Source organism: Nicotiana tabacum, chromosome 23 (genome assembly GCF_000715075.1).
Source record: "Nicotiana tabacum cultivar K326 chromosome 23, ASM71507v2, whole genome shotgun sequence".
Classification (NCBI taxonomy): Eukaryota; Viridiplantae; Streptophyta; class Magnoliopsida; order Solanales; family Solanaceae; genus Nicotiana; species Nicotiana tabacum.
In genome coordinates this window covers 2,356,671-2,428,759 of record NC_134102.1, presented here as the reverse complement: position 1 = coordinate 2,428,759, position 72,089 = coordinate 2,356,671, and the positions used below count along the sequence as shown (strand labels likewise).

Sequence of the window (72,089 nt, the reverse complement as noted above, 5' to 3'; positions counted from 1 at the left end):
ATGCGAACAGTGCCTAGGTCGGGATTCTTCGCAATTGCGAGGATTTGCGAACAATTTCTCGCATTTGCGAGACCTGCAACTGCTGCCAAGAAACACCAGAAAACTGATGTATTTTCATTCCTTCCGAACGTTCGAAACTCACCCGAGCCCTTGGGGCTCCACACCAACTATCCACACAAGTCAAATAACCTCATACAAACTCGCTTGAGCGATCAAAATTCGGAAATAACATCAAAAATCAAGAATCAGACGCCAAAACGCATGAATTAACTTATGAATTTAAAAACTTCTAAAAAAACGTCTGCTCGTCCGATTCCTATCAAATCAACTCGTAATGATACCAAATTTTACGTGCAAGTCTTAAATGACATAACGGAGCTATGAAATATTTCAGAACTGGATTCTGACTCCGATATCAAAAAATCAACTCCCCGGTCAAACTTCCAAACTTAAATTTCTATTTTAGCCATTTCAAGCCTATTTTTACTACGGACTTCCAAATAAAATTTCGAACACGCTACCTAAGTCCAAAATCATCATAAGGAGCTGTTGGAATCGTTAATATTCTATTCCGGGGTCGTTTTCTCAAAATGTTGATCGAAGTCAAACTTAGCACTTTAAGGCCAACTTAAGGAACCAAGTGTTCCGGTTTCAACCCAAACACTTTCAAATCTCGAACCAACCATCTCCGCAAGTCATAAATCATTAAAAGCACATACGGAAAGTTTTATTTTAGGGAACAGGGTTCTAAAAGTTAAAATGACCGGTTGGGTCATTACAAGAAATAAATTAATTCTTATTCAATTCTTAATATAAAGGGATACTCATTAATACTAAATGTATAGAATTGGTAAATTGTATATGCCAATGTAATTAAGTTAAAACTTGATTAGGGGGTAATAAAATTTTATATGTAGTATAGGAAGGTAAAAATACGTTGTAAAGAACAAACAAATGGAAAAGGCCTAATTTTGTAGTTGTACTATTCGAGTTTGCTCAATATTACACTCAATTACACGTTTTGTTCATTGATACCATTATTATTAGTAAATCGTCCTACATTTGCCTTGCTAGTAACGGAGCTCCACAATGAAATGGGCGATTCCACATGTTCAAATTATTCGAGGAAAAAAATTTTAAATTTACTCATCAACTTTTAGTATTAACTTAAAATTATCTTCAAGTTGAAACTCTGTTAAGGTTAAGGGCAAAAAATATTAGACTAAAAATTTAATGTACAATGGCAAATTTGGCAGTTTTCCTTTCTTAAATCCATGAGGACCATAACCATGAGCCTCGGCCTAGAAATACGATTTGAAATGCGTAATTAAGGGCTTTTGGCCTTTTGCTTTCAGAACTTTCGAAGTTTATCACTTTTTAGGTATCTTTTTCTAGAAGTGATATACCAATTTGAAACTTCCCTTTGTATCTTTTTGTTTTTAGTGCAATAGTTACGGACTCACGTGAACTTAATAAATTTTATTTAGATTTTATATTTGTATTAAAAATTTATTAAATATATATGAATATTTAACTCGAAACTTAATTTGTTAGTCCGATTAGAATCTTATATTAACTTGAGAATGCTTTAAAAACCTATAAACTTAAAATTCTGAATCCACCTCAATTGGTGTCACGACCCAAAATCCTAACATGTTGTGATGACGCCTATCTCAGTACTAGGCAAGCCGACAACATCAATAACCCACGATTTCCTTTAAATAAAAATAAAAAAACGTAACATTTAATACAATACCAAAGATCTAGCAGTTTCCGATACAACTCTCCCAAAACCTAGTGTCACTGAGTACATGAGCATCTAATATGAGTACAAGTCTGAAAATACGGTCTATAATAGTCTGAGACTAAATATAGTAAACAAGGAGATAGAGAAGGAGAGACAAGGTCTGCGGAACATGGCAGCTACCTCAAAATCTCCTGAAAATCAACTGCGCGAAATGATCAACACCCTCTATGTTCAGGAACACCTGGATCTGCACACGTAGTGCAGGGTGTAGTATGAGTACAACCAACTCAGCAAGTAACAATAATAACTAAGGAACTGAAGATAATGACGAGCTACACAGTCATAGTTCACTTTCAGTAGTTCCAGCAAAGAATAGACATGCTTTCAAATCCACCAGTTTAAGTCAAATTAATTTTATACATTTCAATTTTAAATAATCCGAATATAAATTCTTTCAGAGATTTCACAACAATGACAGATAGCAACCAAGTGCAACAACAAATGCAAAGCAAGTACAGCCTCTCAGGCAACGATCACTCAGCTCTTCACAACAGCTCAACCACTCGGCTCTCAGCCCTCAACACTCACACCCAATGGGTACCCGCGCTCACTGGGGATATGTACAGACTCCAGAGGGGCTCCTACAGCCCAAGCGCCATAATCTGCACGGACAACTCACGTGTTTCACGGACAACTCACATGCTATAATATCCTGCCCGGACAACTCATATGCCATAATATCCTTATCTCACTAACAGGCCCTCGACCTTACTCAGTCCTCAACCTCTCTAGTCTCTCGGGCTCTCAGAAATCACAAAGATTAGCCCAAACAAAGATAACATAATGCATCAACAAATATTAAGAAAGACTGAGGTATGATATGCTAGTAAAATCATGACTGAGCACAAGATAGCAATTAGTAAATAATTCAACAAGTACGTGACCTCTGTGGGTCCCAACAATACTATCACATAGCCTAAGCATGATTTTTAACATGATTTACAGTCAAATTTCTTCAACATAAAGAGAGCTTATAGCAAACAACAAGTTATTCAACTTTACTGTTTCACGGGACGGACCAAGTCACAATCCCTTCGGTGCACGCCCACACGCCCGTCACCTAGCATGTGCATCACCTCCAAAATAATCACATGATACCAAAATCCGGGGTTTCATACCCTCAAGACCAGATTTATAATTGTTACTTACCTCAACCTGTGTAATTCTTTATTCCGCTATGCCCTTTCCGCGAGAATTGATCTCCGAAAGCCTAGTATCTAGCCACAATTAATTCGATTCAGTCAATACCAATTATTGTAATTAATTCCATAAGGAGATACTAATTTGTCCAATAAAATTTGAAATTAACTCAAAAATCGCCTGTGGGGCCCACATATCGGAACCCGACAAAAGTTACAGAATATGAACGCTCCTCTAACCACGAGTCCAACCATATAAATTTCACCAAGATCCGATGCCAACTCGACCCTCAAATCTTCAATTAAAGCCTATGAAGATTTCTACCATTTTCAACCCAATCCTTACCCATTTGAACTTAACAATCTTTCCACAACCTTATTGGTATGTATACATAATACTTTTACACCCAAGAATTATACTATAAATCACCCATTTTTACTTCAAACCCGAAATTGAAGGATTGAGGAAAGAAATTCTTACCTCTTTGAAGCCCTAGCAAGATCCTTGTGAAATCTTCAAACTTTGAACAAGAATTAATGGATAAATGACTAAGTCTTCACTTTCTCTCTCTAAAATACTCTCATCTCTCTCTAAAATATCAGATTTTGGCTCAAAAATGAGCTTCAAGGGCTATAAATCGAAGTTGGGTCGGGTAAAAAATTAGAAAGAATGGAAGCTCCAACACAGTTATGTGGTCGCATATACGATCGCATAATAGGTATGCGGTCCGCATACCGGCCGCATAATTTGGCCTCCCAAGCTGGGCGTTACTGACCCGGTCGACGGTCATTATGCGGTCCTCATACTTGTTCTGCGATCGCATAATGCACCACAAAATAGGTCTGCGGTCGCATAGTGCACCACATATTTTCCTCAAATCTTGCCCCTCTCCTGATCCACTGTGCGACCATTATGCGGTCCGCAGAGTGATTCTGCGACCGCATAGTGGTCGCAAAAATGACCTTTTTCCGACAAAATTTTCCTTTACACATCGGTGCATTGTTCAATCCAAAAAGTCCTTTGTACTAATTGATCTACCTCGGCACCACCAAACCTTAATTTCCTTAGCAAAATTTCTCCGGGGTCGTTATACCTAAGTTAACATCCGGTCAACCATTTTAATTTAAATTCTAAACCTTGGAACTAAGCACTCCGAATCATTTCAAAACCTCACCAAACCCAAACCATTTACCCCGGCAAGCCAAATAACAGCTGTAATTCACAATTTGAGCAGTAAATAGGGCAACAGGATTGCAATAGTCAAAACGACCAGTCGGGTCATTACAATCGGCAAAGCCTTTTGGTTTCCTTTTTCTTGAACATTGACAAAAGGATCTCCTAACTTTATGGACCTTTCTTAGCTTTTGACATTGAACAATACGTGGAGAATTGGTACTTAAATTCATATAACACGTGATTAGATGGTTTTTATGGTTGAAAATTGGCTATTCATGACCTAAGAATTGAGTGTTATTCAAAGTACCTAATTCAATTAATTTTTTCATATATGACTTTGCTACCAAACAATATTCAATGTGTTAATGTTTTTTATGGCTTTATGCAATTAATTAGGGGATGCAACTCACAATCGATAATTTAGAACCATCGATATGGTAGGTGTAATGATCCGGCCGGTCGTTTTGAGAATTTAAATCCCATTCAGTGGCATAAGGTCTTGAGCAGCTTCGTATTTTGTGTATTGACTCGTGTGCGTGGTTTAATTCAGTTACCAGATGATTCGGAGTCAAATCGAAAGGAGGATTCATGTTTTGGAAGCTTAAGCGGTAAGAGTTGATCGGAATTTAACTTTTGTATAAACGGCTCCAGAATGGGTTTTGGATGATTCCAACAGCTTAGAATGGTGAATTTGGACTTAGACGTGCATCCGGATTTGGATTTAGAGGTCCGTAGGGTAATTTGGAGCATTTCGGCGAAAGTTGGAAAAGTTAAAGTTTTGAAGGTTGAGAGGTTTGACAAAGAGTTGACTTTGGTGATATCGGAGTCGGAATGGGATTCCGAGAGTTGGAACAACTCTGTTATGTCATTTGGGACTTGCCTATAAAATTTGACGTCATTCCGGGCTGATTTGATAGGTTTCAGCATGAGTTTTAGAAGTTGGAAGATTTGAAAGTTCATAAGTTCGATTCATGGTGCGATTCGTAGTTTCGACGTTTTTTAATGTGATTTGAGACCTTGAGCGAGTCCGTGTTAGGTTATGGAACTTGTTTGTGTGTTTAGACGGGGTCCCGAGAGTCTCAAGTGTGTTTCGGATGGGCTACAGGCCATTTTCTTCTATTTTTGAATTGCTGAATCTGTCATCTGGTTTTCTCCATCACGTTCGCGTCTGTTCCTCTGCGTTCGCGAAGAGTAATTTTGGAGGAAGGAATATTTGTTCTTCGCGTTCGCATGCCTCCTTTTGCGTAGTTATGCCATTCCACTCTTCGCATTTGCCTACTACTTCACGCGTTCGCTAAGAGCAGTCGTTGGGCCATCAGACTTTTCTTCTCCGCGTTTGCGAGCGTGTTGTCGCTTCATGAAGCAAAAACTAGACATCACTCATTTTCTTCTTCGCGAACGCTATTGTTCTTCCGCGTTCGCGATGCCTTAATGCCTGGGCAGCAGAATATATCATCCAAGTTGAGGGTTAGGCCATTTTTATCATATCTTGACTTGTAGAGCTCGGTTTTGAGCGATTCTTTGTGGGTTTTTTCAAACAAATCGATTGAGTAAGCGTTCTTCATCTAGAATTTATTATATTCCATGATTTTATCTTTATTTTTATCATTTAATTAGTGTTTTTGAGTGGGGAAAATGGAGGTTTTTGAAGAAAATTTTCAAAATGAAAAATCATGATTTGTGGGACGAATTGGTATCGGAATTTGATAATTTTAGTATGGTTGAACTCGTATCGGAATGAGTGTTCGGATTTTGTAAAATTTTTCGGGTTGTGAGGTTCGGGCCCGGGGATCGACTTTTGGGTCAATTTTTAGATTTTGATAAAGATTGAGGCTTTATGATCCGCAATAGTTTCTTATGAGTTTTATTTGTGCTTTGAAGTTATTTTGATTTGATTTGAGCCGTCCGAAAATTTTAAGTTTCATTAAGCTTGAATTGGAGTATGATTCGTGGTTTTAGCGTTGTTTGATGTGATTTGAGATTTCGACTAAGTTTGTATGATGTTTTAAGACTTGTTGGTGTTTTTGGTTGAGGTCCCGAGGGACTCGGGTGAGTTTCAGATGGCTAACGGATCATTTTTGGACTTTGGGAGATAGCTGATAGCTGCTGGTCTTTTTCTTCTAGGTTCCTTATACGCGATCGCATAGGTTCATCCGCGATCGCGTAAGCTAATGTGGGGCAGAGGCGACTTTGTTCTATGCGATCGCGTCAAATGGTTTGCGATCGCATAGGCTTGTTTGGGGCAGTGATGATTTTTGTTCTTCGCGATCGCATGAAGAGGGCCACGATCGCATAGCTGTGGGAGTTTGTTATACGCGAACGCATGAAGAAGGTCGCGTTCGCATAGAGTAAGTGGAGCAGAAGTGGAGGTCACGCGTTTTTGCTTCGCTATCGCGTAGGCCTGTAAGTTTGAGCTTCGCGATTGCATGGTCAAGTCCGCGATTGCGTAGGCCTGTAAGTTTGAGCTTCGTGATCGCGTGGTCAATTCCGCGGTCGCGTAGGGTTAATTTGGGCAGTGAAAAAATTGTGCTTTGCGATCGCGTGAGAGTTGTTATGCGACGCCTTCCTGAAGTTCCTTGGAAGGGCGACGTAAGGCTAAGCAACCGATGTCAGTGCGGTTGCTATGCGCCAACTGAGGTCCTCGCTGTACGTAGACTAGATTGTCAGTGCCGTACGGGAAAACCAATGTCGTGAGCAATTGAGCAGCGAAAAATGAGCAATTGATGATGAAAGCTGATGATTGTATTGATGATGATGAAAGCTATTACAAGATGCAATGCGGTGTCGGGGGGGAGAGACACCAGTACAGAGAATTGTTTGAATGCTTGAATGTTTGAATGCTTTGGTCCCCCTTAATAATGCTTAAAAAAATAAACCAAAGTTACATGAGTTGACCTAAGAAAGCTGTAGAAGCACACTGAAAATGAATGAAGTAAAACTACTCTATAATTACAATGAAAAGGACTTAGTCTTCTATGGAAGCAAGTCCGATGGCAGCAACTTTGTCTTGAGCATCAGGGTCTGCGCGCGCATTGCTGTTGGCGCGCGCGACACTATTTGGATCTGCCAGCGGCTGGGCGCTGGTGCTTAGCATTGGGTCTGCGCGCGGGGTATTGTCGGTGCGCGCGGCGCTGATGGCATTCGCTAGCCGCTGGCACTGATTATCAGTGGGGCGACAGAGGCGCATGCTCGCTTGTCACTTAGTGCTGCCGAGACCACGGGGCCAACCGTGGCGCTAGGCGTTGGGAGGCTTGCCGAGACGCCACGGGGTGCGTCCAAAGGGTCATGGGTCGATGATGGAAAGCAGCCCATGACATTCTCCCCCACCTGAGTTGGCGACATCCTCGGAGCCTTACCTGCCGGATGATGATGATTGGTCAGGCTCTTGTTAGCTGGGAGGTCTGTTCCCCTCGGTGTTGTGAGATGTCTTTCTGAATGATCTTCCAAGCATTTTTGAAATGGCCTGAGGCGGCTGACATGGAAGACTAGATGAATTTTCCACTAGGCTGGTGTGTTCAGCTTGTTTGTGGATTTCCCGATGCGCCTTTCAATGGAAAAGGGCCCGATGTAGTTTTGTAATATGCGAGGATCTTGGGTCCTCTTTGCAAACAAGTTCCGCCTCGGGGTTCTTACCATCACTTTGTCCCCTGCTTGATGTTGGGCAAAGCGACGGTTTTGTTCGGCATACCTCGTTGCCCTCTCCTGGGCTTTGACAAGATAGCTCCACACTATCTTCAAAGTTTGCTCCCATTCTGTCAAGAAACTGGCAGCTTGATGAGATGATGGCATGTTTGGTGCATTCACTTTTTGTGGGAGTAGCGGTTGCTGTCTGGTAACAATTTCAAAAGCGCTTTTGTTTGTATGGGCACACTTTTGTGAATTGAAACACAGCTGAGCAGCATCCAGAAGCTTCACCCAATGTGTTTGTGACCCGGTTGCAAATTGGCGGAGATATTCCTCCAGCATGTCATTGAACCGGTCTGTTTGATCATATGTTTGCTGATGATGATGGTTTGAGTTGTAACTCAATTTGGATCCAAGGCAACTGAAGAGTTGGGTCCAAAACTTGCTAGTGAAGCATGGGTCACAGTCACTAATGATGTTGCCGGGCATACCCCAATGTTTGACAACATGAGAGAAGAAGAGTCGAGCTGTATCTTCTGCCGATATGTTCTGTGGGGCTGCGATGAAGGTAGCATACTTGGAAAATTGGTCTACTACCACCATGATGGTTGCATGATTTCCGACCTTGGGTAATCCTGTGATGAAATTCAAGGAAATGCTTTCCCAAGGTCTCTGTGGGACAGGTAGCGGCTCCAAGAGTCCCGCTTGTGCTGAGTGATCCGACTTGTCCTTTTGGAATGCTTGACAAGTCTTCACACAATGAGGGGCGCCATGAGCTGTTGGACCCCGATGATGTGATGTCTGTTTGATGATGTTGAGGGCAGCCGGAACCGTGGGTTCAGGTCTGTTGGTTCCCTCCTTAAACTACATGGCCGTGATGTTTCCAGCGGCCATCTTCTTGGATATGCACGGTATGGTGTGGGGTTTGGCCCCGTTGTCTCCCATCATTAGGAGCATGTTGGCATATGGTACCGGGATGGTGTTGGTCTGCCTGAGGAATTCCAATCCCACTATCAGTTCGAAGTCATCGATGATAGCTATGTGTAGGTCGAATATTCCCTTGTATGGGCCAAGCTTGATTGACACTTCTTTGGCTATTCCACTCACTTGTTGAGATGGAGAGTTGATAGCCTTGACACGACCCTTGCATTTTTGCACTGCTAGACCGAGGCGTTGCACCTGAGTTGAGGCCAGGTAGTTGTGGCTAGCACCCGTGTCTATCAATGCCCGAATAGGTCTGCCGTTTACTTTCATGTCAACGAACATTAAGGTCCTCTTTTGTGATGTGGGAGGCCTCTCGTCCGCCTTTCCTTTCCCTTTCTTGTCGATTGGGAATGCCTTCTTCTTGGGGTTGCCATCACTGGTTCCCGCCAAGGTATCATGAATGGAGCCAACAAATGCGTTGAAGGCCCCTACTTGTTCTTTGCCGACTGAGCCGTCCTGATCTGACTCATCATCATCAACAGTTTGTTGAGCATTGATTTGTGTATTGGGGCATTGATTGTTCCAATGTTCCCCGCCACAATGACGGCATTCTGATGGGGGCTTTCTGCCCTGATTGTTGTTGACTGATGCAGCACTATTGCTGCTTGGGGAGGGAGTCTTAGATTTGGATGCACCTCGATCTCCTCCATTTTTGTTGGAGCCACCGTTGCTAGGTGGACTCCTATTGTATCCCCCTCGGACAGGCGGCTGGGGCCTATCCTTCTGAGTTTCCAACTGATAGTCCCCAAGGCACTCTGTAGCTTGAATGGCCTTGGGCAGGGTATCTACCTACTGTCTTTGCAGCTCCATACGAGCATGAGGTTTCAAACCTTCTATGAATGCGAATAGTTTGTCTTTGTCCCCCATATCCCGTATGTTTAGCATTAGTGCGGAGAATTCACGCACGTAGTCCCGCACCGACCTGGTGTGGCGGAGTTCACGCAACTTTCTTCGTGCATTGTATTCCACGTTTTCGGGGAAGAACTGCAGGCATATAGTGGCCTTCAGTTCTGCCCATGTCTAGAGAGTATCTTCACTAGCCCTGATGGCTTCGTATTTGACTCGCCACCAGAGTTTTGTATCGCCTTGAAGATGCATGGCAGCAGTTGCTACCTTCTTGGATTCCTCCAACTGTCCAACGGCATCGAAGTATTGTTCGATGTCGAAGATGAAGTTTTCCACTTCTTTAGCATCCCGGGCTCCGTTGTATGGCTTGGGCTCCAGAATTTTCAGCTTTTGTGGCATGGGGGCAATGTTCATGGCACCCCTGATGTGGTTTTCGCCTCCTTTGAGCAGGCTTTGAAGGGCAGCATTGACAACATTGAGTTGGCCTGTCAAGTTGTCTATGGTTTGCTGCATGACGGTCAGTCTGTCTGCCTCTAGTTCCTGATGGGCTAAATCCTCGGCACGCTCCTGTTGGAGGTCCTCGAATTTGCCATGAATTTTGGTTGCCTCGACGGCAGCCGTTTCCCGGTCTTCCTCAGAGTCTTGACTGATGTTTGCTATGTCAATTTTGGCCTGCCGCATTCTGCGGTCCAGGTCGTCCAACATTTGCACTAGGCTGGTTTTTAGATCAGGCAACGTATCCACGATGGGCCGTAATGATTTAACCGTCTCTTATAGGGTCGTGATGCGATCCCCGTAATTCACCATGGTCAGAAATGGTGATGATGATGCCAATGATTTCCCTCGTCCGATGTCGAGCCTAGGCTCTGATACCAACTATTACGCGGTGCCTTCCTAAAGTTCCTTGGAAGGGCGACGTAAGGCTAAGAAATCGATGTCAGTGCGGTTGCTATGCGCCAACTGAGGTCCTCGCCGTACGCTAGACTAGATTGTCAGTGCCGTACGGGAAAACCAATGTCGTGAGCAATTGAGCAGCGGAAAATGAGCAATTGATGATGAAAGCTGATGATTGTATTGATGATGATGAAAGCTATTACAAGATGCAATGCGGTGTCGGGGGGAGAGACACCAGTACAGAGAATTGTTTGAATGCTTGAATGTTTGAATGCTTTGGTCCCCCTTAATAATGCTTAAAAAAAATAAACCAAAGTTACATGAGTTGACCTAAGAAAGCTGTAGAAGCACACTGAAAATGAATGAAGTAAAACTACTCTATAATTACAATGAAAAGGACTTAGTCTTCTATGGAAGCAAGTCCGATGGCAGCAACTTTGCCTTGAGCATCAGGGTCTGCGCGCGCATTGCTGTGGGCGCGTGCGGCCCTATTTGGATCTGCCAGCGGCGGGGCGCTGGTGCTTGGCACTGGGTCTGCGCGCGCGGCATTGTTGGTGCGCGCGGCGCTGATGGCATTCGCCAGCCGCTGGGCGCTGGCACTGATTATCGGTGGGGAGACAGAGGCGCATGCTCACTTGTCACTTGGCACTACCGAGACCACGGGGCCGACCGTGGCGCTAGGTGTTGGGAGGCTTTCCGGGATGCCACGGGGTGCGTCCAAGGGGTCATGGGTCGATGATGGAAAGCAGCCCATGACAGAATATTCGCGATCACGTAGAGCAAATGACTGGGCAGAGAGTTTAAGTTCTGAAAATGTGACTTCTTCGCATTCTCCATTTTTACCGATTTTGAGCTCAGATTGAGGTGATATTTGGGAGATTTTCAGAGAAAACAACGGGGTAAGTGTTCTTAACTCAATATTGGTTAAATTACTCGAATCCATCACTGTTTTTATCACTTACTTGGTGAATTAAGTTGGAAAAGTTTGAAAAACCCTCTTAGATAAATTTGAGGATTTGAGGGCCGAATTGTTATCTGAATTTAGTAATTTTTATATGGGTAGACTCATGGTTGAATGGGCGTTCATATTTCATAATATTTACCGGATTCCGAGACATGGGCCCCATGAACATGTTTTGTGTTAATTTTGAATTTTTATTGAAAAATATAGTATTTTCTTATGAAATTGATTCTTATAATTTTTGGTGACTATATCGAATTATTTTGGCTAGATTCGAGCCATTCAAAGTTGGATAATCGAGGAAAAGGCCTACTAGTGGATTAAATTGGAGTAAGTCGAGGTAAGTCTCTTGCCTAACCTTATAAGGGGGAAATTACCTCATATGTGATTTAAATTAATAATTGTTGCTAATTGTGGGGGCTACGTACGCACGAAGTGACGAGAGTCCGTACGTAGCTACTATTTATACTAAAGTCCGGGTAGTTTAAGACTCAAATCATGAATTTTATGTGTTAATTGTATCCTTTATTCAATTAAAGTATTTGAACTATACTGTGAATTGTTAGGGAAAATAGTAAAAGATTGAAATCTCATATACTTGAATTTTTGTATAAATTAATTAATTATTAAAAGAAATTATACACCCTCTTGTGTTAATCTCATAATATGTATATCTCCATTCCGGAGGTACATAAAAAAATGTCCTCATTTCTTGTGGAGCAGGCCAAACGTCTCGACAGTATAGATGCATCTATGGATCGCGCTGCACGTCCCTCGGTAGTGTGCACGACACTCTGGATCGGGCCGTACAACCTCGACAGAAATCGTGCCTAATAATAATAATTACACGATACCTTGATATTTTAATTGCAGCTTGTGAAGTTAAATAAATGGGGAGAAAGCCAGAAAGAAAAAAACCAATATAGTATTTGAAGGAATTTAATTATTTCTGCTGGTTAAGGAAAATTATTATAGATCCTATAAATCCTATTGATTTAAATATTTCTATTGTTATTTTATTTATTATATTTGACCCTTAGTGAGTGTCAAAGTCGACCTCTCGTCACTACCTCTTCAAGATTAGGCTTGATACTTACTGGGTACACGTTGTTTACGTACTCATGCTACACTTGCTGCACTTTTTGTGCAGGACCTGAGATAGGTGATATAGTTGGACCTATTGGCGCGCATTCACGTTATCTAGAGGCTTAGTGGTGAGCTGCCTTTCTAAGTCGTTTTGCAACAACTAGTGCCTCTTCTTGAAATTTTATCTGTCTATTTTATTTCAGACCGTATTTGGAATTTTTTTATGTAATCTACTAGATGCTCATACACTTGTGACACCAGGTCTTGGCACAGACTAGTAAAAATTTTGGATTTAATTATTTTACTTGGGTTTTTAATTATCTTATTTCTCACATTGTCTTAATTTTTGCAAGTTCTCTGAATTTTATTACTCGGATAATTTTTAAAGAAATGAATATATGTTTAAATCATTAGTTGGATTGCCTAGCTGGATGTTGGGCGCCATCACGACCTATAGGTGAATTTGGGTCGTCACAACATTGTATCAGAGCACTAGGTTCATGTAGGTCTCACAAGTTATGAGCAGACCTAATAGAGTCTTGCAGATTAGTACGAAAACGTCTGTACTTATCTTCCATTGTGCAATTTATGTAGAACTAAATATCTTTCTCTTTTTCTCTCATAGATGGTGAGAACGCGCTCTAATGAGGTTCAAGACCAGGGAAGAGCTACTCCCCCTGTTGTTAGAGGCCGAGGCAGAGGCCGAGGGAGGGCTCCAGCCTGTGGTGGGGGACGAGGGCATCCCGGGATTTTTCCAGTTATGCCATCAGTGGGTCCAGCAGAGGATCCCATTATTGAGGAACAAGGCGAGGTGCCCGTGGCAGAGCCAGCTCCGGTGGATTTCACGTCTGCACTGGGATTCCAGGAGGTCATGGGCCGTATGCTGTGGTTCATGGACTCTATGACTCAGGCCGGTTTATTTCCGGCAGACCCAGCCACATCTCAGGCGGGCGGGGGAGCACAGACCCCTACCGCACATGCTCATGGGCAAGCAACTGCAATATATCATACATAGGGTGTACTACCCGTGGGTGGAGCCCAGCCAGTGGCAACAACTACACCTGAGCCCAGACCAGCTGCGACCGCCGAGCCACAAAAACTATTGGACAGATGGACTAGACTACATCCTCCTGTCTTTGGGGGTGAGCGACATGAGGATCCCAGGATTTCACTGACTTGGGGACAGGTTCACTCGTATCTTCCTGGACAGGTATATTCCACCCTCCCAGAGGGAAGAGTTGCGATTTCAGTTTGAGCAGCTCCACCAGGGTCAGATGTCAATGTCCTATTATGAGGCGAGGTTCTCTGAGTTATCTCACCATGCACTTATGATACTCCCTACTGAGGCGGATAGAGTGCGGAGGTTTGTTTCAGGTTTACATACTGGCATTCAGGCCACAATGGCCTGAGAGGTTGAGATGGGGACTTCTTATGAGTTGGTCGTGGAGATAGCCCGAAGGATTGAGGGTGTGCATCAGCGTAGCCGGGAGAAGGTTATGAGACATAAGCGGTTTAGATATTCTGGAGAATTCAGAGGTGTTCCGTCTGGGGGCAGGGGTCTCTTCGTGAGAGGGCAGTCCAGCAGGCCCCCATATCCAGCACCATCGCCTCCTCGGGGTGCTCCAGTGCGACCTTATTTCAATGCTATGCCAGAGAGTTCTTATCGCCCACCAGCTATTCGGGGTTCTTCCAGTAGATATTCAGGTCACCAGGTCCAGGCTCTTAGTTAGCAGCCCATCGCACTAAAAGGTTGTTATGAGTGCGGGGATCCTAGTCACATGCGGAGATTCTACCCCAGGCTTCGGGGTAGACCAGTGCAGCAGGGTCAGCAGCTTATGATTATCGCACTAATTGCTCCACCAGCCGTCCGACCACCAAGAGGTGGAGGAAAGGTGGGTAGGGGTCATCCTAGAGGTGAAGGTCAGCCAGTTGGTGCTCCAGCTTGGTTCTATGCATTTCTGGCCAGACCAGATGCAGAGGCCTCAGATGTCGTGATTACACGTATTATTTCTGTTTGAGGAAAAGATGCCTCCGTATTATTTGATCCAGGATCTACGTATTCATATGTGTCATCTCTATTTTCTCATTTCCTGGGTGTTTCTTGTGAGTCCTTGAGTACTCTTGTTTTTGTGTCCACTCCTGTGGGCGATTCTGTTGTTGTGGATCGGATCTACCATTTCTGCATTATTACATTCTGTGGTTATGAAACTAGAGCAGATCTTCTATTATTTGAGATGACCGACTTTGAAATCATCCTGGGCATGGATTGGTTATCTTCATATCATTCCATCCTACATTGCCATGCCAAGACTGTTACCTTGGCTATTCCAGCATTGCCTAGGCTGGAGTGGAAGGGTTTTCTGTTAGTGCATCTAATCGGGTTATTTCTTTTATGAAGGGTCAACACATGGTTGAGAAGGGTTGTTTGGCTTATCTAGCCTATGTTCGGGATACTACTGCACAGACTCCGACTATTGATTCAGTGCCTGTAGTTCGAGAGTTCTCTGATGTATTTCTTCCAGATCTTCCAGGCATGCCACCAGATCGTGATATTGATTTCTATATTGACTTGGCTCTAGATACCCAGCCTCTATCTATCCCACCATATCTCATGGCTCCAAAAGAATTGAAAGAATTGAAAGAATAACTTGAGGAGTTACTAGGCAAAGGGTTCGTCAGACCGAGTGTATCGCCTTGGGGTGCACCAGTGTTATTTGTGAAGAAGAAGGATAGAACGATGCGAATGTGTATTGATTATCGCCAATTGAACAAAGTCACTATTAAGAACAAGTACCCGTTGTCGCGTATTGATGATCTATTTGACCAGTTGCAGGGTGCTAGGGTGTCCTCTAAGATCGACTTGAGGTCGGGGTACCACCAGTTGAAGATTCAGGATTCGGATATTCCGAAGACTGCTTTCCGGACTAGATACAGTCATTATGAATTTCTGGTGATGTCTTTTGGTTTTACTAACACCCCGGCGGCATTTATGGATTTGATAAACAAGGTATTCGGTCATATATTAATTCGTTTGTTATTGTCTTCATTGATGATATTTTGATTTACTCGCGCAGTAAGGAAGAGCACGAGCAACATATGAGAGTGGTGCTTTAGACACTGCGGGAACAAAAGCTATATGCTATATGCTAAGTTTTCCAAATGTGAGTTCTGGCTAAATTTTGTAGCATTCTTGGGGCATATTGTATCGGACGAGGGCATTAAAGTTGATCCTAAAAAGATCAAGGCAGTTCAGAATTGGCATCGTCCCACTTCGGCGACTGAGATCAGGAGTTTCCTGGGTTTAGCAGTTATTAGCGTCGGCTCGTGGAGGGCTTTTTATCTATTGAAGCACCTTTGACCAAATTAACCCAGAAGGGTGCTCTATTATGATGGTCTGATGATTGTGAGATGAGCTTTCAGAAGCTCAAGACAACATTGACTACAACACCAGTGTTAGTGTTTCCTTCCGGTTCGGGAGTGTATACAATGTATTGTGATGCTTCATGCGTTGGTTTGGGTTATGTATTAATGAAGGAGGGGTTAGTTATTGCATATGCTTCACGTCAGCTGAAACCCCACGAGAAGAATTACACGGTACATGATTTGGAGTTAGCTGCAATTGTTCACGCTCTTAAGATTTAGAGGTATTATCTTTATGGGGTGTCTTGTGAAGTTTACACTGATCATCACAGTTTACAGTATTTGTTCAAGTAGAGGGACCTAAATTTGAGGCAGCACAGATGGCTTGAGTTACTAAAAGATTATGATATTACTATCTTGTATCATCCGGGCAAAGCAAATGTAGTTGCAGACACCTTGAGTAGAAATGCAGAGAGTATGGGTAGTTTGGCTTTCATTTCAGCGGAGGAAAGGTCATTAGCTTCGGATATTCAGTCCTTGGCTAACCGACTTATGAGGCTGGATATTTCAGAACCCAGCCGAGTTCTTGCATGTGTAGTGGCCCAATCTTCATTAATTGAGCAGATCAAGGCTCGCCAATATGACAATCCACACTTAATGGTTCTTCGAGAAATGGTACTATGAGGTGGTGCCAAGGAAGTTACTATTGGCGCGGATAGTGTTCAGTGACTCCAGGATCATCTATATTTTCCTAATGTGGATGGACTGTGAAAAAATATTCTAGAGGAGGCACACAGTTCTTGGTATTCTATTCATCCAGGTGCTACAAAGATGTATCGTGACCTGAGGCAGCATTATTGGTGGCGGCGAATGAAAAAGGACATAGTTGAGTATGTAGCTAGGTGTCTAAATTTCCAGCAAGTTAAATATGAGCACCACAGGCCAGGTGGCCTACTTTAGTGGACGACTATACCGGAGTGGAAATGTGAATGCATTACTATGGACTTTGTAGTTGGGTTGTCGCGGACCTTGCGGAAGTTTGATGCAGTTTGGGTCATTGTTGACAGGCTGACCAAGTCGGCACACTTCATTCCGGTTGTGACTACATATACTTCAGAAAGGTTGGCCCAAATTTATATTTAGGAGATTGTTCGGTTGCACGATGTGCCAATTTCCATCATATAAGATAGAGTCCCTCAGTTTACTTTATATTTCTGGAGAGCAGTACAAAGTGAATTGGGGACTCGCGCAGAGCTCAGCACAACTTTTCATCCACAGACGGACGGGCAGTCGGAGCGGACAGTTCAGATTTTGGAGGACATGCTTAGGGCATGTGTGATTGACTTTGGAGGTCAGTGGGATCGTTTCTTGCCTTTGGCCGAGTTTGCTTATAATAACAGTTACCAATCCAACATCAAGATGGCTTAATTTGAGGCTTTATATGGTCGACGATGTCGCTCGCCCATCGGATGGTTTGAGCTAGGTGAGGCTAAGTTATATGGTACTGATTTGGTGAAAGATGCCTTGGAAAAGGTAAAGTTGATTCAGAAGCGACTTCGTACAGCACAGTCCAGACAGAAGAGTTACACAGATCAGAAAGTGCGTGATTTATTATTTATGGTAGGTGAAGAAGTTCTCTTAAAAGTTTCGCCGGTGAAAGGAATCATGAGATTTGGGAAAAATTGCAAGTTGAGCCCAAGGTTTATAGGTCCATTTGAGGTGTTGAGACGAGTTGGGGAGGATGCTTACGAGATTTCCTTGCTTCCCAGTCTATCAGGAGTCCATCCGGTTTTCCATGTATCTATGCTCTAGAAGTATCATGCTGACCTGTCATATGTATTAGACTTCAGTACAGTTCAGCTAGATAAAAGCTTGGGTTATGAAGAGGAGCCAGTTGCCATTGTTGATAGACAGGTTCGTCAGTTGAGGTCCAAGAAAATTTCTACAGTAAAAGTCCAGTGGAGGGGCCAACCAGTCAAGGAAGCTACTTGGGAGGCCGAGGAAGACATGCGGAGCACATATCCATACTTATTCAGCACTCCAGGTATAATTTTAAACCCGTTCGAGGACGAACATTTATTTAAGAGGTGGAGAATGTAATGACCCAACAAGTTATTTTGCCTTTTAGAACCCCATTCCCCTAAATAAAACTCCCTGTATGTGCTTTTATTAATTTATGACTTGGGGATGGTTGGTTCGGGATTTGGAAGTTTTCGGGTTGAAATCGGAACACTTGGTTCCTTAAGTTGGCCTTAAAATGCTAAGTTTGACTTCAGTCAATATTTTTAGAAAAATAACCCCGGAATAGAATTTTAATGATTCCAACAGCTCCGTATGGTGATTTTGGACTTAGGAGCATGTTTGGAATTTTATTTGGAAGTCCGTAGTTAAATTAGGCTTGAAATGGCTAAAATAGGAATTTATGCTTGGAAGTTTGACCGGAGAGTTGACCTTTTGTTATCGGAGTCGGAACCCAGTTTCAAAAATTTTCATAGCTGTGTTATTTCATTTATGACTTATGTGCAAAATTTGAGGTAAATCGGACTTGATTTGATAGGTTTCGGCATCGAATGTAGAAGTTGGAAATTTTAAGTTTCATTAAGCTTGAATTGGAGTATGATTCGTGGTTTTAGCGTTGTTTGATATGGTTTGAGGTTTTGACTAAGTTCGTATGATAGTTTAGGACTTGTTGGTATTTTTGGTTGAGGTCCCGAGGGACTGGGGTGAGTTTCGGACGGCTAACAGATCATTTTTGGACTTTGGGAGATAGCTGATAGCTACTGGTATTTTTCTTCTGGTTTCCTTATACGCGATCGCATAGGTTCATCCGCGATCGCGTAGGCTAATTTGGGGCAGAGGCGACTTTGTTCTATGCGATTGCGTGAAATGGTTTGCGATCGCGTAGGCTTGTTTGGGGCAGTGATGATTTTTGTTCTTCGCGATCGCGTGAATAGGGCCGCGATCGCGTAGCTGTGGGAGTTTGTTATATGCGAACGCGTGAAGAAGGTCGCGTTCGCATAGAGTAAATGGAGCAGAAGTGGAGGTCACGTGTTTGTGCTTCGCGATTGCGTGGATAAGTTTGCGATTGCGTAGGCCTGTAAGTTTGAGCTTCACGATCGCGTAGGGTTAATTTGGGCAATGGAAAAATTGTGCTTCGCGATCGCGTGAGAATGTTTGCGATCGCGTAGAGCAAATGACTTGGCAGAGAGTTTAAGTTCTGAAAATGGGACTTCTTCCCATTTTCCATTTTTACCGATTTGGAGCTCGGATTGAGGCAATTTTTGGGAGCTTTTCAGAGAAAACAACGGGGTAAGTGTTCTTAAATCAATATTGGTTAAATTACCCGAATCCATCACTGTTTTTATCACTTAATTGGTGAATTAATTTGGAAAAGTTTGAAAAACCCTCTTGGATAAATTTGAGGATTTGAGGGCCGAATTATTATCAGAATTTAGTAATTTTTGTATGGGTAGACTCGTGGTTAAATGGACGTTCATATTTCATAATTTTCACCGGATTCCAAGACGTGGGCCCCATGAATAATTTTTGAGTTAATTTTGGATTTTTATTGAAAAATGTAGTATTTTCTTATGAAATTGATTCTTATAATGTTTGGTGATTGTATCGATTTATTTTGGCTAGATTTGAGTCATTCAGAGTTGGATAATCGAGGAAAAGGCCTACTAGTGGATTAAATTGGAGCAAGTCGAGGTAAGTCTCTTGCCTAACCTTGTAAGGGTGAAATTACCCCATAGGTGATTTTAAATAATAATTATTGCTAATTGTGGGGGGCTACGTACGCACAAAGTGATGAGAGTCCGTGTGTAGCTACTATTTATGCTAAAGTCCGGGTAGTTTAGGACTCAAATCATGCATTTCGTGTGTTAATTGTATCCTTTATTTAATTAAAGTATTTGAATTGTACTGTGAATTGTTAAGAAAAATAGTAAAAGATCAAAATCTCATATACTTGAATTTTTGTATAAATTAATTAATTGTTCAAAGAAATTGTACACCCTCTTGTATTAATCTCATAATATATATATCCTCATTTAGGAGGTACATATGAAAATGTCCTCCTTTCTTGTGGAGCGGGCCGAACGCCTCGGAAGTATAGATGCATCTATGGATCACATCGCACGTCCCTCGGCAGTGTACACGACACTCTGGATCGGGTCGTACGACCTCGGCAGAAATCGTGCCTAATAATAATTACACGATACCTTGATATTTTAATTGCAGCTTGTGAAGTTAAATAAATGGGGAATTGTCGTATATGAAGGAATTTAATTATTTCTGCTGGTTAAGGAAACTTATTGTAAATTCTATAAATCTTATTGATTTAAATATTTCTATTGTTATTTTATTTATTATATTTGACCCTAAGTGAGTGTCAAAGTCGAACTCTCGTCACTACCTCTTAGAGATTAGGCTTGATACTTATTGGGTACACGTTGTTTATGTACTCATGTTACACTTGTTGCACTTTTTGTGCAGGACCTGAGACAAGTGATATAGTTGGACCTATCAGCGCGCATTCACGTTATCCAGAGGCTTAGTGGTGAGCTGCCTTTCTGAGTCGTTCTGCTGCAACTAGTACCTCTTCTTGAAATTTTATCTGTCTATTTTATTTCAGACAGTATTTTAAATTTTGTTTTGTGTAATTTACTAGATGCTCATACACTTGTGACACCGGGTCTTGACACACACTAGTAAAATTTTTGGATTTAATTATTTTACTTGGGTTTTAACTTATCTTATTTCTCATATTGTCTTAATTTTTGCAAGTACTCTGAGTTTTATTACTCGGATAATTTTTAAAGAAATGAATATATGTTTGAATCATTAGTTGGCTTGCCTAGCTGGATGTTCATGACCTATAGGTGAATTTGGGTCGTGATACCTTGTGAATTAGTTTCTCCGTTTCTTTGAGTTCTGGAATCTCTGAGTTGACTTATTTGTCGTACCCTTGTATTATTGTCATTGTTGTTATTGTTGTACTTGTTATTATGATGTACGAGGTTTCTACCGTGCGGTTTTTGTTATTGGGTTGCACGAGGTTTCTATCGTGCTATTGTTAATATTGATAATTGCACATGCTATGTGATAAGGAGGGCTATATATATATGGGTTGCGCATGTGGCGAGACAAGGTGGGAACATTATTATGCACGTGTGGCCAGGCAAGGCGAGAATTCATTTTACTATTGCACACGTGATGAGACAAGGTGGGCTGTGTCGGGATTGATTTGTGATGACTTGTGATAGCCTGGGTGCACTCTTATTGTCGATATTTGTGTAGTGGTGCACTTACCTGTGTGAGTTCTATCTTGTGGAAAATTGTGGGAAAATATTTTACCTGCTGTCCATTGCTTTTTCTATACTTACTAATTGGCATAAACTATGTTAGAACACTTGCACAAGCATACACGTAGTTAAGCACTCTTATCGATTAAAGAGGATTCTTGATATTGTTGAGTATAGGTGTAGATCTTGTTTAATTGCCTTCTATGTGACAATGGCTCTATTTGGCACGTTAGTCGTCAGTGCGATTATAAATTGTAATGAGAGCACAGGATGCTAAGTGTTAGGGTTCAGGAATTGGGACCCGTGAGTTGTGAATATTTTGAGGTTCGGTACCTCGTGGAGGTTATTGGCTAAAACCTGATATGAAAGCGGTCGTTTTGTTGAGTTGTTATTTGGCTTTCATTTATTTGTGATCACCGGATTTAGATCGTGTTTCCGTACATCTACTGTGTCATTATTATGATATTCCGCTAATAGTTGTTATTTTCCTTTCTTACTGAAATTACCGTATTATTTGCCATTTTGCGTAGTCTTTATGTAGATATCATACTCTGTTGCTCCTATACCTATACTTGTTCAGTTTATTTAGTCCAGTAGGTGTCTTGACTGTACCTCGTCACTACTCCACCGAGGTTAGTCTTGATACTTGCTGGGTACTGCCGTGGTGTACTCATACTGCATTTCTGCACATTTTTGTGCAGATCCAGGTATTTTGAAGTCAGTTGATCATTAGCTAGCTGTGCGGATTGTCACTATGGAGACTCAAGGTAGACCTGCTGCTGCGTTCGTAGGCTGCGTAGTCACCTTCTGATTTGTATTTTCATAGTTTACTTTATTTCAAACAGTTGTATTTAAAAAATTGTAGGAAACTCTGTGGAGCTTATGACTTGTACTGCCGGTTTTGGGAATTGTAATTTTGTAAAGATTTCTATTTCAAAAATTGTTAGATGTTATTTGATTATTGTTGTTATTCAGTAAATGTTAGGCCTACCTAGTCCCTAAGACTAGGTGCCATTACGATACCCAACAGAGGGAAAAAGTGGGTCGTGACAGTAGGATGGTTGAGATTTCCTCACTTTTAACTAGAATCTTGGATTCGAATCCGGGATGAAGAACCTTCGAATAAGTTGTGCTTTATCTCTTAGTGTCACGACCCAAAATTCCCACCTTCGGGACCGTGATGACGCCTAACATTTCACTTGCTAGGCAAGCCAACGTTAGAGAACCATTAAGTTAATTGTTATTCAATTTCAACAAATAAAGTCAATTAAGCCAAAATGAAACAAAATCGAGTGCGGAATAACATATATGCCCATAATATCTGCTACAATCCGGATATGTAGTCACAAATCACGAGCTTCTAAGATTTTCTTCAAACAGAGTCTGAAAGAAATACAACTGTTTTGAACGAAAAGAAACAGTAACATAAGGAAAATAGAAGGGGACTCTAAGGTCTGCGGACGCCAGCAGATCTACCTCGAGTCTCCAATGAGCAAATCCAAGCTGCTACGCCTCACGAACACCTAGGGCCGGTACCAAAGTCTGCATAAGAAGTGCAGAGTGTAGTATGAGTACAACCGACCCTACGTACTCATAAGTGTCGAGCCTAACTTCGATGAAGTAGTGACGATGACAAGACACCCACATAATAAACCTGTGCAGATAACCGTATATGTACAAGATAACAACAAATAAAAGCTAAACACGTACTATTGGGAGGGGGCATGCTAAGGGGATACAAGATACGAGAGACACAACGGAAATGATAACCAGAACAGTCAATATGCCTTTAACCAGTAAAAACAATTAAGCACAATGAAGAAAATTGCACAGCATCACTCTTCGTGCTTTTACTCTCAACCTCACAATGAAACAATGATTCTGCACGGCATAACCCTTTGTGATTTTACTCTCACTCTCGGTGTAAATAAGTAGATACGACATAGCATCACCCTTCGTGCATTAACTCTCATAACATGGCACGACATCACCCTTAGCGCATTAACACTCACAAAATGGCACGGCATCACCCTTCGTGCATTAACACTCACATACGGCACAACATCACCCTTCGTGCATTAACACTGTCCCTTACACATAACAATGAACAAATAATAACAAGGAGGTAGGATCAACAAGAACAAGCCTGACTTTAACAATAGTTCTACAATACCAACCTCAACATTGGAATCAATACTCAATTATCACAAAGCCCATAAACATGGGAAGAACGATCAATTTAACGAATAACTAGTCTAAGCATGGATTACATGATCAAAGTAAGCAATAATTGCAAGAAACAAGTCCCACACGCATGCTTTAACCTGACAACGATGCATAAGTACTCGTCACCTCATATATACATTGTACCCAACATCTAAACATGTAGCATATAGACAAACAAGTCCTAATCCCCCAAGTCAAGGTTAACCACGATACTTACCTCGCTCCAAAGGTCCACTCAAAGCTCAATCACAACTTTGCCTTTCAAACAAGCCTCCGAACCAATAGAATCTAGCAAATTACCAACCAAAAGATTCAAATTAAGTCTTAGGAACTACCCACGATTGCAAAGGATTCAATTTAGGTCAGTATTGAAAATGTCAACTCCCGGGCTTGCTTGGTCCAAACCCGAAATTCAGACCAAAATCCGATTACCCATTTACCCCCGAGCTCGGTTATGTAATTTGTTTTTCCTCAATTTGAGGTCTAATTCCCAATTTTACAAAAATACCTAATTCTACCCAAACCCCCAATTTGCACCATGAAAACACTAGATTTTAGGTTGAAATCTTAGGAAATGTAATGAAAGATTGAAAGAAAATAGGTTAGAATCACTTACCAATGATTTGGGGAAGAAGTGCTCTTGGGAAAATCGCCTCTAGGGTTTCTAAGTTTGAAAATTTGAGAGAATGAACAAAAATACTGTTTCTCAGCTATTTGATCAGTCGCAGATGTCGCATTTGCGACTTGGGGTTTGCAATTGCAAGCCCCGCAAATGTGAAGAAACAGTCGCAAAAGCAAAGTCCTCCCATCTCTGCTTTCATCGCATTTGCGATGACTTGTTCGCAAATGCGAACATTGATCTTCCACATTTGCAACCAAATTGATCGCAAATGTGACCAAGCCTGCCCTAGCACCACTTCGCAAATACGAAGTATTGTTCGCCAATGGGAACTCTGGACTCCTCGCAGTTATGACCTCTTGATCGCAAATGTGAACTCATGCTGACCTAGGTACTCTTCGCAAATGCAAAGAATTTCCTCACAAATGCGAGCTTGTCAGGATTGGGGAATGTTCACAAATGCGAACACTGATCTCGTAATTGCGAGATCAGACACCAGTTACCAGAAATTGCAGAACCAGCTGAGTTTTCTAAGTCCAAACCACTCCGTAGCCTATCCGAAACTCACCCGAGCCCTCGGGGCTCCAAACCAAACATGCACACAAGTTTAAAAACATCATACGAACTTGCTCGCATGATCAAATTGCCAAAAATAACACCTAGAACTATGAATCGGACAAAAAATCAAATGAAATTTTCAAGAAACTTTAGAATTGCTATATTAACAACCGGATGTCCGAATTACGTCAAACCAACTCCGTTTCATACCAAATTTGACAGATAAGTCATAAATGTAGTATTAGACCTATACCGGGTTCCGAAACCAAAATATGGACCCGATATCAAAAAAGTCAAACATTGGTTAAACTTTCAAAGTCATTAAGCTTTCAAACTTTCAAATTTCAACAAAGTCCGATAACTCGGGCTAGGGACTTCCGAATTCGATTTTGGGCATACGCCCAAGTCCCAAATCACGATACTGACCCACCAGGACCGTCAAAATATGAATCCGGGTCCGTTTGCTCAAAACGTTGACCGAAGTCAACTCAAATGGATCTTAAGGCAAATGTTTCATATTTTCTCAGTTTTTTTAAAATAAAAGCTTTCCGAAAAAATACCCGGAATGCGAAGGCAAATCGAGGAGGGTTAAGATGAGGTATTTAAGCCTTCAAAGCACAAAATTAGGTTCTAAAACATAAGATGACCTATCGGGTCTTCACATTCTCCACCTTTAAAATAACCGTTCATCCTCGAACGGACATAGAAAAGTACCTGGGCTGGTGAAAAGGTGGGGATATCTACTCTACATGCCTGACTCGGACTCCCAAGTAGCTTCCTCGATAGGCTGACCTCTCCACTGCACTCGAACTGAAGGATAATTCTTCGACCTCAACTGAAGAACCTGCCAGGCTAGTATAGCCACCGGCTCCTCCTCGTAAGTCAAATCCTTGTCCAACTGGACAGAGCTGAAATCTAACACATGAGATGGATCGCCGTGATACTTTCGGAGCATCGAAACATGGAATATTGGATGAATTCCTGCTAGGCTGGGAGGCAAGGCAAGCTCATAAGCAACCTCCCCAACACATCACAAAACCTCAAATGGGCCGATAAACCTTGGGCTCAACTTACCCTTCTTTTCGAACCTCATAACACCCTTCATAGGTGACACCCAACCATGAATGCAACATCGCGAACCTTCCGATCTGCATAACTCTTATGTCTGGACTGGGACGTGCGAAGTCGATCCTGGATCACCTTAACCTTTTGCAAAGTATCCTGAACCAAGTCTGTACCCAATAATCTAGCGTCGCCCGACTCGAACCAACCCACTGGAGACCGACACTGCCTACCATACAGAGCCTCATACGGTGCCATCTGGATGCTCGACTGATAACTATTTTTGTAGGCAAACTCCGCAAGTGGCAAGAACTGATCCCAAGAACCTCCAAAATCTATCACACACGCATGGAGCATATCCTCTAATATCTGAATAGTGTGCTCGGACTGTCTGTCCGTCTGAGGGTAAAATACTGTGCTAAGCTCCACTCGAGTACCCAACTCATGTTGTATGGCCCTCCAGAACTGTGATGTAAACTGCGTACCCCGGTCAGAGATGATAGATACCGATACGCCATGAAGCCTAACGATCTCGCGAATATAAATTCGAGCTAGCTGCTTGGAAGAATAGGTAGTCATCATAAGAATGAAATAAGCTGTTTGGTTAGCCTATCCACAATCACCCAATCTGCATCAAACTTCAGCTGGGTCCGTGGAAGTCCAACCACGAAATCCATAGTGATCCGCTCCCATTTCCACTCCGGAATCTCTAACTTCTGAAGCAATCCGCCTGGCCGCTGATGCTCATACTTTACTTGTTGGCAATTCAGACACCGAGTTACATATTCCACTATGTACTTCTTCATTCTTTTCTACCAGTAATACTGTCTCAAGTCCTGATACATCTTCGCGACACCCGGATGAATGGAGTACCGCAAGCTGTGAGCCTCCTGGAGAATCAACTCACGCAACCATCTACATTGGGCACACATAGCCTGCCCTGCATCCTCAATGCACCATTATCCCTAATAGTGACCTTCATAGCATCACCGTGTTGAACTGTGTCCTTAAGGACAAGCAGATATGGGTTATCATACTGACGCTCCCTGATACGATCATAAAGAGAAGACCAAGAGACCATATAAGCCGATACTCGACTCGGCTCAGAAATATCTAATCTTACAAACTGGCTGGCTAAGGCCTGAACATCCAACGCCAATGGCCTCTCTGCTGCTGGTACATATGCTAAACTACCCAAACTTTCTTTCCGACGACTCAAAGCATCGGCCACCACATTGGCCTTCCCCGAATGGTACAAAATGGTGATATCATAGTCCTTAAGTAGCTCCAACCACCTCCGCTGATGCAAGTTAAGATCCTTTTGCTTGAACAGATGCTGCAAACTACGATGATCGGTGTAAATCTCACAAGGGACACCGTACAAATAGTTCTGCCAAATCTTCAAGGCATGAACAATAACTGCTAACTCTAGGTTATGGACAAGATAGTTCTTTTCATGTACCTTCAGTTGTCTGGGCGCGTAGGCAATCGCCCTACCGTCCTGCATCAACACTGCACCGAGACCAATCCGTAATGCATCACAATATACAGTATACGATCCTGAACGTGTAGGCAATACCAATACTGGGGCTGTAGTCAAAAGTGCCTTGAGCTTCTGAAAGCTCTCCTCACACTCCTCTTTCCATCTGAACGGAGTACCCCTCTGGGTCAGCCTGGTCATAGGTGCTGCAATAGATGAGAATCCCTCTACAAAATGACGGTAATACCCCGACAAACTAAGAAAACTCCGGATCTCCATAGCTGATGACGGTCTAGGCCAATTTTGCACTGCTTCCACCTTCTTCGGATCCACCTTGATCCCAAATCATCAACAGATGATAGCCGGAATGTAAATCAATCTATGAAAATACTCTGGAAACCTGTAGTTGATCAAATAAATCATCAATACGAGGCAATGGATACATGTTCTTCACTGTAACATTGTTCAGCAGGCGATAATCAATACACATACGCAAATAACCATCCCCTTTCTTAACAAACACGACAGGAGCACCCCAAGGTGATACACTGGGTCGAATAAAGCCCTTATCAAGCAATTCTTGTAACTGCTCTTTCAATTCCTTCAACTCAGGAGGAGCCATACGATACAGAGGAATAGAGATGGGATGAGTGCCCAACAATAAATCAATACCAAAATCAATATCTCTGTCGAGCGGCATGCCCGGAAGATCAGATGGAAACACATCTGGAAAGTCCCTCACTTTTGGGACTGACTTAACTATAGGGGCATCAATACTGACATCTCTCACATAAGTTAGGTACGCGTCACACCCCTTCTCAACCATTCGTTGAGCTTTAAGAAATGAAATAACTCCGCTGGACTAAGGTACCTCTCCACTCTAATCGCGGTAATCCTGGCATAGCCAGCGTCACTATCTTAGTGTGACAATAAATAATAGCATAATGGGGCGACAACCAGTCCATGCCCAAGATAACATCAAAGTTTGCCATACTGAGCAATAATAAATAGGCTTTGGTCTCAAAACCACTAAGAGCAATCAAACAAGACCGATACACGCAGTCCACAACAAGAGAATCTCCCACAAGAGTAGACACATAAATAGGGGAACTCAAGAAATCGCGAGATACGCCAAAATACGAGGCAAAATAAGAGGACACATAGGAATAAGTGGAGCCTCGATCAAATAAAATCGACGCATCTCTATGATAGACCGAAACAATACCTGTAATGACAGAGTTGGAAGCAACTGCCTCTGTACGAGTCGGAAGAGGAGAATATCTGACCTTGCCTCCCCTTTTAGGGCGTCCTCGACCTCCGCAACCTCCACCTCTCGCGACTCTAGTAGGGGCACGGGTGCCTGGTCATCAGATCTGCCTGTACGTGTCCTCACCATCTTGAGAGAATAGAATACAAAAGTTTAGAATTTTTAAGTCAATAATTTTCGCACGACAAGGAATCAAAGAAGTGTGATTTTCCTAACAGTTCCATAGCCTCTCGAAGATAAGTACAGACGTCTCCGTACCGATCCGCGAGACTCTAATAAACCCGCTTGTGACTCATGATACCTATGAACCTAGAGCTCTGATACCAACTTGTCACGACCCAAACTCCATCCGTATAACGTCGTGATGGCACCTAGTCTCTAAGACTAGGTAAGCCTAACAAATTGCAGAAAATAACAAAATGAAAGTAAAACTTGGCAATTAACAGCAGTGGATAACTGAATAACTAGTAACAATTCCACTCGGCATGTACAATAACCAATACTCTATAAATACACAGTCTTCCCAAAACCCGGAACATCGTAAGTCACAAGCTACTGAAGGAAAATAGCATCTTTATACACCAAAGTCTAATAAAAGGAATACAAGAAGTGTTTGACATAGGGGAGAATAGAGGAGGACTCCTAGGTCTGTGGACGCAAGCAGATGTTCCTTGAAGTCTCCGGAACAGCAGCAAATGCACAACTAATAGCGAGGCTAGTATAATGAACCTGGATCTGCACACGAAAACATGTGCCAAAAAGTAGCATGAGTACACTATAATGGTACCCAGTAAGTGCCAAGTCGAACCTCAGTCGAGTAGTGACAAGGTTACGTCAGGCCCACTAGTAAATAATAAATAAGGCAGGAGAATATACAGTATAATAAGAGACTAGAATTTAACAAAAGGAAACACAGCAAGGCAACAGTACAACACACAAGGGTAAGCAGCAGGGGATCTCCCGAGATACGGTCTCGTAGTCCCAAAATAAATATACAGGGAGAACTCCCTATGTACCGCCTCGTAGTCTCAAAAGTAAATATACAGGGAGAACTCCCAAGGTACCGCCTCGTAGTCTCAAAAGTAAATATGTAGGGAGAACTCCCGAGGTACCACCTCGTAGTCTCAAAAGTAAATGTGCAGGGAGAACTCTCGAGGAACCGCCTCGTAGTCTCAAAAGTAAATATGCAGGGAGAACTCCCGAGGAACCGCCTCGTAGTCTCAAAAGTAAACACACAGCTCATACCGATAAATGCAATAGTTAACAGCAAGCTTTCTACAGTTGTACTGATAAAGAACAAGGAAAAGCAGGAAATCAACTAGACATGCTTCACAAAGTTCAAATAAGCAGTTATAGCACGTAGACATGTGATATTAGACTAAACACGATAACTATACATATTGGAATAACTCAATTAAGAATGAAAATAGACTAATACTCATTTAAACGGTATAACTCAAATTAAAGGAAAAACAGGTTGCTACTCAGTAAAATAAATTGGGTTTTACAATAAATAGTTCACGTACATGGCGCTCACATATCACAACAGTACCAAATCCTAAGGGGATTTCCCCGACACAAGGCTAGGCAAACCACTTACCTCGAACCAAGCTCAATCAATCAGTAACAATGCCTTTTTTATGAATATCTGACTCTGAATGGCCCAAATCTACCCAAAATCAATTACATACCATATATACAACTATAAAAAACTAATCTAATTAATGAAGTCAAAGCTAAAGCAAGAAATTAGAAAATCACCCCAAAAAGCCTCCCTGGGCCCACGTCTCAGAATCGGGTAAAAGTCACAAAATATGAACACCCATGTCACGACCCAACTGGAGGGTCATGACTAGCACCCGGGCCATACTTGTCGAGCACCAACGTACATTTTATCTAACCTTCCTTATTATCTTTAAGGGCCGACAAGATCAATATAAATAGTAGACATGGATCATGAACATCCAACAATGAAAGATAATGTCATGAACATACATAACATGGGACGACAAGACTGTCAAGAAACTATATATAAGGTACGAGCTATCATGATGCCATGAAAGACTATACAACAAAAATCAGCCGAAAAGGCATTCTAAACCATACATAAGTCGACACCTGTCTATGAGCCTCTAAAGGAACATAAGTGCTACAACATTGCCGGAACAGTGCCCCGACATACCCATAATGTCTATAACAAAAATGCATACCAAGACCACGGCAAGTCCGGAGAAGGGATCTTGCCAATAACTGCTGAACTGGATAGCCTACTGTGGTGGGGGAGCTACGTCTACCTGTCTATCAGGACCTGCAGCACGACATGCAGCGTCCACAAATAAAAAGGACATCAGTACGAATAAAGTACTGAGTATGTGAGACAAGAAAGCATAAGTAAGAACAGTAATGTAAACAGGGATAGAGAATATACAACCTATGACATCTGGGTACCTCTGAGGGCTACTGACATGAAATACATGATACATACATATATATACATAAACTTTTAAAACATACGCCTTTGTGGGCATCACCATCATCATATCGTACCCGGCCATAATAGGCTCGGTAAAACGTACCCGGCCATCATAGGGCTCGGTAGAATCGTACCCGGCCACATGGAGCTCGGTAAAACCCAACTGATCAGTGGTTGCACAATAGGTGCCATACCCGGCCGACTATAGCGCGGCTCGGTAGAGTAAAATAGATACATATATATGATGCATGCTGGACTCATTGGAATCACATTTTGAACCTTTCGGAGTGACATAAGGTTGGTATCCTTCGTACAAGTTATTAGGATTAACTCTTCATCAAGAATCTTATAAGAATCAGGAACTACCAACAACATTGATAATATAAGAATAAGAGAAGTAACATCAATATCAATCATTTCATAAGAAGGGCAGCAATGTAAGTACTGCTAGCTTCTAAGAGTAGAGTATCTTTGGGAGCTCGTTCATTACATTATGTACAATCGGAGTCGTGCAAAAGAATGAAGGGGATAGCCTCACATACCTTGTATATACTGCCCAACCTCAAGCTATGCAAATGTCACGACTCCTTAGTCTACAATAAGACAAATGACACTATCATTATCGTTTAAGCGTCGTAACTATTATGTATCGACCACAACCTATTTTACGATGAAACGGACAGAACCTCCCCTATTTATATGACTTCCCACAAGTCAATACAATCACCAAACAGCCCAAACAACATCATTAATAATCATATTGAGCCTCCAAAACAGTCCATCAACCAACAACATTACTACCAAGCCTTTCGATATATATTTCACAAGTTCTAGCTTCAACGACTTAGCTGCAACTTGGATAATCTTAAATATATATAGAGTAAGAGGTTCCTTACCTTTAAACAGAAAGAACAACTCCAATTTGACCTTAATTTTCCACGAAATATCCCTTCAATTCTGCCACAAGAACAAGGAAGCGAAACTAGCAATTAATTCGGGTTTTTCGGCACTAGAATTACTTTAGAAGTCTTGAAATCACCTAGGGTTGATATTAAAAACTTCAAGGTGTATTTACAGGACATAAAAAACTTAAAACAACCTCCCACACGAGCTGGAACAACACAAAAATCAGCAACAACAAGAAGAACAAGAAACTTACTAGCGCCACGGGATTCCCGACATTTGATTTGTGTTGTTTGCCCTTTGTTTGGGTCTTGGATCATGAAAGAACCTTGAGAGACTGTTTTTAGGGTTATAAGGTCTGAATATACTGAAAAATAATGACTTAAACAGGGTTGAGATATCTTATATATGTCCATATGTCTTAAACCGCCTTTGTGGGCCCCATAGAGAGCAGCTTGGCGCACTCTCGCAAAAACGCAAATATCTCTCTATTCCGAGATCGTATTGACGAACGGTTTAATGCGTTGGAAACTAGACTCATAGATATTCAATTTGATACATAGATCACCCCATAATTCCAAGCACATTGGGAGAAACATGCAGTAACATTTGACCTAAAGTTTAAGTAAAATTATAAACCTAAGTTGCGACAACTTTTATCGACTTTTGTTTCATAACTCGCTTGACTTCAAGACTTATGATGCGGATATTATATGATTCAAATACATTAAAACAAGACCTCTTGGGACAATTAATCACCTCTAGTGTTACCCGAAAATACGGGTTACAACATCCTTGATTCGTTTAACTTCAAATACTTGTTAACCACTCTTATACACCCTTGTATCGTTTAAGACCAATAGGATTAACTTCTTATCATCTCAAAGATAATCTCTTCTTGGATTTACGTCGACTAACTTACGGCGTGATCTATGGTATGCGAATTTGGGTTGTAACACCCTCTCCCCCTTAGGAACATTCGTCCTCGAATGTAAGGGTTTATGGGGTGTCTAACTCATTGTGGATTCCGACGGAGATTTCCGGCTGAGTTTCCCCTATAAAATGGACACTAGCCAAACTTGCAAGCAGTTAAACCTAACCTATGGCCTTACAAGACTATACAAAGCATTATGGATATGTACATTATCTGCATATTACCATTTTGTATTAAAAAAAGAGTATTCACAAGCTATTGCTTACCTCATAGAGCCGTTTCACCTTATAATGCGTCCTTCTTTCCCCCGGCATCCTCGTTATCTTCACTCTGGAATAGGTAAGGGTATTTAGACTTCATCTCTTCTTCTGCTTCCCATGTCATTTCTTCTATATTCTTGTTCCTACATAATACTTTCACGGAAGCTACATCCTTTGTTCTCAGCTTGCGGACTTATCGATCTAATATAGCCACTGGCACTACATCATATGATAGATCCTTTGTAACTTGTACATCTTTGATAGGGACGACCCAAGAAGGGTCTCCAATACATTTCCTCAACATAGATTCATAGAATACCGGGTGGACAAATTCCAATTCAAATGGCAATTCTAACTCGTAAGCAACCTGTCCAATTCGTCGAAGAATTTTGTACGGCCCAATATACCGCAGACTCAACTTACCCTTCTTCCCAAAATGCATAACACCCTTCATCGGCGAGATCTTCAGGAAAACCCAATCACCAACCTCAAATTCCAGATCACGACGTCGGACGTCGGAATAAGACTTTTGCCTGCTTTGTGCCGTCCTCAGTCGCTCTTGTATCACTTTCACCTTCTCAATGGCTTGGTGAATCAAATCTGGCCCATATAATTCTATCTCACCGACTTCAAACCATCCAACTGTTGATCTACATCTCCTCCCGTACAGTGCCTCATATGGGGCCATTTTAATACTGGAATGGTAGTTATTATTGTAGGCAAATTCTATAAGTGCCAGATGGTCATCCCAATTCCCCTTGAAATCTAGAACACATGCTCGTAGCATATCTTCAAGCATCTGGATGGTACGTTCAGCCTGTCCGTCAGTCTGCGGATGGAATGCAGTGCTGAGATTTACTTGTGTGCTTAAACCCTTCTGAAAAGACCTCCAAAAGTTAGCCGTAAATTGAGCTCTTCGGTCTGATATAATAGATACCGGCACACCATGAAGCCTAACAATCTCCTTGATATACAACTTCGCATAATCTTCAGCCGTGTAAGTTGTCTTAACTGGCAGAAAATGGGCAGATTTTGTAAGTCAATCAACTATCACCCAGATAGAGTCAAACTTATGATAAGAGCGAGGTAATCCAATAATGAAGTCCATATTAATCACCTCCCAGGTCGGAATCTCTATATTCTGAATCAATCCACTAGGTTTCTGATGCTCGATCTTTACTTGTTGACAATTAGGACACTGGGCTACAAATTCTGCAATAGACTTCTTCATGTTATCCCACTAATACTGCTCCTTAACGTCATGATACATCTTTGTCGAGCCAGGATGGATAGAATATCGGGACTGGTGAATCTCAATCATAATCTTCTCTCGCAACCCTGCCACACTAGGTACACATAATCGGCCCTGGTATCTCAGTGTCCCATCTCCTCCGATCTTGAAAGCTGTAATCTTACACTTCTGAATTCCCTCTCTCAATCTTACTAAGGTAGGATCTTCATATTGCCGTGCTTTTACCTCGGCTACCAAAGATGATTCTGCTGTATTCTGTACAGTAACACCTCCGTCATCAGAGTCCAACAATCTGATTCTCATATTGGCCAGCTGGTGAAGCTCTTTGGTCAACCCTTGTCTACCTGCCTCAATATGTATTAAGCTTCCCATTGACTTACGGCTGAGAGCGTCTGCCACAACATTAGCTTTACCGGGATGGTATAATATCTCGACATCGTAGTCTTTCAGTAATTCAAGCCACCTACGCTGCCTCAAATTCAACTCCTTCTGCTTGAAGATGTATTGTAAACTCTTGTGATCTGTGTAGATGTCAACATGGACGCCGTATAAGTAGTGCCGCCATATCTTCAAAGCATATATTACTGCAGTCAATTCCAAATCATGAGTCGGGTAATTCTTTTCATGCTTCTTCAATTGTCTTGATGGATAAGCAATCACCTTCCCACGTTGCATCAATACGCACCCCAAACCTATACCTGAGGCATCACAATATACCACATAACCTTCTGTTCCTTCTGGGAGAGTGAGCACTGGCGCGGATGTCAATCGATTCTTTAGCTCCTGAAAACTATGTTCACAAGCATCAGACCACTGAAACTTGGTAGCTTTTTGTGTTAACTTAGTCAATGGTGCTGATATAGAGGAAAACCCTTCTACAAACCGCCTATAATATCCTGCTAGCCCCAGGAAGCTGCGGACTTCTGACGGTGTTGTAAGTCTCGGCCAATTCTTCACTGCATCGATCTTCTGAGTGTCGACACTAATACCCTCATCAGATATCACATGGCCAAGGAATGCTACTGAGTTCAGCCAGAATTCACATTTAGAGAGCTTAGCATATAACTTATGATCCTGAAGGGTCTGTAATACTATCCGCAAGTGGCCCGCATGTTCCGCCTCCGAACGAGAATACACCAGAATGTCATCAATGAATACGATCACGAACACATCAAGATAGGGCCTGAATACACTATTCATGAGATCCATAAAAGCTGCTGGGGAATTTGTTAGCCCGAACGACATCACCAAGAACTCAAAATGCCCATATCTTGTCCGGAAGGCCGTCTTTGGAATATCCTTCTCCTTAACCCTCACCTGATGATACCCTGAATGCAAGTCAATCTTGGAGAAATACTTGGCACCCTGGAGTTGGTCAAACAGGTCATCAATTCTTGGAAGTAGATACTTGTTCTTTATTGTAAACTTATTCAACTGTCGATAATCGATACACATCCTTAACGACCCATCTTTCTTCCGCACGAACAAGACTGGCGCACCCCAAGGTGAAGTGCTAGGCCTAATGAAACCCTTATCCAACAAGTCCTTCAACTGTGCCTTCAACTCTCGCAACTCTGCCGGGGCCATCCTGTATGGAGGGATAGAGATCGGTTGAGTGTCAGGCAATGCATCAATGCTAAACTCAATCTCCCTTTCAGGAGGAAGGCCTGGGAGTTCATCTGGGAAAACATCTGGAAATTCATTGACCACGGGGATTAATTGTAGAGTAGGCGGCTTCGCCTCCGCATCCCTAACGCGAACAAGATGATAAATGTAACTTTTTGAGATCATCTTCCCTGCCTTAAGATAGGAAATAAACCTACCTTTCGGCGTAGCAATGTTCCCCTTCCATTCAATGGCGGGTTCACAGGGAAACTGAAACCTAACCATCTTCGTACGACAGTCAACATTTGCATAGCATGAGGCCAACCAGTCCATTCCCATTATCACATCGAAATCAACCATTTCTAACTCAAATAAATTTGCCGAGGTTTGACGACTACAAATCATCACAGTGCAACCTTTATATACGCTTCTAGCAATCACAGAATCTCCTATCGGAGTGGATACCGCAAGTGGTTTACTTATCAATTCAGGTTCAATGCCAAACTTATTAGCCACAAAGGGTGTAACATATGATAAGGTAGATCCTGGATCAATTAGCGCATATACATCATAAGAAAACACAGACAATATACCTGTAATAACATCCGGAGATGACTCGAGATCTTGTCGACCTATTAGAGCATAAGTTCGATTTTGAGCACCACTCGAACTCGGCACTGAACCTCTACATCTACCACGACCTGTCGACTGCTGAAAACCTTGTGCTGGAGGTCGAACTAATGAGGAAGAACCAAACACAGATCCAGTCAATTGAGCCATACCACCACCTCCTCTGTTAGGACAATCCCGCATCATATGGCCACGCTGTCCGCAAGAATAGCACGCATCGAAACCTCGACGGCACAGTCCAAAGTGGGCCTTGCCGCACTGATCACAACGAAGTGTTGGGGGTCTCGTCTGACTAGTATCTCTATGAAATTGTGAGCCTGATGCCCTCAAACTCTGACCTAAACCAGAATAGGTAAATCGATCATACCGAGGCCTCTGAAACTTTGGAGGAGCACTAGCTACAGGTGGCGCCGAACTCCTCGAAGATTGGGGCCTGATACTGCCTCTGAACTCATCAGAATACCCTGCAAATCTCGCCCTCTTATGCTGGCCCCTATCCTACTCCCTATCTGCCCTTTGCTGGCACTTACGATCCTCTAGCTCTGGGCATAAGCCTGAATACGGGAAATATCCATGCCCTCTACCAAGGAGGCTGTTGTGCACTCATTTATCAGATGTGGTCCCAACCCGTTCACGAACAGATGCACCCTATCACTCATCTCGGCCACCATATGGGGAGCATACCTTGCTAAAGAATCAAACTGTATACTATACTCTCGTACACTCATATTACCCTGTCGAAGGTTTAAGAACTTATCAGCTCTAGCTCGTCGTATCTCAACTGGCAAGTAGTGACGAAGAAAGGCCTCAGAAAATTCCTTCCACACGGCTGGAGGAGCATTCGGACCCCTAGATCTCTCCCAACTATCATACCAGAAAATCGCTAAATCCTGTAACCGATAAGAAGCCAACTCTACTGCCTCCGTATCACTAGCATGCATAACCCGCAATGTACGATGAATCTGATCAATAAATGTTTGTGGGTCCTCCTTGGGGTCTGATCCGGTAAACACTGGAGGGTCTAGATTAATAAAATCACAAACTCTCGCACTAACCGGTTTATCAGCAGCACCGGTATTCTGCCTCTGAGCCTGAGCAGCTACCAAGCTAGTCAATAATTGCACCGCACTGCGCATATCGTGGTCTGTAGTGCTAGACGGAGGAACTGGATGTACTGGGTGCCTCCTAATATCCTCTGGAGGAGACGGAGAGGTATGAGACGGCATCTCACTCTGAGCCTCACTTTGGCCTGCTCTAGCTGGAGGCACCTAAATGTTACCCTCTCCCACAGCTGTATCAAGCCGTTTACTAATTGCTTGCTTCCTAGTCGAAGGCATCGCTGAAAGAAAACAAGGTGAATATTAGATATGAACACTTACTACTCAACTCTACGCATGATCTAGATTCAGGAAGAAGGTAACAACCCTAGATGTCATGTAGCCTCCTGATTATAAATGTGGCGCGCTACACATCCATAATCAAAACTCTACTAGACACGGCTCATAGACATCCCCTAGGACAGACTTGCTCTGATACCAAGTTTGACACGACCCAACTGGAGGGTCATGACTAGCACCCGGGCCATACTTGCCGAGCACCAACGTACATTTTATCTAACCTTCCTTATTATATTTAAGGGCCGACAAGATCAATATAAATAGTAGACATGGATCATGAACATCCAACAATGAAAGATAATGTCATGAACATACATAACATGGGACGACAAGACTGTCAAGAAACTATATATAAGGTACGAGCTATCATGATGCCATGAAAGACTATACAACAAAAATCAGCCGAAAAGGCATTCTAAACCATACATAAGTCGACACCTGTCTATGAGCCTCTAAAGGAACATAAGTGCTACAACATTGCCGGAACAGGGCCCCGACATACCCATAATGTCTATAACAAAAATGCATACCAAGACCACGGCAAGTCCGGAGAAGGGATCTCGCCAATAACCGCTGAACTGGACAGCCTACTGTGGTGGGGGAGCTACGTCTACCTGTCTATCAGGACCTGCAGCACGACATGCAGCGTCCACAAATAAAAAGGACGTCAGTACGAATAAAGTACTGAGTATGTGAGACAAGAAAGCATAAGTAAGAACAGTAATGTAAACAGGGATAGAGAATATACAACCTGTGACATCTGGGTACCTCTGAGGGCTACTGACATGAAATACATGATACATACATATATATACATAAACTTTTAAAACATACGCCTTTGTGGGCATCACCATCATCATATCGTACCCGGCCATAATAGGCTCGGTAAAACGTACCCGGCCATCATAGGGCTCGGTAGAATCGTACCCGGCCACGTGGAGCTCGGTAAAACCCAACTGATCAGTGGTTGCACAATAGGTGCCATACCCGGCCGACTATAGCGCGGCTCGGTAGAGTAAAATAGATACATATATATGATGCATGCTGGACTCATTGGAATCACATTTTGAACCTTTCGGAGTGACATAAGGTTGGTATCCTTCGTACAAGTTATTAGGATTAACTCTTCATCAAGAATCTTATAAGAATCAGGAACTACCAACAACATTGATAATATAAGAATAAGAGAAGTAACATCAATATCAATCGTTTCATAAGAAGGGCAGCAATGTAAGTACTGCTAGCTTCTAAGAGTAGAATATCTTTGGGAGCTCGTTCATTACATTATGTACAATCGGAGTCGTGCAAAAGAATGAAGGGGATAGCCTCACATACCTTGTATATACTGCCCAACCTCAAGCTATGCAAATGTCACGACTCCTTAGTCTACAATAAGACAAATGACACTATCATTATCGTTTAAGCGTCGTAACTATTATGTATCGACCACAACCTATTTTACGATGAAACGGACAGCACCTCCCCTATTTATATGACTTCCCACAAGTCAATACAATCACCAAACAGCCCAAACAACATCATTAATAATCATATTGAGCCTCCAAAACAGTCCACCAACCAACAACATTACTACCAAGCCTTTCGATATATATTTCAACAAGTTCTAGCTTCAACGACTTAGCTGCAACTTGGATAATCTTAAATATATATAGAGTAAGAGGTTCCTTACCTTTAAACAGAAAGAACAACTCCAATTTGACCTTAATTTTCCACGAAATATCCCTTCCATTCTGCCACAAGAACAAGGAAGCAAAACTAGCAATTAATTCGGGTTTTTCGGCACTAGAATTACTTTAGAAGACTTGAAATCACCTAGGGTTGATATTAAAAACTTGAAGGTGTATTTACAGGACATAAAACACTTAAAACAACCTCCCACACGAGCTGGAACAACACAAAAATCAGCAACAACAAGAAGAACAAGAAACTTACTAGCGCCACGGGATTCCCGACATTTGATTTGTGTTGTTTGCCCTTTGTTTGGGTCTTGGATCATGAAAGAACCTTGAGAGACTATTTTTAGGGTTATAAGGTCTGAATATACTGAAAAATAATGACTTAAAACAGGGTTGAGATATCTTATATATGTCCATATGTCTTAAACCGCCTTTGTGGGCCCCATAGAGAGCAGCTTGGCGCACTCTAGCAAAAATGCGAATATCTCTCTATTCCGAGATCGTATCGATGAACGGTTTAATGTGTTGGAAACTAGACTCATAGATCTTCAATTTGATAGGTAGATCACCCCATAATTCCAAGCACATTGGGAGAAAAATGCAGTAACATTTGACCTAAAGTTTAAGTAAAATTATAAACCTAAGTTGCGATAACTTTTATCGACTTTTGTTTCATAACTCGCTTGACTTCAAGACTTATGATGCGGATATTATATGATTCAAATACATTAAAACAAGACCTCTTGGGACAATTAATCACCTCTAGTGTTACCCGAAAATACGGGTTACAACATCCTTGATTCGTTTAACTTCAAATACTTGTTAACCACTCTTATACACCCTTGTATCGTTTAAGACCAATAGGATTAACTTCTTATCATCTCAAAGATAATCTCTTCTTGGATTTATGTCGACTAACTTATGGAGTGATCTATGGTATGCGAATTTGGGTTGTAACAACCCATTCACTCACGAGTCCGATTATATGATTTATTTTGGAATCCGACTTTAATTTGAGGTCTAAATCCCAATTTTATAAAAATCCCTAATTCTACTCCAAAACCCCCAATTTCCACCATAAAAACACAAGATTTTTTATTGAAATCTTAGGAAATGTAGTGAAAGATTGAAAGAAACTAGTTTAGAATCACTTACCAATGATTTGGGGAAGAAAGGTTCTTTGAAAAATCGCCTCTAGGGTTTCTTGTTTTGAAAATTTGAGAGAATGAACCAAAATCCCGTCTAAGTCCCATTTTGATCAGTTGTAGATGTCGCATTTGCGACCTGGGGTTCGCAAATGCGAAGCATCAATCGCAAATGCGAAGACCTTCACATCCCTGCTTTCATCGCATTTGCGATGACTTGTAAATGTGAAAATTCAGAGGATCTCGCAAATGCGAGATCAGAGACCTGCACCAAAATTGAAACACCAACTGAGTTTTTCTAAGTCCAAACCACTCTGTAGCCTATCCGAAACTCACCCGAGCCCTCGCGGCTCTAAACCAACTATGCACATAAGTTTAAAAATATCATACGAACTTGTTCGCACGATCAAATGACCAAAATAATACCTAGAACAACGAATTGAACACCAAATCAAATGAAATTTTTAAGGAAACTTTGAAACTTCTATTTTCACAACCGGACATCCGAATCATGTCAAACTAACTCCGTTTCTCGCCAAATTTGACAGACAAGTCATAAATATAGTATTGGACCTATATCGGATTCCGGAATCAAAATATGGACCTGATATCCAAAAAGTCAAATAATGGTCAAATATTTCAAAGTCATTAAGCCTTTAACTTTAAAATTTTAACAAAGTGCGATAACTCGAGTTAGGGACTTCTGAATAAGATTTTGGGCATACGCCCAAGTCTCAAATCACGATACGGACCCATCGGGACCATCAAAATGCGAATTCGGGTTTGTTTGCTCAAAATATCGACCGAAGTCAACTCAAATAAATTTTAAGGCAAACATTTTATATTTTCTCAGTTTTAACATAAAAGCTTTTCGAAAAAAATACCTGGACTGCACACATAAATCGAGAAAAGCTAAAATGAGGTATTTAAAGCTTCAAAGCTCAGTATTAGGTTCTAAAACATAAGATGACCTATCGGGTCATCACAGAGGTCACAGGTTCATGCCGTGGAAATAACCTCTTGTAGAAATGCAGGGTAAGACTGCGTATAATAAACCCTTGTGGTCCGGCCCTTCTCCGGACTCCGCGTATAGCGGGAGCTTAGTGCACCGAGCTGCCCTTTTTTCTTCTAATTGAAGTAAATACCCAATAAGTTTGACCTACTTAATTCTATCTCTTCCTTTAATTCTATTGACTTGATCTTTCACATCATCACTATATTTGTTTTTCCTTTAATAACAAATTTTGACCTAGCTACTTAATTCTATCTCTTCTTTTAATTCTATTGACTTGATCTTCCCATCATCCCCCTATTTTATCTTCCCTTCAATAAATTTCTTGCAATAGTGAAAGAATAAGACATGTGATGTGATATAAGTTCCATCTTTTTTTCTTTAATCTGGTAAATTATTTACTTCATCTTAATATTATAAAGCATCTCCATGTAACTTGCTTCAACTAATATTTGGACATTATTATAACTTCAATTCTACAATAGCACCAAAACACTATTGTACCTTGTAGTTGAAACTTCTCGTTGTACCATCAAAACTTATTATGGAGTGATAATTACGTTATATATCCTTAATTAAAGATCTTAAGATTGAGTCTTGATATATAAAGATCTTAAGATTGAGTCCTGCGAATGAAGTCGATTTTGTAAGAAGCACTTTATACTTTTCGACATAAGTTCAAATATTGATCCAAAGTGTATCTAATACCAGTGGAAAATGAAAAGAAAAAGAGTCTCGTTGTATCTTTTGTGCTTTTTCAAAGTCTTTTGTTTCCATTTTGGTGAGTGTTGAAAAACTCTTATCCTAACTTTTCTGTCTTTCTTGGCTTTGGGACATTGAATGTACGTTGAGACTAGGGTGTTATCGATGTTTTTTTTGGTAAGAGGGGAAACCCGCAGCTGCTACAATCTCTGTCACAGTCTCTGCCCTTCGGGTGAGCACTCTGTGGTGAGAACTTTGTATGCAATGGGTAAACCTCCCCCTATGTAATAGTATGTAAACCACACAAGGGATGTAAACTGCACTAGGCAAACCCTGTGCGACATGCTCAAACCAAAAAGCATTGAGGGGAGTTTTATCGATGTTCTTAATGCATATTTGTTCATGAACATTTGCTTTTAAAATTTACCCTTCTACTATTTGAAACTATTCAATTTTGCCCTTTTTTATATTTTTGGTTCGTCTGCTTTTGTTGTAACAATCAATCTCTTAGTTGTACTAATAATTGTCAAAAGGACCATGTTTAAAATGAGTGAACTCCATATCTTTAAGTTCTTCAATGACTAGACTAAAGCATTTATTTAGACCCTAAGATTTTGAGGCCCCAAAAATATTTAATTTTTAGGATTTTAATTTAGACAATATTAAAGTTTGCAGAAAAAATATAAAAAAAATACAAAAAAAAGTGTAAAAAAGAAAGAAAGAAGACTGTCTACTCTTTAACAACAAAAATATTTTAGAACTTCGAATTAAACTACTTAAATCTTCATACGGATAAATATAATGTTTTACAACAATATCAAAGGAAATATATTGTAATACATGCCTAACATCTTTTTAACTTAACTTACCCATTAATAATATAAATAGTAACATTACTATGTGAATTTAAAGGTTTTATGTTATTTTAAAATATTATGTTATAAATAACAAGTACGAAAAAAATATTACTACCTTTTTGTATATTTATGTATATACATATGTGAATTCTGACAAGAGGTTTTTCTTTTTCCTTTTAGAATGTAGCATGTATCTGTATATTAATAAATCTTAAGCACAAAGCTTGCGCTGGAAGCCAAGAAATGAAGTTTACAAAAACTTACAAGGCTCATTACAATCCTTGCTCTTCTTACAAGGAGTTTAAGACTTGTAGAATTGACTTTAAATTATCAATAAATTCCTCTTTACATCAAAAATAAAATAGAAGAATATAGTTCATCTTAATTTTCTGAGTAGATCTAATTATATCTAAAGCTCATCAACACAACTCAATTAATCATCAAGCTTAATTATGTACCTAAAGGGTGCACTAAAATTGCACGTGGCCTCAGTTTCAAGCGGTAGTCATCTCTAGAACTGAGGCCACGTGCAATTCCAATGTGAATATAATTTTAACAAATATATTACATGTGTCAATATGAATTTTGAATATCATTTGTAAAAAAAAAATAAAAAATCTAGTCAATATGAATTTTGACTAGAATTTGACTATAAAAAAAGTAAGAAAACCACAGAACCAATCAAGAAAATCAAAAACACCCACCGTCTCTTGAAAAGATCATTTTTAAGCACATAAAAAATAATATTATTTTCTAGTCAGTATGAATTTGACTAGAAAAAGCAAGAACCAATCAAAAAAATCAAACACACCCACCGTCTCTTGAAAAGATCATTTTTAATCACATAAAAAATAATTGTTTTTCTAGTTACTATGAATTTGACTAGAAAAAAATAAGAAAAAGCAAGAAAACAAAAGAAAAGATCATTTTTCATAACAGTATGAAGAACTAAGAGAATTTTAATTGCATGCAATAGTATAATACAACGAGAAATACCGTTTTGATTCATCATTGTGATGCTTAGAAAAAAATAAAAAAAAGCAAGAAAACAAATGAAACGATCATTTTCATACACTACTAAAAATACAGAGAAAACCTACCGCCAAAACCGATCGATGTTGGTTGGTAATTGGCAAAAATCGACTGCAAACCGACTAATTTCTTGCGGTCGGTAATCGTAACGTCGGTAGAGCTAACCGACCGATTTTGGTCGGTATTTTCCGACCGATTTCGGTCGGTCCATTAAATTCAAAAAAAAATCCCGAAAACAACGACCGAAGTTGGTCGGTATTTTTCGAGCAAAGTCGGTCTGGTATTTTAATTATGTAATTAAAAAATTCATCATCTGGGAATCGAATCGGGGTTTGTCCTGTGGAGGGATACTATTCTACCACTAGACCATTGCTGCATTTTATTTTAAAACTGTCTTTTATTTTATTTATACTCTTTAATTGTATTTTCGCTCGAAAATAACCGACCGATATCGGTTGGTTTATTAAAAAATAAAATTACTGACCGAATTCGGTCGGTTTTTTAAAATGACCGGCCGAATTAACCGACCGATTTCGGTCATTTTTTTAATATTAATTTTAATTTATTTTAAATGAAAAATCGACCAATGTTTGTCGGTTTCTTGACAAATAAATTTTGTGGGACTCAAAATAGTTTTCCGCATTTTTGCGCCAAAGAAAACCGACCAAAGTTGGTTGCTTTCGTAAAAAAAGAATTTAAAAATAAAATATTTTAAAAACTGGCCAAAAGTGGTCGGTAGACCGCGATCAGTTTTTGCCGAATTTCTAGTAGTGATAAAAGTAGCAAGAACTAAAAGAATTTTAATTGCATGGTATAACATAAATAGAATTTTTTACAAAGAATCCATTTGCACGCAGCATTAGGGCTGCTTATCGGGCGGATCTAGCGGTTATATACTCTTAACGGTTCGGCTTATCAGTTATCGGCTTTTAAATATATTAATCCGCTAGCCACCCGATAAGATATCGGGCAGATTGGTATCGGTTTAGCTATTATCGGGCGGCTATTGGGCGGTTTATCGGCCTAGTTCAATCTGTATTACAGAGAACTATTTTGGTCCTTCATGTTACAGCCTGTAAGTTGTTACACCAAAATTGACACCTCTAAACACTAGAGAAATCTGCTAGTGCCCACTGACACTGCTTTCAGTTCACTACAAATATTGGAGCAATGGATGCAATTGCACATGACACACATACCATTTTCATAAAGATCACATCTATAACGACCCAACCGGTCATTTTGACTTTTAGAACTCCGTTACCAAAAATACAACTTTCTATATGTGCTTTAAATGATTTATGACTTGTGGGGATGGTTGGTTCGAGATTTGAAAGTGTTTGGGTTGAAATCAGAACACTTGGGTCCTTAAGTTGGCTTTAAAAGGTCAAGTTTAACTTTGGTCAACATTATGAGCAAACAGACTCGGATCAGTATTTTGACAGTTTCAGTAGGTCCGTATCGTGATTTGGGACTTGGGAGTATGCCCGAAATTAAATTCCGAGGTCCCTAGCCCGAGATATGGAATTTTGATAAAAAATTAAAATGTTTAAGTTTGAATAGTGACCGGATATTTAATTATGTGAAAACGACCCCGGAATAGAATTTTGATGATTCCAATAGCTTCGTATGGTAATTTTTGACTTAGGAGCATGTTCGGAATTTTATTTGGAAGTCCGTAGTTAAATTAGGCTTGAAATGGCTAAAAATAAGAATTTAAGTTTGGAAGTTTGACCGATGAGTTGACTTTCTGATACCGGAGTCGGAATCCAATTCCAAAAATTTTTATAGCTCCGTTATGTCATTTATGACTTGTGTGTAAATTTTGAGGTCAATCAGAGTTGATTTGATAGGTTCCGACATCGAATGTAGAAGTTGAAAACTCTTAGTTTCATTAAGCTTGAATTGGGGTATGATTCATGGTTTTAGCGTTGTTTGATGTGATTTAGAGGTTTGACTAAGTTCGTATGATATTTTAGGACTTGTTGGTATATTTGGTTGAGTTCCCGAGGGCCTCGGGTAAGTTTCGGATGGTTAACGGATCAAAAATTGGACTTAAAAGCTGCCGCAGTGCTTCCTCTTCTGTTGGATATTCTGAGTTGATATCGAGCCCAGGTATCGAGCCCAGGGTTGACGAGGCTCAGGCTCGAGCTTGAGATCGAAGCCACGATCGAAGGTCCATCTCGAGGACATGATCGAAGGTAAGGCTCGAGGGCTAGGATTGAGACCCATGCTCGATGCCCTGATCGAAGGCCTAACATCGATGCCCTGATCGAAGTCCCATGCTCGATGCCCTGATCGAAAGCACATGCTTGATGCCCTGATCGAAGGCCCAACCTCGATGTCCTGATCGAAGGCCCATGCTCGATGCCTTGATCGAAGGCACATGCTCGATGCCCTGATCGAGGCCATGACCGAGGTCCAGGCTCGAGCCTGTGATCGAAGCCGCGATCGAGGCCCAGTTCCGAAGGCTGCTGGGCAGTTTTATAAAAAGAGGGCATTCGTCCCATTTGCCATTTTTGACGAACTTGAGCTTGAGCAGAGGCGACTTTTGGCAAATTTTCAAGGGAAAAACATTGAGGTAAGTGATTCTAACTCGGATTTGGTCTACATATACAAGTATATCATTGTTTTCACAATTTAATTAGTGTTTTGATATTGAAATTTGGAAAAGTTTAGAAATCTCATAGAAACGAATTTTGAGATTTCGGTATCGATTCAGAGTCGGATTTGAGTGAAACTGGTATGGTTAGACTCGTAATTAAATGGGTTGTCGGATTTCATAACTTTTGCCGGATTCCGAGATGTGGGCCCCGCGGGCAAATTTTTAATTAATTTCGGGATCTTTTCTTTAAAATGTAGTATTTTCTTATAGAATTGATTCCTATAAATTTTAGTGATTGTATCGAATTATTTTTGGTTAGATTCGAGCCAATCGAAGTTGGATAATCGAGGAAAAGGGCTACTAGTGGATTAAATTGGAGCAAGACGAAGTAAGTCACTTGTCTAATCTTGTGAGGGGGAAATTACCCCATAGGTGATTAGATTAATAATGGTTTTTAATTGTGGGGGATACGTACGCACGAGGTGACGAGAGTCCGTGCATAGCTACTATAAATGCTAAAGTCCGGGTAGTTTAGGACACAAAGCATGAATTACTTGTGTAAATTATATTCTTTATTTAATTGAATTATTTGATATATAAATTGTGAATTGTTAGGAAATATAATAAAGATGAAAATTTAATATGCTTAATTTCCTTTTTAAATTAATTAATTATTTAAAAAAATTATTCATCCTCCCGAATTTATCTTATAATGAATATACTCTCCTTCCGGAGGTACATAAGAAAATGTCCTCTTTTCTTGTGGAGCGGGCCGAACGCCTCGGCAGGATAGATGCATCTATGGATCGTGCCGCACGTTCGTCGTCAGTGTACACAAAATTTTGGATCGGGCCGTACGACCTCGGCAGAAATCGTGCTTAATAGTAATAATAATAATAATTACACGATACTTGGACAGTTTATTGCAGCTTGTAAAGTTATTTGATAAATTGGAAATTTATTGAAATTGAATTGCAGCTTGTAAAGCTATTTGATAAATTGGAATTTTTATTAAAATTGAAGGATTTAATTAATAGATTAGTAATTATTTTAATTGAAGGAATTTAATTAATATATTGAGAATTATTGGAATCGAAGGAATTTCATTACCTCTGCTGGTACAATAAAATTATTTTTAACTCTGTGAATCACGTTGATATAAATATTTCTATTTTTATGATTATTTAATATTATTGACCCATAGTGAGTGTCATAGTCGGCCATCTCGTCTCTACCTCTTCGAGATTAGGCTTGATACTTACTGGGTACACGTTGTTTTTGTACTCATACTGCACTTGCTGCACATTTTATTGTGCAGATACATATATGTATAGCGGCCTTGTGGGCGCAGAGGTGTGGTTAATAATTGTGGGGACATAGGTGAGCTGCATTCTATATTACGATCCACAGCTAATAGAGTCTCCTTCAGAGTTATTATATTTTTCTGTCTAATTTGTATTCTAGACAGATGCTGTATTTTATTTTAATTCCCTAGTAAATGCTCATGCACTTGTGACACCGGGTTTTGGGATGATTATGGGTTGCACTGTATTGAAATTTTTTATAGATATTAGTACGTATTTGGTAAATGTCATCTTCTGCTATTTAATTGAGGGGAACAACTATGACTTCAAAAATATTAAAATGAGAATTTATTTAGTATTTATTGTTGGTTTGTCTGACAGCAGTGTCCGACGCCATCACGACCTATAGGTGAAATTGGGTCGTGACAATATGGTATCAGAGCACTAAGTTCACGTAGGTCTCACGAGTCATGAGCAAGTCTAGTAGAGTCTTGCGAATTGGTATAGAGACGTCTGTGCTTATCTTCGAGAGGCTATAGGGCTGTTAGGAATACTTCCCTTTTTGATTCCTCATCGTGCAATTCGATTCCTTTGAGACTTATGCTTTCTTTTTCTTCCTACTCAATCTTATGTGACGTGAAGCGCTTGTTATAAATTGGGGATCGAGGAAAATTTTAATGGTACTACAGATGTAGTACATGATGCTTCTCCTTGTGTAATTAATTGGGCTATTGTCGTCGCCTTGCAAAATTCCGCTCTGTCATTTCAAATTAAGTATCAGTACTACCTAAGGTTTTGATATTTGACATTGATCGTTATGATGATTCATGCGTTGTTATCGCATAGTGTTTATGAAATGGTAAAATGCCCGTCTATGTGTCAGGGCAGTAAACGACTTGAAAGAAGGTTTTTCTCAGTACATGATTCAGAGGTTCCATGTTTTATTTCCAGCAGAGAAAAAGTCAATCGGGCTATGAATGTTCATGTTTGGGGTTGATAGAGTAACGAAGCGTGATATTTTCAAGCGTGGTAGAGTTCTTAACTTTGATGTGGTGTCATTGCCTTGTAAAATGCGTTAAGGTTCGCCGGTGTTATGGTTTTCTTCAACTCGCCTTCACGACAGGGTGTTAGGAATTGGTATAGGGGAAGCAGTCATTAGAGATCGCGGTGTGCAGTGATTCAGGATCGAAGCAGCATTCCTAGTATTGATGTCTCGGGAAGGATGATTGTCATAAATGTTTAAAACTCATAACGAGCTATTGGTTCAAGTGCTACAGAGACGGATTTTGAGATAGGAAAACAACTGGGCAGCGAAGGATGAGGAAGGACATATGGAAGGTGCCTTGTGGTGGTTAGGTTCTGAAAAGGCCAAGTGTAAGAAAACAGAAGTAGAGTAGTTTCTTAAAGGAGATGGTTGACCAAAGTGGGAGAGTGGCAAGGTAGCATACAGGTTCTGTGGTAGGATAGCCGCACGCCTTGGGGGGAAAATCGAGTGATTTGGGATTCATGGTGGACAGTGATTAGATATACGGACTTAATTTAGAATATTGGCTGCAATATTGAGGAAGATGGGATACAACAGGAGGGAGTTTCTTGATATGAAGAAGAATACAACATGACTTTGAATTGGAATGTATTGTCGCACCTTTAGTTGACGTCCACGAGGAGTGAACAGACTGGTGCAACTGGTGAATGAGCTTGAACTCAGGATGATCTACTGATTTCGTAGTAATTGCACCCAGTGCAACGACGTAGGAATATTTTGGCATGTAATTTCCACAAGTGGGTTATCTCCTGTGAGCAGGTTAATGGTCGCATGGTGTTGACAAAGCTTCTGCGAAGAATTTTTTTGGCTACCTGGTAAGAGATTTAATATGTAAATGTGGCTAGTGGTTCGAAGTGTTTATTAAAGGTTAATAGAAGGATTTCGAGAAAATTTGGCGAGTTGCGTGTGCAGGATCATGTCAACGATGAAGAAAGAATCTTGGTGGATTCCAGAATTTTGTAAATTGTAGCTTCACGCTAAGTGGGAGAGCCCCACTGTCTATGATTGGATTGCATAGTGTCAACTTGTGCGGTTTCTGATTATCGGTGTATTGGTGGGTCATTGCAACTAAGTAAAGAAAGCATCAGCGGTAATTTGAGCAACGTATTTGGGGAATGTGCGCCATATTTGGCCTTATCAATTCACATTCAGGTTTTTGGAAGACTTAGAGTTTATGCTTCGTGTAGATGTAATGCACAGGACAGTAAACCAATCAGATATTTCCTTGATAAAGTGTCCATGTGCTAGCAGGGCCTTGGAATTGACCATGTTTGGGAACAAGTAAGAGCAAGTGACTCTCAATAACGTTCCTAGTGGGTTCAAAAATTTAAAGTGCGATGTCTAAGGATCTCGAGTTCGTAGTATGGTTGAGTATCGAGCTTTTGCAGCAGATTATGAAACAGGGTTTGGAGTACTCTACGTTATCTTCAGATTGTGGTGTAGCATTGGAAAAACGGAAGAAAATAATTTCGGATTCATAAAAGAAATATCATAATGGGTGTACCAGTTGAAGATGTAAAAAGTGCGCACAAGAAGGGATATGAGATAATTAGTGGGTTTTGAAATAGCGTGGTCTCGTGAACTAAGGTCACTTGTGAGGATTTGAGTTCGTGATATAATGAATGGAGCTATTATTATTTCTAAGGCAAGTTGAGAGTAAATCGAAAAAACAAAAAAAAAACGGATCGGCTAACAATGGTTGAATCGACACGATGGTGGCAATGATCAGTTCCTTCATCGCATTGAATTATGCATGTGATTTGTGGCGGTACGTGCGAGTCTTGACGACCACCGTAATTGATTTTATTTTTGAGAAATTCAAGTATTATGACATGTTATGTGTAGAGGGATCCCAGAAGAGTTATGGTGGTTTAGACCACTACCTAAGGCCGGTATTATCTACGGATATGGGAATTCAGCCACGTGTTGCAATGGTTCTCTTGAAATGAGTTAAGAAGAAGGTTTCTATATGATGAAGTGTTTACCCTATTAAGTGGTTCGGGAGTTATGATGAAATTCTTGTACTCCTGCGCATTGGCGTGATTAAGTGCACTAAGTAGCATGGGATTCGAAAGTTGAGGATTTAAGATTTCGGTTCGATCTTGACAAGGATGTTATGGGCAGGAAAGGGATTTAGATGTTTAAAGTAAAATGGTATTATTTTTTGCATCATCTAAGGTCGATGTCAAGTGTACGAGACCTTGTGTATTGATATGTGGATTCTTGATATGCTTTACAACATTGGTATAACCGGTAGCATGTATGTGCAGACTTGTTACCTGGTGCGAAAGGTCGTGGGAGCGTGTCTCACGGAAAGATTGTGTAAGAGTGACATGTAGTCACTTGATTGAGTGAAGATTGAAACCAAGTATGAAGATTGTGGTAATATCGCTGATTTGAGAATTTATGCCTGGAGGGTGCTCGGTTTATTTGGTTGTGGACTGTGGAAGTTTGTTCCGATTATGATGGCTATTCTTGTGTGTTATGGGGAAAAGGGTATTATAGATCCTTGAAAGGTTATTTGCCTAGTACGGTGCGATCAGAATCGGCTTGAGGTCTGTGGATGGATTTAAATATGACTACGAGCCCTATATCAGGCCGGATGTGTTCATTTCAGCATAAAAGCTCCCTATGGAGTAGTATTCGGACGTTGAATGTCGTTTTGTCGTTAGTTATTTCATGTAATACTATATTGTGTCGTGTGAGTTATGAAACGGCTTGATAAATTTCTTATGTGATGAGGTTCCGCGTAGCGATGGTGTTATGTGAGCAGGATGGCCCTTGAGATTCAAATTATATGTCGCACCTTAGTTGTGCTTGAGTTTTGTAGCGTATGGCGATGTCGGTCCTTCCAGGGATGGTATTATGCACTTAGCGTGCTTGTGTCTAATATTCGGATATTTTGTAGTAATGAGCATTCTAGCTCGGTAAGTATTTTCTTATAGATTCTTTTTGTGCGGATCGGGTGGAACACCGTCACGGGTATCATGCATGGATCGGGTTGCACGCCGCAACAGTAACATGTATGGATCGAGTTGCACGCCACAACAGTGTGATGTTGAGTGCAGTCTCCTATATTCTATTTTGTGTGTTTGTGTCCCATTTTCTGAGGAAGGTTCATGACACCTTTTCAGTTGTCTAATTAGTCACGTGGGTTGAGAAATCCTTTCCAGAGTACGTTTTTCTTATGTATCGCAATCGAGTCCGTATCTTATTAGCTCATTGTGGCGTCATATGAGGCTTTTTGATCGTGTCTGAGGTGGTTTATTTCCTGAGCATCTTTTACTTGATGAGACGAGATTATTGGATTCGGGATAAGTGCGATCGGATTATATGAAGTGTAATAAAGAGCAAATACCATTATTTGGTTATAATGAGGCAATGATTCTTGTCAGAAGGAGAAATCAATAATTGTTGACTCGGCAGTTGGTTATGAATTTCTACATATTTCTTCCATCGTGGAAGCATTTCAAGAGTTGGAACAGGACTTATATGTATCATGAGGTGTGTTGTGAACATCAGATTCGTGGAATTTTAGCTATTGTTATCGGAGGATGTTATTATAGTCATGTGAATGATGCAGTGCATGGTCTAAATTCAACAAAGGTATGAAACCCTGTATTGATGCATCGTGTAGTGATAGATACGACATTCATAGGTTGGAAACAAGCATGGTGGAGAATTCTGGATGTTAGAATTAGGCTCTAAGGCTTATTTGCCTAAATAAAGGGGAGAATTTTCAGATTGGCTCAAGTTAATGTGCTCAACTGGGTGTGGTAGCACGGGTAGGTGCACGAGGTGTTAAACAATGATTTTGGATAACTCCGGAACACTCCTTATCACGTTTGAGGACGAACGTATATTTAAGTGGGAGAGAATGTAACGACCCAACCGGTCGTTTTGACTTTTAGAACCCCGTTACCCTAAATAAAACTTCTCGTATGTGCTTTAAATGATTTATGACTTGTGGGGATGGTTGGTTCGGGATTTGGAAGTGTTTGGGTTGAAATCGGAACACTTGGGTCCTTAAATTGGCTTTAAAAGGCCAAGTTTGACTTTGGTCAACATTATCCGCAAACAGACTCGGATCAGTGTTTTGACAGTTTCGGTAGGTCCGTATCGTGATTTGGGACTTGGGAATATGCCCGAAATCAAATTCCGAGGTCCCTAGCCCGAGATATGGAATTTTGATAAAAAATTAAAATGTTTAAGTTTGAATAGTGACCGGATGTCTAATTATGTGAAAACGACCCCGGAATAGAATTTTGATGATTCCAATAGCTTCGTATGGTTATTTTGGACTTAGGAGTGTGTTTGAAATTTTATTTGGAAGTCCGTAGTTAAATTAGGCTTGAAATGGCTAAAAACAAGAATTTAAGTTTGGAAGTTTGACCGATGAGTTGACTTTTTGATACAGTAGTCGGAATCCAGATCCGAAAATTTTCATAGCTCCGTTATGTCATTTATGACTTGTGTGTAAATTTTGAGGTCAATCGGAGTTGATTTGATAGGTTCCGACATCGAATGTAGAAGTTGAAAACTCTTTCATTAAGCTTGAATTGGGGTATGATTCATGGTTTTAGCATTGTTTGATGTGATTTGGAGGTTTGACTAAGTTCATATGATATTTTAGGACTTGTTGGTATATTTGGTTGAGGTCCTGAGGGCCTCGGGTGAGTTTCGGATGGTTAACGGATCAAAAATTGGACTTAAAAGCTGCCGCACTGCTTCCTCTTCTGTTGGATATTCTGAGTTGATATCGAGCCCAGTATCGAGCCTAGGGTTGACGAAGCTCAGGCTCGAGCTTGAGATCGAAGCCACGATCGAAGGTCCAGCTCGAGGACATGATCAAAGGTAAGGCTCGAGGGCTAGGATCGAGACCCATGCTCGATGCCCTGATCGAAGGCCCAACCTCGATGCCCTGGTCGAAGGCCCATGCTCGATGCCCTGATCGAAGGCACATGCTCGATGCCCTGATCGAGGCCATGACCGAGGTCTAGGCTCGAGCCTTTGATCGAAGCCGCGATCGAGGCCTAGTTCGAGGACCAATTCCGAAGGCTGCTGGGCAGTTTTATAAAAAGAGGGCATTCGTCCCATTTGCCATTTTTGACGAACTTGAGCTTGAGCAGAGGCGACTTTTGGCAAAGTTTCAAGGGAAAAACATTGGGGTAAGTGATTCTAACTCGGATTTGGTCTACATATACAAGTATATCATTGTTTTCACAATTTAATTAGTATTTTGAGATTGAAATTTGGAAAAGTTTAGAAATCTCATAGAAACGAATTTTGAGATTTCGGTATCGATTCGGAGTCGTATTTGAGTGAAACTGGTATGGTTGGACTTGTAATTGAATGGGTTATCGGATTTCATAACTTTTGCCGGATTCAGAGATGTGGGCCCCGCAGGCGAATTTTTAATTAATTTCGGGATCTTTTTTTTAAAATGTAGTATTTTCTTATAGAATTGATTCCTATAAATTTTAGTGATTGTATCGAATTACTTTTGGTTAGATTCGAGCCAATCGAAGTTGGATAATCGAGGAAAAGGCCTACTAGTGGATTAAATTGGAGCAAGACGAGGTAAGTCTCTTGTCTAATCTTGTGAGGGGGAAATTATCCCATAGGTGATTAAATTAATAACAGTTTTTAATTGTGGGGGCTACGTACGCACGAGGTGACGAGAGTCCGTGCGTAGCTACTATTAATGCTAAAGTCCGGGTAGTTTAGGATACAAAGCATGAATTACTTGTGTAAATTGTATTCTTTATTTAATTAAATTATTTGATATATAAATTGTGAATTGTTAGGAAATATAATAAAGATGAAAATTTAATATGCTTAATTTTCTGTTTAAATTAATTAATTATTTAAAGAAATTGTTCATCCTCCCAAATTTATCTTATAATGAATATACTCTCCTTCCGGAGGTACATAAGAAAATGTCCTCCTTTCTTGTGGAGCGGGCCGAACGCCTCGGTAGGATAGATGCATCTATGGATCGTGCCGCACGTCCCTCGGCAGTGTACACGAAATTCTGGATCGGGCCGTACGACCTCGGCAGAAATCGTGCTTAATAGTAATAATAATAATAATTACACGATACTTGGACAGTTTATTGCAACTTGTAAAGTTATTTGATAAATTGGAAATTTATTGAAATTGAATTACAGCTTTTAAAGCTATTTGATAAATTATTAAAATTGAAGGATTTAATTAATAGATTAGTAATTATTTGAATTGAAGGAATTTAATTAATATATTGAGAATTATTAGAATCGAAGGAATTTAATTACCTCTGCTGGTACAATAAAATTATTGTTAACTCTGTGAATCACGTTGATATAAATATTTCTATTTTCATGATTATTTAATATTATTGACCCATAGTGAGTGTCATAGTCGGCCATCTCGTCTCTACCTCTTCGAGATTAGGCTTGATACTTACTGGGTATACGTTATTTTCGTACTCATACTGCACTTGCTGCATATTTTATTGTGCAGCTACATATATGTATAGCGGCCTTGTGGGCGTAGAGGTGTGGTTAATAATTGTGGGGACATAGGTGAGATGCATTCTATATTACGATCCGCAGCTAATAGAGTCTCCTTCAGAGTTATTATATTTTCCTGTCTAATTTGTATTTTAGACAGATGTTGTATTTTATTTTAATTCCCTAGTAAATGCTCATGCACTTGTGACACCGGGTTTTGGGATGATTATGGGTTGCACTGTATTGAAAATTTTAAAAGATATTAGTACGTATTTGGTAAATGTCATCTTCTGCTATTTAATTGAGGGGAACAACTATGACTTCAAAAATATTAAAATAAAAATTTATTTAGTATTTATTGTTGGCTTGTCTGACAGCGGTGTCCGACGCCATCACGACCTATAGGTGAAATTGGGCCGTGACAACATCAATACTAATTTAATATGTAAAGATCTAGATAAAATATATCTAAAGGCAAAGCTGTAAAGATATTTAATTTACACATGCGTAAATCACTATTTGCTAGTACGTGATTAATCCATACACAGAAATAACAAAGAGTACAAAACTTTATATACATATTTACACATGCTTATTAATCACTAATTTACTATCCATATATAGTAACCACTTGAAATCTTAACTGTTTTATAATAATGATGAATGAAGATTCTATTAACACTTAACACTTCCTAACATGGCAATTAGCCAATTACACTTGTCAAAATGAGTCCAGAATACAACTAGAGATAAAATGAAAATTTAGACACAAAATCTATAACAATTGGAGACATTCACAAAATACAACTGCTGCAACTAACGCCTTACAGTGCTTCAATTTCTGCAGCTTCAAAGTTCAAACAACAACCTAAGAGTCTTTGGAATCACTCTGCAATGGTAGAACCATTTGCATTATTAATAGCATTCAAGAAATAACAAACTGCTAACATCCAATAACCTAGCACTATATAACTCAGATGGTAGCAGGCTTGAAATATGACAGCTTGAGGGCACAAGACTTTACAAAATGAGATCAATGAGTTTGCAGATACACCTTAAAATTTGAGCTAATTAGTAGAATTATATAAACTGTTGATCTAAAAATTCATGTTTGTTGTTATTATATTAACATATTAATTAATATTGTATTACAATTCAAATTCTTACAAGATATATTAACACTACACGTCAATTACAGAAGGGTCTTTTCCATCGCTGGCTAAATCTGAAGAAAACAAATTAAAATAATGAGTCGTGTAATAAATATAAGCATATCCATAACACTTATATACAACAAATATAGTAACAATATTATTACCTTGTTTAAGATGCTCCATTTTATCAATATCTTCCTCAACACTAACATGTTGTTTTAATTTTTCATTTCGATGCCAATCTTGAAGACACACTAGATCTTGCACCAATTTAGGAGTTAATGAACTCCTAAATGAATCAAGAAGACGACCTCCCGTACTAAACGCACATTCGGATGCCACGCTTGAAACCGGAACCGCTAATACATCACGAGCCATCTCCGCAAGAACAGGAAATCTAGCTGAGTTCAATTTCCACCAGAGACGAACATCAAATTCTTTAGTGTCATCCTCAGTTTCTTTACCAAAATATTTATCTAACTCTGTTTTAGTATCCACACCTCCACTCCCACTTTTATATTTTTTTATATCTTGCATTAGTGATTCCAAAAGTCCTGTATTTTGGGTGATTACTTGACTGTCAGAAAGCCCGGAAGTAGAAGTGTCCAATGAAGAACAATCTGAAGATGAAGCAAGCACGACACCTTTTGAGCTGGACTTTACATACTCACAAAATAATGAAGTCATGTACTTCTTCACTTCTTCTTGTATAGTTGCCCTCGGATCTTCACCAAACATCTTTACAAGTGCATAACCAACTGATTCGAGCTTGTAACGTGGATCCAAAATACATGAGATGAAAATTATCTTATTCATTTTCCCTGGATCACCCCAATACTTATTAAACTTTTCCTTCATCTTCTTTGCCATTTCACTTAAAATTGTATCTTCATTTGCTATCAATAGCTTCAAATAAACAGCAACCGCAGAAATTTCAAGAAAATGAATATTCGATGTAACATAACGTGATCCAGATATTTTCAAAGCAAGAAGATAGAAGATTTCAAGAAACTTTGTAATTCTTTTTACATTCTCCCAATCACTACTCAAAAGTTTACCTGTAGGAATTCCAACTTCAATATAAGAATGCTCAAGATAATGTCTTAGGCCAATTTCACTAGATGCATAATGTGAAAATGCACTTTCAAATTCAACAGCCCTACGCAACATCAAGTAGGTGGAATTCCACCTAGTTGGAACATCCAAGCACAAAGTTTTTTTACAATTGAGTTGTTCATCATCAAAACATTCTTGAAACCTGTTCAACCTCGCAGGAGACTGCCTAACATATCTCACTGCATGCCTAACATGTTCAATAGACACTGAAGATTCTTTTAAACCATCCTGGACCATAAGATTCATGATGTGAGCCATACATCTCACGTGAAGGTTATTACCGTTCATCAAATTAGTTCCCATTTTTGTTAATTGCTTAGACAATTCTTTTACTGTCACATCATTGGAGCTTGTATTATAAACTGTGACAGTAAAGATCTTATTTATCCCCCACTCACGTAAGCACCTACCAATACCATTTGCCATATCTTCACATTTATGACTAACAATAGGACAAAAATTAATTATTCTTTTATGCATATTCCATTCACTATCAATCCAATGGGCAGTGATACATATATAATTGATTCTTTGTATAGAAGTCCAGGTATCAGTGGTAATACATACTCTTTGTTTCGTTTCTATAAAAGACCTCTTCAACTTTTGCTTTTCTTCATTAAAAAGATCAAAACAATCCCTAGTTACAATACTATGGGAAGGGATCCGAAAATAAGGTTGCGCCACTTTCATAAAGTCTCTAAAACCTTCTTTCTCAACAAATCTCAAAGGAAGCTCATCAACTATTACCATACGACATACTGCCTTCCTACACTCTTCCTGATCAAATTTCCAAGTAACAACAGCTACGTCACCCTGACTACCCCCCGGAACAGATTGAAAACCTAAATTTGATTGTTTTTTATCAACAATAGCAGGGCGTTTAGGACATTTAAACATATGAGAAAGAAGTGTCGACGTACCGTCTTTGGTCTTAAAATAATACTCAATAAAGTAATAGTCACATTTTGCTTTTGTACTCCCTTCGGAAGTAATAATTTCTGTAAAATGATCCCACACAATAGACCTTTTTTTTCCTTTTTTGGTTATATTTAACTCGGTTGTTTCAGATTGGCTTATTGCATTTGAATTAGAAGCCCCACTTTCACCCATCATCTTATCACTTTGTATATTTTCAGTCATGCTATGAGTCACTACAACAAGAAAATAAAAGGAATGAAAATAACCATTTCCTTAATAAATATTTAACAAAAACTATCAAAATCGATCTCAAAACAGCACAAGGCAGAGAAGGCAACAGTTGGAATTTCAACTAGAAAAGAAACTTACCATCTGATGCTCTGGGCTCTGGCTATGACGACAGGGAGATGCGAGACGATGAGTTGGCGAGAGGGAGAGGCGAGATAGAGAGGCGAGTTAGCGAGAGGGAGACAGTGAGTCTGCTGCTCTGGCTGCTGGGTGTAATACTGAAATTAACACTTTTAGATGTTAGGGTTTCTATTTTCTAATGTCTCAAATCTGAATGCCTAATAGAGTATTGGTAAAGAAGGGTACTGGACAAGTGGACAACTGTAAAGAAACACTTTCAAGTTTTAACACTTTTGCTTGTATAATGCCACGGCTCACGATAAGAAAGGAATTTTTATTACTTATTTAATATACATATTACATATATATTCTTAATGGGTTAACGGATTATCCGTTAAGAAAATTTAATAATCCGTCCCCAAACCGATAAGCCGTTAATAAAAAAAATTCAATCCGTTCCCCATCCGTTAAACCGTTAACTCGATACCAATAAGCCATTAAGCCATTTTTGCGGTTCGGTTTTCGATTTCGGTACGGTTTTGAACACCCCTACGCAACATTGCAAGCTTGAAAATTTTGCATTGCCTTTCCAAAAAGCTGTGTTCGTTCTCGAGTTGTTCAAGTGTTTGTTTTGTCTTCTGTTTTTTTGGGAGAAATTCAAAAATAGCTAGATTTACAAGTGGTAATTGAAAAATAGCCACAGTTTCAAAAGTAATCAAAATTTAGTCACTTTTCATGTAAAGATAAATCTTAACAAAAATACTGTTCAAAATACGAAAAATATTCCAGCATAATATACTGGAGTTCCAGTATAATATACCGGTCCAGCATAATATGCTGGAAGTTCATACACAGGTACTCAATCTCTAGCATATTATGTTGGAACTTTCCACGTGTTGGAGTTCCAGCATAATATGCTGGAAGTTCATACACAGGTGCACCAATCTCAAGTTTACTATGCTGCACTGGTCCGTGTTGCAGCAAAATAGTGGCTATTTTTCAATGACTTTGCAAATTGCAATGACTAAGCTCCAGCGTATCGTTCGGCAGTTTGGGGCCATGAGCAGCTTCACTTCTGGTATTATGACTTGTACGCGTGGTCGAAATTTAATTTCGGGAAGTTCAGAGTTGATTTGGAAAGAAAATTCTAATTTCGGAAGCTTTAAGTTGGAGGAATTGACTAAAGGGTATTTTTAAGTAAATGACCTCGGAATTAGGATTTGAAGGTTCCAATAGGTTCGTATGATAATTTTGTACTTGGACGTGTGTCCGGATCGGGTTTTGGATGACCCAAGAACGTTTCGGCGCCTATTGTGGAAGTTGGCATTTTGAAAGAATTTCATAAATTTGGGTTGAAGTGCAATTCAATGTTATCTATGTCTGTTTGGTATTCCAAGACTGGGAATAGCTCCGTATGGCGATTCTGGTGTTGTGAGCACGTCCGGAAGTGGATTTGGAGGTCCGTAGGTCATTTTGGGGTCATTTGGCCAAAGCTTGAAATTTGAAAGTTTTTGAGACGTTTGACCGGAAGCGAACTTCTTAGTATGGGAGTCGGTTTCCGATTTTGGAAGTTGGAGTAAGTCCGTAATGTCGAATGTGACTTGTGTACAAAATTTGAGGTCAATCAGACGTAATTTGGAGGGTGATTAGTGCTTTTAGCGTTATTTGATGTGATTTAAAGGCTCGACTAAGTTCGTGATGTGTTTTGGGACGTGTTGGTATATTTGGTTGAAGTCCCGAGGGCCTCGGGTGGATTCTGGATGGTTAACGGATCGAGTTTGGACTTGAATGAAATGCTGAGGCAGCTCATACCTGGTGCAATCGCACCTGCGTGAAAAGGGCCGCAAGTGCGAGATCGCAAGTGCGAGATCGCAAGTGCGAAGGAGAGGAGTCTGGTCAGAAACTGCAGGTGCGGAACATTTGGGTGCACCTGCGAAGGCGCAGGTGTGAAGTTGGCAACGCAGGAGCGGTCGATGGGTCCAGGTGCGGCGCATGCACCGCAGAAGTAGTCTCGCAAAAGAGAGTCGTTGATCGCAGAAGCTGACAACCCAGCTAAGGGGGAAAACCGCCTCTGCGAGGTTATTTCCGAAAATGCGGAGCCGCAGATGCGGTTGGCTAGCGACAGAAGCTGAAATCGTGGTTGGGCAGAATGTTTTAAAGCTGGTTTTGGGTTCATTTCACCCATTTTCCACACGGCTTGGGCAATTTTTGGAGCTCTTCAAGAGAGTATTTTCGCCATCCTATGCAAGGTAAGTGATTTCCACCTATTGCAAGTTAAGAACTTGGTTTACATATAGATTTAGACTTAAAATTTGTTGAAATTTCAGATCTTTAGTAGAAAAACCTAGAAATGGATATTTTTGGATTTCGACCACGAAATTAGACATGGAATTTGGAATAAATTGTTCATTTGAGTTCATGGTGATATGGGTAAGGTTTATCTTCAAAAATTTTCGAAATCCGGGCACGTGGGCCTGAGGGTGATTTTATCGACTTTTCAAGCAGAGTTAGGAATTGTTATAAATTAGATTATAATAAGTATTAGAGTGTGTTTTTATGGATCTTTGGAAGGTCTTGGGTGCCGGTTATGAAATTTCGTAGAGAGGTAAGTATCCTATCTAACCTTGTAAGAGGGAATTTACCCCATAGGTGAATTTAATTAATATGTGTTGTTCTTTGTGGGGGCTACGTACGCATGAAGTGACAAGAGTCCGTACGTAGCTACTATTTCTGTTTATGTCCGGGTAGTTTAAGGTTTACACCATGCTTTGTCGACACCGTTATTTGATTATATTTGTTAATTGTATCAAATGGAACTAAGTCAAGGATTTTAAGGATTTAAAAGCTTAAAGTTGAATTGTCTTTATTTTGAAAAGAAACAAGAAAGAGTTATGATTTATTGATAATTTATATTTGACCGCGTCGCAAGTATGATCCGCGAGAGGGGTATTTCTTTCTACTACTCTCATCGGAGCGGGCCGTTCGCTTCGGTAGGTTAATAGATGCATCTATGTTTCGACCCTTGGCAGTGCTCAGTTTACATTTATGTTGGATCGGGCCGAACGTCCTCGGTGGAATTTTATGCGTGATAATAGAACTGGAAGTCCTTTTTTTAAATTATTATAAATACTTTATTTGAAAGATCATTTGTTTTAAATGAAGGAAGTGATCCTGGTTCTTAAATATGGTGATGAATTATTCAGTTATTTCTTGTTCTGAATTTTATTGTTATATATATCATGCTTAATTAGAATTTCATATTATCATATTGTTGGCCCTTAGTAATAGCCTGTTTGGCCACTTATATTTGGGCCAAAAGTACTTTTTTTTTAGCCAAAAGCACTTTTGACCAAAAGTTGAGGTGTTTGGCCAAGCCTTTGTAAGGAAAAAAAAGTACTTTTGAGGAGAAGCAGAAGCAGTTTTTGAGAAGCAGAAAAAAATAGCTTCTCTCCAAAAGCACTTTCCTGAGAAGCACTTTTGAGAAAAATACATTTAGAAGCAGTTTTCAAAAGCTTGGCCAAACAATAATTACTGCTCAAAAGTGCTTTTCAAATTAATTAGCCAAACACAAACTTCTTCTTACCAAAAATGCTTTTTTAAAAAGTACTTTTGAGAAAAGCACTTCTCAAAATAAGCTGATTTTAGAAGCTTGGCCAAACAGGCTAGAAGTATCGAAGTCGACCCCTCGTCACTACTTCTTCGAGGTTAGGCGGTATACTTACTGGGTATGGGTTGATTTATGTACTCATGCTACACTTGTTGCACCTTTTTTTGCAGGTGCATATATGTCTAGTGGCCTTGTGGGGGCAGAGGCGCGGTTATTGCGAGGATTTAGGTGAGCTGCATTCCACGTTACGAGTCTGCAGCCAGCAGAGTCTCCTTTAGAGTATTTATAGTTTCCTATCCAATTTGTATTCCGGACAGATGTTGTATTTTATTTTATATTCCTAGTTGATGCTCATGCACTTGTGACACCAGATTTTGGGCGATTATGGGTTGCACTGTATTGGAAATTTTAAAGATATTATTAATTATTTTGTAAAATTCATCTTTTACTATTTAATTGAAGGGAATATGATTTCAGAAATATTAAAAACGAGAACCAAATTAAGTATTTATTTTTGGCTTGCCTGACAGCGGTGTCCGACGTCATCATGACTTTTAATGGATTTTGGGTCGTGACAACATGGTATCAGAGCACTAGGTTCACTTTGGTCTCACGAGTCATGAGCGTGTCTAGTAGAGTCTTGCGGATCGGTACGGAGACGTCTGTACTTATCTTTGAGAGGCTACAAGACTGTTAGGAGCACTTCCCTTCTTCATTCCTCATCGTGCGATTCGATTCCTTTGAGGCTTATGCCTTAATTCCCTTCCTATTCAGTATTATGCGACGTGAAGCGCTTGTTATAAATTGGGAATTGAGGAATTTTAATGGTACTAGATTGGGCTTGTTATGACTTGTACGCGTGGTCGGAATTTAATTTTGGGAAGTTCAGAATTGATTTGGAAAGAAAATTCTAATTTCGGAAGCTTTAAGTTGGAGGAATTGACTAAAGGGTAATTTTTGAGTAAACGACCTCGTAATCGCGATTTGAAAGTTCCAACAGGTTTGTATGATGATTTTGGACTTGGACGTGTGTCCGGATCGGGTTTTGGATGACCGGGGAACGTTTCGACGCCTATTGTGAAAGTTGGCATTTTGAAAGAATTTCATAAATTTGGGTTGAAGTGCATTTCAATGTTATCGATGTCCGTTTGGGATTCCAAGATTGGGAATAGCTCCGTATGGCAATTCTGGTGTTGGGAGCGCGTCCGGAAGTGGATTCGGAGGTCCGTAGGTCATTTTGGGGTCATTTGGCCAAAGTTAGAAATTTGAAGGTTTTTGAAAAGTTTGACCGGAAGTGGACTTTTTGGTATCGAGGTTGGATTTCGATTCTGGAAGTTGGAGTAGGTCCGTAATATCGAATGTGACTTGTGTACAAAATTTGAGGTCAATCAAACGTGATTTGACAGGTTTCGGCATTGATTGTAGAAGTTGAAGTTCCAAAGTTCACTAAGTTTGAATTGGAGGGTGATTTGTGTTTTTAGCATTGTTTGATGTAATTTAAAGGCTCGAATAAGTTCGTGATGTGTTTTGGGACGTGTTGGTATATTTGGTTGAGGTCCCGAGGGCTTCGGGTGGATTCTGGATGGTTAACGGATGGAGTTTTGACTTGGATGAAATGCTGAGGCAGCTGATACCTGGTGCAATCGCACCTGCGTGAAAAGGGCCGCAGGTGCGAGCCACGAGTCACAGGTGCGAAAGAGAGGAGTCTGGTAAGAAACCGTAGGTGCGAAACATTTGGGCGCACCTGCGAAGGCGCAGGTGTGAAGTTGGCAATGCAGGAGCGGTCGATGGGTGCAGGTGCGGCGCATGCACCGCAGAAGCAGTCTCGTAGAAGAGAGCTGCATATCGCAGAAGCGGACAAGCCGGCTAAGGGGGAAAACTTCCTCTGCGAGGTTATTTCCGCAAATGCGGAGTCACAGATGCGGTTGGCTAGCCACACATGCGGAAATTGTGGCTAGGCAGAATGTTTTAAAGCTCGGTTTGGGTTCATTTCACCCATTTTCCACACGGCTTGGGCGATTTTTGGAGCTCTTCAAGGGAGTATTTTCGCCATCCTATGCAAGGTAAGTGATTCCCACCTATTGCAAGTTAAGTACTTAGTTTACATATGGATTTTGACTTGAAATTTGTTGCAATTTGGGATCTTTGGTAGAAAAACCTAGAAATGGATATTTTTGGATTTCGACCACGAAATTGGACATGTAATTTGGAATAAATTGTATATTTGAGTTCATGGTAATATGGGTAAGGTTTATATTTGAAAAATTTTGAAATCCGGGCACGTGGGACCGAGGGTGATTTTATCGACTTTTCAAGCGGAGTTAGGAATTGTTATAAATTGGATTATAATAAGTATTAGAGTGTGTATTTATGGATTTGCACGTTTATTGACTAGTTTTGGAGCATTGGGCATCAATTTGAGTTATTGGAAGTGCTTGAGTGCCGGTTATGGAATTATGGAGCGAGGTAAGTCTCCTTTCTAACCTTATAAGAGGGAATATACCCCATAGGTGAACTTAATTAATATGTGTTGTTATTTGTGGGGGCTACGTACGCACGAAGTGACGAGAGTCCGTACGTAGCTACTATTCATGTTTATGTCCGGGTAGTTTTAGGTTTACACCATGCTTTGTCGACACTGTTATTTGATTATATTTGTTAATTGTATCAAATGGAACTAAGTCAAGGATTTTAAGGATTTAAAAGCTTAAAGTTGAATTGTCTTTATTTTGAAAAGAATCAAGAAAGAGTTATGATTTATTGATAATTTATATTTGACCGCGTCGCAAGTATGATCCGCGAGCGGGGTATTTCTTTCTACTACTCTCATGGGAGTGGGCCGCTCGCCTCGGTAGATTAATAGATGCATCTATGGTTCGACCCTCGGTAGTGCACAGTTTACATTTATGTTGGATCGGACCAAACGTCCTCGGAAATTTTGTGCGTGATATTAGAACTGGAAGTCCTTTATTTTAATTAGTATAAATTCTTTATTTGAAGGATCATTTGTTTTAAATGAAGGAAGTGATTTGTGTTCTTAAATATGGTGATGAATTATTCAGTTATTTATTATTCTGAATTTGATTATTATATATATCATGCTTAGTTAGAATTTCATATTATCATATTGTTGTCCCTTAGTAATAGCTTGTTTGGCCACTTATATTTGGGCCAAAAGTACTTTTTTTTTTAGCCAAAAGTACTTTTGGCCAAATATTGAGGTGTTTGGCCAAGCTTTTGGAAGGTGAAAAAGTGCTTTTGAGGGGAAGCAGAAGCAATTTTTGAGAAGCAGAAAAAAATAGCTTCTCTCCAAAAGTATTTTTCTGAGAAGCACTTTTGAGAAAAATACACTTAGAAGCAGTTTTCAAAAGCTTGGTCAAACACTAATTACTGCTCAAAAGTACTTTTCAAATTAATTAGCCAAACACAAACTGCTTCTCACCAAAAGCGCTTTTTTAAAAATTACTTTTGAGAAAAGCACTTCTCAAAATAACCTGATTTTAGAAGCTTGGCCAAACAGGCTATAAGTGTCGAAGTCCACCCCTCGTCACTACTTCTTCGAGGTTAGGCGGGATACTTACTGGGTATGCGTTGATTACGTACTCATGCTACACTTGCTGCAACCTTTTTTTGCAGATGCATATATGTGTAGTGGCCTTGTAGGCGCAGAGGCGCAGTTATTGCAGGGATTTAGGTAAGCTGCATTTCACGTTACGAGTCCGCAGCCAGCAGAGTTTCCTTCAGAGTATTTATAGTTTCCTGTCCAAGTTGTATTCCAAACAGATGTTGTATTTTATTTTATATTCCTAGTTGATGCTCATGCACTTGTGACACCGGATTTTAGGCGATTATGGGTTGCATTGTATTGGAATTTTTAAAGATATTATTACTTATTTTGTAAACTTCATATTTTACTATTTAATTGAAGGAAATATGATTTCAGAAATATTAAAAACGAGAACCAAATTAAGTATTTATTTTTGGCTTGCCTGACAGCGGTGTCCGGCGCCATCATGATCTTTACTGGATTTTGGGTCGTGACACAAACACTGACTATTTTTGAATTACCAGTCCGAAAACTGGCTAGCCCGTGTTATTTTTAGCTTTTTTTTTGGTTTTGCAGCTGAATAAGTGGGCCTTTAAAGATGTAAAGCTGCAAGATATTAGACTACCTTAAAAAGGGATGAAATTAAAAAATAGCCAGAATTACAAGTGATAATTGAAAAATAGACAAAGTTTTAAAAGTAATCGAAATTTAGCTACCTTTCATGTAAAGATAATATACTGGAGTTTAAATTTTTTACATGTGAACTTCCAGCATAATATGCTGGAAGTTCATACACAGGTGCTCCAATCTCCAGTATATTATGCTGGAACTTTTCGTGTGCCGGAGTTCCAACATAATATGTTGGAAGTTCATACACATATGCACCAATCTCCAGTATATTATGCTGTAACTTTTTGTGTTGCAGCAAAATGGAGGCTATGTTTCAATGGCTTTTCAAACGCTGGCTATTTTTTAATTACTAGTCCGAAAACTGGCTAGCCCATGCTATTTTTACCTTAAAAATGGATGGTATTAATTTTTTGACCCGTGATACCTTTAAGGTCAGAAATCAAATGTGTTATGCACACGCAAGGGGTAATATTTGTTAAACTAGAAATTATGCTCATGTGACAAGTGGAGTAAAAAAATTACGAGGGGCACCCGGAATATCCTATTTGTGCAAATCACTCTAAACTAGGAAGGAATCTTTGCACTAATAGCCGATCGAATTTATATTTTACTTTTTTCAGCAGATGTATATAGTTTATAGAGTCACTATACACGATTATACATATATTATATATAGATCATACATATATTATACATGTGTCAGTTATTTTTAATTTAAGCGATTAGACAATAAGAACAATAACAAACCTAGTGTAATCCTGCAAATGGGGTCTGTGGAGGGTAATGTGTACGCAGATCTTACCCTTATAATTTCGGATAATTTAAGTGGTTAGGTTGGCAATTATTTAGGTTAATTCTTGGAAAAATGACGTTGTATAACAACTCTCAAAATAATAGCCAAATAATATATATGCTTTGTATATTTTATAATATATATATATATATACACACATCCTGTATGTTATATATAAATTTTATATATTTTTCAATTATCAAATACAAATAGTTTCTGACGCGGACTAAAAGTGAAAAAAAACTCTTAATTCTTCAATTGGGCAAATGGACCCGAAGCCTTTTAGTGCATGTTATGTCATTTGTAGGTCCAATAATAAAAAGGTAAAAATATCACGGGCTAGCCCGTTTTCGGATTGGTAATTGAAAAATAGTCAGCGTTTCCAAAGTCATTGAAAAATAGCTACTATTTTGCTGCAACACGAAAAGTTCCAGCATAATATACTAGAGATTGGTACACCTGTGAATGAACTTCCACCATATTATGCTGGAACTCCAGCACACCGAAAGTTCCAACATAATATACTGGAGATTGGAGCACTTGTGTATGAACTTCCAGCATATTATGCTAGACTAGTATATTATACTGGAACTCCAGTATATTATGCTAGAAGTTCACATGTAAAAAATTCAAACTCCAGTATATTATGCTGGAATAGTTTCCGGATTTTGAACAGTATTTTCGTTCAGATTTATCTGTACATGAAACGTGACTAAATTTCGATTACTTTTGAAACTATGGCTATTTTTTAATTATCAATTTTAAATCTTGCTATTTTTGAATTTCACCCAATAAAAAGAGACAAGAAGCTTAAGGGGATATTGGGCCGGTTGGAAATCATATTGCTGAAAGAAAGAACACGAAAGTTTTACCTCATATAGCAAAGGTATACACCTTATTTATTATATATTAAAATTATTTTAAAATATTATTTTCCATAGCTACCTTTTATATTTTATAGCAAAATAAGTATTTATGGTATATACTACTATTGAGGCATGAAATACGCTATTTATGTTTTTCATCTCTCTTAGACAGCTGGACATACATATTTTTAAGGTGATTGTCTTTACTGTATTCATGAATACATGGCGAATACATATGAATACATGCGCGTACAGCTGGACTGCCCTGAGTTTAAGCATTTTTTACTGTTGTATTCATGAATACAGCAGTGCGAATACATGTGAATACATGCGCGTACAGCTGGACTGCCCTGATTTTAGGCCTTTTTTTACTGTTGTATTCATGAATACATGGTGCGAATACATGCGCGTACAACTGGACTACCCTGATTTTAGGTGCTTTTTATTGCTGTATTCATGAATACATGGCGCGAATACATGTGAATACAAGCGCGTAACAACTGAATAGTAGTTATAGGAAGTAATTATGTATATGGTAGCTATAGGAAGTTAATAGCCACTAAACAATAGTGGTTTGTGAAAACTCCTCAAGAAGGAACTAGGAAATTGGTCCAAATTTGTCCATAAACTATCTGAAATTGTTTAATTTTGCCTTCTGTAACACTTTTGGTTCATTCTTATATTTTCTATTAGCAAATTATCTCGTATTTATCCTTGACACTAATGGAGCTCCACTATGAAAGGAGTGGATCATGTCAAAATTATTCAAGAAAAAAAAGTATAAATTTACCCCACAACTTTAGCGATATTTTAAAATTACTCACATTATATCTCATTAGTGGTCAAGAGAAAAAACATTATTAGACAAGAAATATAACGAAGGGCAAAAATACTCAATTTTAAATAGGGTGAATGGCATAGTTACCCACAAAAATAAAACTATTTACCCTTAGCTACCCATTTATTTTTTACCCATCAAACTAATTATATTTCCTACCCATAGTAGTTTGTTTGGGGAATTTTCTCTTTTTTCTTCAATTCTTTTTTATTTCTATGATTCTTTTCTTTTTTCCTTTTTTTTTATTTCTTTTCTCCTTTTCTTCTTATTTTTTTCTTTTTTCTTTTTTCTCTTTTATTAATTTATTTTTACCCAAATCGTATTATTGTTATTTTTACTATAACTTATTTCATACTCAAATTTGACTCCTTCTTTATTTTTTTTTATTTCTTGTTCCTATTCTTATTCCACATGATTGACAAGCAAACCTTGATCTCCTTCCCTATAAATATCAGTGCACACTCTACCATTAACAGTAACTGTAGCGACCCAGCCGGTCATTTCGAGACTTATAGCCCCATTCCCCTATTTACTGCTCTATTTGTGCTTTATAGCTGTTATATGACTTATCGAGTTAGTTAGTTCGGGTCCGGAGAGATTTCGGAATGAATTGAGACACTTAGTCTCATAATGGAAAGCATAAGTTGAAAAAGTTGACCGTATGTTGACTTATGTGTAAACGACCCCGGATTCGAATTTTGATGGTTCCGTTAGCTCCGTTAGACGATTTTGGACTTAGGGGAGCATCCAGATTGTGATTTGGAGGTCCGTAGAATTAGGCTTGAAATAGCGAAAGTTGGAATTTTGAAAAGTTTGACCGGGAGTGAACTTTTTGATATCACGGTCGGATTGGATTTCCGGAAGTGGGAGTAGATTCGTGGTGTCATTTGTGACTTGTGTGTAAAGTGTGAGGTCAATCGGACGTGATTTGATAAGTTTCGACATCGTTTGTAGAATTTGAAAATTTCAAAGTTCATTAGGCTTGAATTGGGGTGCGATTCATGTTTTTGATGTTGTTTGAGGTGATTTAAAGGCTTGACTAAGTTCATATAATATTTTAAGACTTGTTGGTATATTTGGTTGAGGTTCCGAGGGGCCTCAGGTTTATTTCGGGTGGTTAACGGATCAAGGTTTGAAGTTAAAGAGCTGCTGAAGTTTGAGGGCTGCTGGGGTAATCGCACCTGCAGAGTGGGCACCGCATGTGCAAGCCCGCAGAAGTGGGCCAGGAAGATATTGGCAGAGGTCGCAGGTGCGAGGTCCTTTCTGCACCTGCGAGGCCGTAAATGCAGCAAAGAGGGCACAAAAGTGGAGTGTGAAGGAGTTGAGGGGCGTAGACAGCTTTCGCAGAAGCGGATCATGGGCCGCAGAAGCGCCTGCACAGGTGCGAGCCCAGGGGAGGTGTTTGAGAGGATTTTCAAGGGGATTCTTGAGGTAAGTTCCTTGTGTTCATTTTTCTTCAATAATTATGTTTCCCCGCTGAATTTTCACCTAGATGGTGTATTTATGAGGTGTAATTTGGGGGTTTGAGGCTAGAAATTTGGAGAGTTGATTTTGGGAATTTGAATGACCAATAGATGTCGGATTGTGATGAATTTGGTATGACTAGACTCGTGAGTGAATGGGCTTTTGGGTTTTATGACTTTTGTTGGATTTCGAGACGTGGGCCCGAGGGGAGGGAGGTTGAGCCGATTTTGGATTTTTGAGTTATAACTTCGTAATTTCTTGTAGAATTGATTCCTTTAGCCCGTATTGATTGTACTGCTTGTGGCTAGATTCGAGTCATTTGGAGGCCGACTTGCGAGGAAAAGGCATATTGGAGTAGGGATTTTCTCGGATTGAGGTAAGTAACACTTTTAAACTTAGTTCTGATGGTTCGAAACCCCGAACTTATGTGTTATGTGATTGGTATTAAGGTGACGCACCTGCCAAGTGACGGGCGTGCACCGTGATAATCGTGACCCTGTCGATTCTATGGCACTATCTAATGGTTCTATCTTGTTGATATACGTGTTTTCATAATGTGATAAAGTAATTGAGTTTTCACTCGTGCTCGAGTCCACGATTTGGATTTGTTACTTATTGTGTTGGTTGTACTCATACTACACTCTCTACCTCGTGTGCATATCCAGATGCTTCCGGTTACGGCGGCTGCTGAGTGAGGAGTCGATATCTTGGAGACTATCGAGGTAGCTGTATGGCGTTCGCAGGCCTTGACCCTCCTTCATTATCTTTATTTGTATTTCAGTTCTTATTCCTCAGACACTGTAGTAGGATGTATATTGGTATAGATGCTCAAGTACTCAGTAACACCCCAATTTTTGGGAGAGATTTGTATTGCGTTGTGGTTTTATTTCAGTTTTTAAAGGGTTTTTCTTAATTATTAACTGCTTCCGTTAAATTTTTCAAAGTTTTTATTTTGTTGAACTGGTTGAGTAGTTGGCTTGCCTAGTTCCACAATAGGCGCCATCGCGACGGTTGTTTTTGGGTCATGACAAGTTGGTATCAGAGCTTAGGTTACATAGGTCTCATTAG

General features: G+C 40.0%; 1 protein-coding gene across 1 annotated transcript; it reads right to left on the bottom strand.

Moving 5' to 3' along the window:
• Positions 1-56,921: 56,921 nt before the first annotated feature.
• LOC142177592 (zinc finger BED domain-containing protein RICESLEEPER 2-like) lies at positions 56,922-59,150 on the bottom strand. Its single transcript, XM_075246787.1, has 2 exons — positions 57,059-59,150; positions 56,922-56,965 (listed from the first exon to the last, which is right to left on the bottom strand). The coding sequence occupies exons 1-2, from the start codon at positions 59,148-59,150 to the stop codon at positions 56,922-56,924; spliced, it is 2,136 nt and encodes a 711-aa protein (XP_075102888.1).
• Between the last annotated feature and the right edge of the window lie 12,939 nt (positions 59,151-72,089).

Bases quoted from the DNA above. Each gene is read 5' to 3' on its own strand.
- LOC142177592 (XM_075246787.1), bottom strand. From the start codon at position 59,150: ATGACTGAAAATATACAAAGTGATAAGATGATGGGTGAAAGTGGGGCT. The intron at 56,966-57,058 runs GTAATAATATTG...TGTTTTCTTCAG, and splicing joins AATGGAGCATCTTAAACAAG to ATTTAGCCAGCGATGGAAAA.